A 69,491-nucleotide genomic window follows, 5' to 3' on the forward strand; every position below is an offset into this window, starting at 1 on the left:
CGATACATTCGGATATCTGCCCTATCAACTTCCAATGTTATTTTCAGCGCAAACCATGGTGACCACGGGTAACGGGGGAATCATGGTTCGATTCCGGAGAGGGAGCCTGAGAAACAGCTACAGCTACCACATGCAGCATGCGTGCAAATTACCTATTAGGTATAATTAGGTGAGCTGATCCTGTAAAAGATTTTAGGTGCGGGCCTGCAGGTGAGCTGACACTGTAAAAGATTTTAGGTGCGGGCCTGCTGGTGAGCTGACCCTGTAAAAGATAGTATGTGAAGGCCTGCTAGTGAGCTGACCCTGTAAAAAATTATATGCGAGGGCCTGCTATTGAGCTGACCCTGTAAAAGATTTTAGGTGCAGGCCTGCTGGTGAGCTGACCCTGTAAAAGATTTTAGGTGCGGGCCTGCTTGTGAGCTAACCCCGTAAAAGATTTTAGGTGCGGGCCTGCAGGTGAGCTGAGCCTCTAAAACATTATATGCAAGGGCCTTCAGGTGAGCTGGCCCTGTAAAAGATTTGATCTGCGGGCCTGCTGGTGAGTTGACCCTGTAAAAGATGTTAGGTGCGGGCCTGATGGTGAGCAGACCCTCTAAAAGGTTGTAGGTGAGGGTCTGCAGGTGAGCTGAGCCTCTAAAACATTATATGCGAGGGCCTTCAGGTGAGCTGACCCTGTAAAAGATTTGATGTGCGGGCCTGCTGGTGAGCTGACCCTGTAAAAGATTTTAGGTGCGGGCCTGCAGGTGAGCTGAGCCTCTAAAACATTATATGCAAGGGCCTTCAGGTGAGCTGACCCTGTAAAAGATTTGATGTGCGGGCCTGCTGGTGAGCTGACCCTGTAAAAGATTTTAGGTGCGGGCCTGATGTTGAGCTGACCCTCTAAAAGATTGTAGGTGAGGGCCTGCAGGTGAGCTGAGCCTCTAAAACATTATATTCAAGGGCCTTCAGGTGAGCTGACCCTGTAAAAGATTTGATGTGCGGGCCTGCTGGTGAGCTGACCCTGTAAAAGATTTTAGGTGTGGGCCTGATGGTGAGCTGACCCTCTAAAAGGTTGTAGGTGAGGGCCTGCAGGTGAGCTGACCCTCTAAAACATTATATGCGAGGGCCTTCAGGTGAGCTGACCCTGTAAAAGATTGTAGGTGAAGGCCTGCTGGTGAGCTGACCCTCTAAAAAATTATATGCGAGGGCCTGCTGGTGAGCTGACCCTCTAAAAAATTATATGTGAGGGCCTGCTGGTGAGCTGACCATGTAAAACATTGTAGGTGAGGGCCTGCTGGTGAGCTGAGCCTGTAAAACATTATATGCGAGGGGCCTGCTGGTGAGCTGACCCTGTAAAACATTGTAGGTGAGGGCCTGCTGGTGAGCTGACCCTGTAAAACATTATATGCGAAGGGCATATATGCGAGGGCATTATATGCGACGAATAAGCATGTGTTGATAGGATGGAAGAGGAGGAGGATAAGAAAAGGAAGATTCAACCATATACCCTTGTTTGTGGTGGAAGTGGTACATGGGAATACAGTGTATTCAATACATTATAAACAACACATTTAAAGTGCCTTTATGTTCATCAGCTTTCCTCTGGTGGAGTCGAGAAGTCATGGTCAATCCAGGCCTTGTTAATTTTTATAATTGTGGTAGGGGCTGAGGTGTACATTGGCGTGGAGTCGGGAGGGATGCCTATCACCCTCCATGATCTATCAGGCTGAACTGTGCCCGGAGCCAGTGCGGGGTAGGCCTGAATAAGTGGGCCACCCAAGAGAGTGGAATGAAAGAAAGAAGGGTCGGGAGGGTGGGGCATGAAGCGACCGTCCTCAGGGGGAGGTCGCGTGCGAAGATATAGCCAGCAGCCCCGCCCAAAAATACAGGCTGTAACCAGCCTTAAAACTTGTGGTAGGGGCTGAGGCAGGGGCGTACATAGAAATCACTGGGCCCCATAGCAAAAATCTGAATTGGGCCCCTTAACCCCGCCCACTACCCACCATGGACCCTCCTACTTCCTGACCTGGCTCCTCCCATGCCACACCCCCATTAAATACATTTATACATGACCTACAGAAACTGTTAGGGATAAACATTTTTATTTTATTATTAACCAACTTTGTTCAGTAACGTATAAAATGTGCATGTATTTTCCAATAAGGATTTGTTCTGTGAAATTTTTTGTAATTATGTATACGGAACTATATGGGGGCTCAAATTTTGCGGGGCGATCTAAACTTTCCATTGATACCATTCTGGGGTGTTTATGACTTTTTGATCACTTTTTATTTAATTTATTGTGGAAAAGGAAGTGACCAAAAACAGCTAACCCACCTTTTGGACTTTTTTTCTGTTTTGCTGTTTGCCATATGGGGAATATTTTTTTATATTTTCATACAATGGGCGTGTCACTTGCCAGGCTTGCCAGAGTGTGCACAGGACAGTGGACACAGATGGGCCATGTCACTTGCCAGGCTTTAGCAGAGTGGGCACAGGACAGTGGACACAGGGCGCAATATGTATGCCACACAACTGAGCGAGTGCAGGGCAGGAGCACATACACATCACTCCTCCTGCCTCTGTCCACTGTGCTAAAGCCGGACGTAAGTCATCCCCCACATCTTAACCTAACTTGCTACCTGCACCATTTTGTCATCACTTCTCTTAGGGCTCTTTCACACTTGCGTTCTTTTCTTCCGGCATAGAGTTCCGTCGTCGGGGCTCTATGCCGGAAGAATCCTGATCAGTTTTATCCTAATGCATTCTGAATGGAGAGAAATCTGTTCAGGATGCATCAGGATGTCTTCAGTTCCGGACCGGAACGTTTTTTGGCCGGAGAAAATACCGCAGCATGCTGGGCTTTTTGCTCCGGTCAAAAATCCTGAACACTTGCCGCAAGGCCGGATCCGGAATTAATGCCCATTGAAAGGCATTAATCCGGATCTGGCCTTAAGCTAAACGCCGTTTCGGCGCATTACCGGATCCGACGTTTAGCTTTTTCTGAATGGTTACCATGGCTGCCGGGACGCTAAACTCCTGTTTGCCATGGTAAAGTGTAGTGGGGAGCGGGGGAGCAGTATACTTACCATCCGTGCGGCTCCCGGGGCGCTTCAGAGTGACGTCAGGGCGCCCCATGCGCATGAATGACGTGATCACATGGACACGTCATCCATGCGCATGGGGCGCTCTGACGTCATTCTGGAGTGCCCTGGGACCCGCACGGACTGTAAGTATACTGCTCCCCCGCTCCCCACTACTACTATGGCAACCAGGACTTTAATAGCGTCCTGGCTGCCATAGTAACACTGAACGCATTTTGAAGACGGATCCGTCTTCAAATGCTTTCAGTTCACTTGCGGTGTTACGGATCAGGCGGGCACTTCCGGCAAATGGAGTGCACGACGGATCCGGACAACACAAGTGTGAAAGAGGCCTTACCCCAAACCCCTTTAACTCCTTGGAGGAGGAAAGCACACTGTCCTCTATGAGCCCCCCCCCCCCCCAACCCCTAATGCCCCCCAAAAAAATCTCAGGACACAGTGTGCTTTCTTCCTACTTTTCCCCCATGGGCATTTTGGGTCTCATAGAGGACAACAGGACTCACTGGAGTGGGATTGAAGCATGTCCCACCATCCTGTCCTGGCTGTCCCCGTCCCCCCCCCCACCCCTCCTCTCTCTTGCTGCCTGGCAGTGGCCTGTCAGAGTGTCAGGTCAAATCTGATTCTGACATTATCAAGAAGACAATAGACACACATCGACTCGAACTCGATCATACCTAGAGTCGACTCTCTGCAGTGCTGTCAGTCTGCTCTCTCTCTCTGTGCGGCGTCTCGACTCTCAGGCAGCCAGAGCCAGGCAGTGACACGGCAGCCCCAGGAAGGAGTCAGTTAGGACAGGACTGGACGGATGGTTCTTCAGGCCAGCCAGGGACACACACTGGCGAGACGGCCGATGGGCCGGCGAACCAATTCTCCCGCCTGTCTGAGTCTGATTCCGCAGCGCCAGCAGACAGGATAGGATCAGCAGGTCAGGAGGAGGTCAGCCGGACAGGATCTGATCAAACTTCGGCGCCTCAAAGGGGAGGGGCGGCGGCGCGATTGCGGAAGAATAGTTAGGCAAGTTAGCAATAGCTCATATTTATAAGAGCAGCCGCACATAGCGCTATAGGCCCCCGCAATGAGTGGGCGGGGCCAAATAGTGTGGGCGGGGCATTCGCTGCGCTTCGGGCCCCCCAGTGCCGCGGGCCCCATAGCAATGGCGTGGTCTGCCTCTATGGGCGGTACGCCACTGGGCTGAGGTGTACATTGGCGTGGAGTCGGGAGGGATGCCTATCACCCTCCATGATCTATCAGGCTGAACTGTGCCCGGAGCCAGTGCGGGGTAGGCCTGAATAAGTGGGCAAAAAGACTACCCACGCTGTAGGCGGGAAATAGTTAATTGAAGCGAACGACACGGGAGGTAACAAGGGCCTGAGTGGTTCAGGCAGGAGCTGGGCTGTTAAATGACCTGAGCGATTCGGGAAGGCACTGAGTAGTTAGTAAAGTGACGGTCCAGGATGACAGAGGAAGAGAAGCTTGGGTGATCCAGGATGAGAGAGGCAACGTAGGCCTGGGCGATCCAGGATGAGAGAGGCAACGTGGGCCTGGGCGATCCAGGATGATTGAGGTAGAGTGAGCCTGGGCGATGCCGAATGACAGAGAGAGGGCGAGCCTGGGCGATCCAGGAGGACAGGAGCAGAGCGAGCCTGGGCGATCCAGGATGACCGGAGCAAAGCGAGCCTGGGCGATCCAGGATGACCGGAGCAAAGTGAGCCTGGGCGATCCAGGATGACAGGAGCAGAGCGAGCCTGGGCGATCCAGGATGACAGGAGCAGAGCGAGCCTGGGCGATCCAGGATGACAGGAGCAGAGCGAGCCTGGGCGATCCAGGATGACGGGAGCAGGGCGAGCCTGGGCGATCCAGGATGACGGGAGCAGGGCGAGCCTGGGCGATCCAGGATGACAGGAGCAGAGCGAGCCTGGGCGATCCAGGATGACAGGAGCAGAGCAAGCCTGGGCGATCCAGGATGACGGGAGCAGGGCGAGCCTGGGCGATCCAGGATGACGGGAGCGGAGCGAGCCTGGGCGATCCAGGATGACAGGAGCGGAGCGAGCCTGGGCGATCCAGGATGACAGGAGCAGAGCGAGCCTGGGCGATCCAGGATGACAGGAGCAGCGCGAGCCTGGGCGATCCAGGATGGGGACCTCAGATGATGTGAGAGTGGGTCAAGAAGCAGGGAAGACAGACGGAAGACGTATGCGTGAAACCTGAAGAATTCGGGAAGCTGATGAGCAGCTACTTGGCTGATCGGGAGGACTGAATATCAGACAGTACCGCAGCCCTGTTTGTTTTAAGAAAAGATTGCCCAAAAAGGTACATTAGGAAACCGGAAAATAGCACGGCAACCAAAACCCCACTACTAAGACAACATTCATGGAGTTAGCTACACTAGAGGGGATAACCTGAGTAACATCTGGTAGCAGCAGCGGAAGGTGCAGTTTCTGGCCCCAGTCGAGGAGGCATAGAGTGATTGGCCAACTGACGCCCACCATGGCTTCTCGGCTGGAATGTACCGCAAAATAAATACAAATAGAAAACAATACATGCAACTATACCTAATTACAGTTGTAGATACCCCCAGGCCTGGTGTACTGAAGAAGTACTTGTACCAATTAGGTTTTATTATTATTATTATTTTAATAAACACCGCTTTAGGAGAGCCGGGAAGAGAAGGAAGATGAGGGAAATGGAGGACCGTGGACGGGGAGCAAGGAAGGATGACAGAGACAGAGTGAGCCTGGGCGATCCAGGATGACAGAGGCAGAACGAGCCTGGGCGATCCAGGATGACAGAGGCAGCGTGTACCTGGGGAATCCAGGATGACAGAGACGGAACGAGCCTGGGCGACCCAGGGAGACTACAGATGAAGTGTGAGAGTGAGACAAGAAGAATGGAAAACAGAAAAAATGACGTGTGCGTGGTACCTGAAAAATTCGGGAAGCTGAGCAGCTACTTGGCTGAACGGAAAGACTGGATATCCGATGGTACTGCAGCCCTGTTCATTTTGGAAAAATTTATCAGCACCTAGGTAAAGACAACAAGCTCATAAAGACAGCCCTGAGCCCAAAATGGCACATAAGACAACAGGAAAAACCATATCTCCACCTGAGAAAAGGAAGGGCCCGTTTGAGGGTTATCCCGCCCACCCCCATAGACGCGTCAGGGCGGTATGATGCGGCAGTGCCACACGCATGAGCACGGGAGGGCGGCACGGGATAGCCGTGCCAGGTACCTGGGCATGGAGGGTGGTACAACACCGCTAAGCCGTGTAATGTGCCCAGAAGGGTGGCAAAAAATAGCGGCACCGAACACGTGTGCACAGGAGGGCGGCATCACACAACTGCGCTATAAACAAGTGCACAGGAGGGCGGGATGACATGCGGTGGAATGTACCTGTGCACAGGAGGGTGGCATAATAGGTGTCACAGACATGGCACCCGCTGGTCTGCATCTCTCCTGCGCTGGCGGTTTATCCACCTTTTGCCAGTAGAGATCCCTTGACAAGGTACAAAGGACACTGTCTGAAGTCTGATTATCTGATAGACCTGTCATGGCTGCATAGTTAATGTCTGTAGTTTAATCAATAGTCTCGAACATCCTGCTCTTTGCATTGCCAAAGATGACAACAATGCAAAGCCCACAGTTCACCACATTCATAGAGATCAGAGTAATCATATACTGTATATTGTCTTAATCTAAATTTGCTTGCACAATGAACCAAAACAGATAGACTATACCGCAGGTTAGCTGACAACCTACCTCAAAGGCATCTTCCCACGTTGCACTATCCCTACAACACATTCTCCAGTGTTGGTATAATGTACAGAAACATCATGTATAGACTGATGTAATTATTTTAATGCTGTGATTTTCACAGGGACTTGGAAAGGCCTGGCTTGCATTTTGCCCATCGTATGTCCTTTCATCCACGGAAGACATTTGTTTCTGCAGAGAGCAGAATATGATGGCGTCTAAAGAGCACTGAAATGTATATAGATAGTTGATACACATATCAATGCAATGTGAAAATATAACATGAGATATAGTGATGAAATAATGCAATGTCTGGAAGCCATTACAGAATATATAGTGATGGTAGGGGGCTGCGCCCAGTGGAACGGTCCGCCCCACCTGAAGTGCCGTGGATGCCGGTCCGCCGAACCCTAGCCGCGGACGCCCGGCCGGGAGCCGGCCGAACGCTGCCCCCAGCTGAGGAAGCCTGGAGAGCCGAGACCTACCCGGAAGTGACGCGGCAGCGAACCGAAAGTGACGGAACGGACAGAGGAAAGCCTGCATGAAGCGACCGTCCTCAGGGGGAGGTCACGTGCGAAGATATAGCCAGCAGCCCCGCCCCACAAATACAGGCTGTAACCAGCCTTAAAACGAGTCAACCTGTCAGCATTTTCAGTTGACAGGCGGATACGCTTATCTGTTATAATGCCACCAGCAGCACTAAATACCCGCTCAGACAAAACGCTGGCGGCAAGGCAGGCCAGCACCTCCAAGGCGTAGAGCATCAGTTCGTGCCATGTGTTCAGCTTGGACACCCAGTAGTTGTAAGGATCATTGAGGACACTGACACAGTCTGCTATAAACTCATTAACCATCTTCCAAAAATTTTCCCTCCTTGTGACACTAGGCCGCACATCAGGGTGAGGCCTAGTGGGGGTGGGGTGTCATGAAACTGTCCCAGGCTTTGGAGAGTGTTGCCCTGCCTCTGTTGGAACTGATGTGTGTTCCCCTTGTCTCCCCTCCCCAGTTGGCCAAGGAACTACGGACTCTGCCGCCAGCGTTGTCAGATGGAAATTTTTGGAGCAATTTTTTAACAAGGATCTTCTGGTATTGCACCATTTTGCTCATCCTCTCCACCAGAGGAATGAGAGATGAGAAATTATCTTTGTAGCGGGGGTCGAGAAGGGTGAACAACCAGTAATCCGTGTTGTTTAAAATGCGCATAATGCGCGGGTCGTGGGAAAGGCAGCCTAACATGAAGTCAGCCATGTGTGCCAGAGTACCAACAGGCAAGACTTTGCTGTCGTCATCAGGAGGATCACTCTCAATCTCCTCATCCTCTTCCTCCTCTTCTGCCCATCCACGCTGAACAGATGGAATTCATGGGTGCAACCGTCTCCTGCTCCTCCTTCTCCTCTTCATCGTCCAATTCGCGCTGAGAAGACGAACTGAGGGTGGTCTGGCTATCACCCTGTGTAATGTCTTCCCCCATTTCCACTTCTTCCAAATGCAAAGCGTCATCCTTAATTGTGAGCAGCGAGCATTTGAGTAGACACAGAAGTGGGATGGTTACGCTGATAATAGCAGCATCGCCACTCACCATCTGTGTTGATTCCTCAAAGTTTCTTAAAACCTCACAGAGGTCAGACATCCATGCCCACTCCTCGCTTGTGAATAGCGAAAGCGACGACCATGTTGTAGCTGGTATTCCACTACTGCCCTTTGCTGCTCCCAAAGCCTGGCCAACATGTGGAGTTCCAGCACATGCTTACATTGCACAACAGCGGGTGTACTGGCAATTTTAAGTGCTGCTGCAGCGTTGACAGACTGACTGAAGCTGTCGATGACTTGGCGGAAATATGCACACACGACGCGCACCTTCACCAGTAGCTCAGGCAAATTGGGGTAGGTTTTGATAAACAACTGAACCACAAGGTTGAACACGTGGGCTAGGCATGGGATGTGTCTGAGCTTGCCGAGCTCCAAAGCTGCCACCAAGTTACAACCATGCCTGGTTGTAGGTTGAGTGGCAAGAGCCACAGCTCAGTCTTGTCTCTTATCCCCTGCCACAGCTCTGCAGCGGTGTGCTGTTTGTCCCCCAAGCATATCAGCTTCAGCACGGCCTGTTGCCACTTCCCCACTGCAGTGCTACACTGCTTCTAGCTACCGACTGATGACTGACTGGTGCTGCACGTGGATAATTCGGAGGTGGAAGTGGAGGAGGAGAAGTGGGGTTTGGAGCCACTAACGTAGGTGCTGGCGGAAACCCTGATCGACGTAGGGCCCGCAATCCTTGGCGTCGGTAGCACCTGTGCCATCCCAGGGTACGACTTGCTCCCGGCCTCCACAACATTCACCCAGTGTGCCGTCAGGGAAATGTAGCATCCCTGGCAGAATGCACTTGTCCATGGTTAAGTGGACCTTCCCAGTAACTGCGTTGATCAGGGCACGTGTTATGTTACGGGACACATGTTGGTGTAAGGCGGGCACGGCCCACCTTGAAAAATAGTGGTGTTTGGGCACTGCGTAATGCAGGACGGCCGCCAATATAAGGCTGCAGAAGGGCTCAGTGTCCACAAGCCTAAATGGTAACATTTCCAGGGCCGGTAATTTGGAAAGCTGCAAATTTAGAGACATCGCCTGCGGGTGGGTGGCTGGGTATTTTTGCTTGCGTTCAAAGGCCTTGGGTAAGGACATTTGGATGCTGCGCTGGGACACAGAAGTGGATGTGGTCTCTGATGGTGCTTGCGAAGGTCCAGGTGCAGAGCGGGAGGCATCCAGGCCTGCGCATTCGACAGGGGATTGACCAGCACATAACATAGGGGAAGAGGAGGCAGTGGTGTGACCCACAGACACAGATTGTGGACCCAGGTGTTCGTCCCACTTATTACGGTGCTTGGATGCCATGTGGCAGGTCATGCTGGTGGTGGTGAGGTTGCTAGTGTTCACACCCTGGCTCATTTTCGTATGGCACAGGTTGCAAACTACTATTCTTCTTTTGTCGTCCGCACTTTCCTCAAAAAAGCGCCATACTGCGGAACATCTACCCTTTGGCAAGGGAGATTTCCGCAAGGGGGTGCTCCGTGGAACAGTTGCGGGCCTGTTTGGAGTGGCCCACCTTCTCCCTTTTGGCACCCCACTGCCTCTTCCAGCCTGTTGCGGTGCTTCAGATCCCTCCCCCTCTGTTTTGCTGTTCTCGCTCGGCTTTCCACCTTCCCAGCTTGGGTTAGTGACTTCATCGTCCGCCACCTCCTCTTCCACTTCCTCACTCTGATCATCCTCCTGATTTGTTGACCTAACCACAACCTCAGTGATTGACAACTGTGTCTCATCCTCTTCATCAACCTCTTGAGACAGTAATAGAAACATAGACTGTGTCGGCAGATAAGAACCATTTGGCCCATCTAGTCTGCCAATATACTACGGGCCAGTAACTGAGGTTGACTCATTGGCAACTGTGTCTCATCATCATCCACCTCATTAAACACTTATTGCCTTTCCCCACTGTCATGTTCTTGTGACTGTGGATGCTCAAGAGGTTGGGAATCAGGGCACAAGATCTCATGTCCCTCTTCAAGCATGCTTGGGAAGAGGGCCAAATCAAGTAATGGCGATTAAAAGAGCTCCTAGGAATATCCGAGTGTGGGATCACTTGTTTGGCCAGACTGTACATGGTGGAAGGAAGGAGGATCAGGGTAAGGATTGTGTTGACAAGACTCCTGGCTACTGAGACTGGACTTGGTGGAAGACAGGGTGGTGCTTAACCGACTGGAAGCATTATCTGCTGCAATCCAACCGACCACCTGCTCGCACTGGGCTGACTTCGCAAGCGTTGTCCTGTTTTTCTTGTGCAATGGTAGCAGGCACAGTTTCTCCGCGCTCAGCATCACGGCCACTTCCCCCTCCCTTACTGCTCGCTTTCTTCATTTTAAATGTAATATATGCTTGAAAGTACAGTTGCAAGAAAAAGTATGTGAACTCTTTGGAATGATATGGATTTATGCAGAAATTGGTCATAAAATGTGATCTGATCTTCATCTAAGTCACAACAATATACAATCACAGTCTGCTTAAACTAATAACACACAAAGAATTAAATGTTACCATGTTTTTATTGAACACACCATGTAAACATTCACAGTGCAGGTGGAAAAAGTATGTGAACCCCTAGACTAATGACATCTCCAAGAGCTAATTAGAGTGAGGTGTCAGTCAACTGGAGTCTAATCAATGAGATGAGATTAGAGGTGTTGGTTACAGCTGCCCTGCCCTATAAAAAACACACACCAGTTCTGGGTTTGCTTTTCACAAGAATGTGAATGATGCCTCGCACAAAAGAGCTCTCAGAAGACCTACGAATAAGAATTGTTGACTTGCATAAAGCTGGAAAGGGTTATAAAAGATCTCCAAAAGCCTTGCTGTTCATCAGTCCATGGTAAGACAAATTGTCTATAAATGGAGAAAGTTCAGCACTGCTGCTACTCTCCCTAGGAGTGGCCATCCTGTAAAGATGACTGCAAGAGCACAGCGCAGACTGCTCAATGAGGTGAAGAAGAATCCTAGAGTGTCAGCTAAAGACTTACAAAAGTCTCTGGCATATGCTAACATCCCTGTTAGCGAACCTACGATATGTAAAACACTAAACAAGAATGGATTTCATGGGAGGATACCACAGAGGAAGCCACCGATGTCCAAAAAAAACATTGCTGCACGTTTACAGTTTGCACAAGAGCACCTGGATGTTCCACAGCAGTACTGGCAAAATATTCTGTGGACAGATGAAACCAAAGTTGAGTTGTTTGGAAGAAACACACAACACTATGTGTGGAGAAAAAGAGGCACAGCACACCAACATCAAAACCTCATCCCAACTGTGAAGTATGGTGGTGGGGGCATCATGGTTTGGGGCTGCTTTGCTGCGTCAGGGCCTGGACGGATTGCTATCATCGAAGGAAAAATGAATTCCAAAGTTTATCAAGACATTTTGCAGGAGAACGGCCATCTGTCCACCAGCTGAAGCTCAAGAGAAGATGGGTGTTGCAACAGGACAACGACCCAAAGCATAGAAGTAAATCAATAACAGAATGGCTTAAACAGAAGAAAATACGCCTCCTGGAGTGGCCCAGTCAGAGTGCTGACCTCAACCCGATTGTGATGCTGTGGCATGACTTCAAGAAAGCGATTCACACCAGACATCCCAAGAATATTGCTGAACTAAAACAGTTGTAAAGAGATATGGTCAAGAATTACTCCTGACCGTTGTGCACGTCTGATCTGCAACTACAGGAAACGTTTGGTTGAAGTTATTGCTGCCAAAGGAGGTTCAACCAGTTATTAAATCCAAGGGTTCACATACTTTTTCCACCTGCACTGTGAATGTTTACATGGTGTGTTCAATAAAAACATGGTAACATTTAATTCTTTGTGTGTTTTTAGTTTAAGCAGACTGTCATTGTCTATTGTTGTGACTTAGATGAAGATCAGATCACATTTTATGACCAATTTGTGCAGAAATACATATCATTCCAAAGAGTTCACATACTTTTTCTTGCAACTGTATGTCACACGTACAGTAGTATAGGATTTGGAAATGTATGCGCAAAAAAATTTACAAAGGTATTTGTGATGAGGAAACAGGACAGGTAGCACAGGTTATGTCACTGTTTGCAGTGTCTACGGAAAAAGTACACTGGATGTCACTGATATTTTAGGGATGCACACACTTTAAACAGGAGATGTGGTGCAGATAATTTAACTGTCCGCAGCGGACACCGTCTGCGGATAAAGTACACTGGATGTCACTGATATTTTAGGGATGCGCACACTTTAAACAGGAGATGTTGCACGAATAATTTAACTGTCTTCAGCGGCCTATTACACGGTATTTAGCGCAGGATGCGCTAAAAATATATATTGCTGCTGTCACACACAATAGTCCTTTAAAGGATTTTGGGTCTCTGAAAAGTTTTTTGTATAACAATCTTCCTATTACACTCCCTACACTGTCTGTCCCTTCCTATGCACAGCTCTCCCTAACACTGAGTAATTTAGCGCAGTTTGCGCTACAAACATATATTGCTGCTGTCACACACAATAGTCCTTACAAGGACTTTTGGGTTTCTGAAACTTTTCTTTACAAAAAAATATTCAATTAGACTCCCTACACTCTCTGTCCCTTCCTATGCGCAGCTCTCCCTGACTACGAATGAGCCGAACATGCGTCATCGGGTGCTATATAGCACCCGATGACTCGTTTCGGCCAGCCAACCACTGTAATGCCAGTAGCCAACATGGCTACTGGCATTACAGTGAGGGCAGAACTTACCTGCGCGTTTATTGGCTGCGTAGCAACCAAGAAACGTGCAGGGAGGAGTCTCGAGCATGGCGCTCGAGTACATGCGGTACTCGGCGGAGTACCGCCATGTGCCGATCAGTGAGATGCTCGAGCTGTAAAGGTGTTCGGCCGAGCATGCTCGATCAACACTAGTTATTAAGACTGTTATCCTTTGCTGCCATCTATTGACCAAAGTGAGACATTGCAGTAATTATACAATTTTACACAAGCATGAGTAATTCATTTAAGGTCCCTTGCCCCACATCCTTACAGCTCCAACAGTACTCACTAAAACCTTCAGTAGTGTAGAAATTCTCCTGTAAGTAATGCATCAGTATGTTTTGCAACAATAAGGTTGCAAAGGTCTTGAGAGAGCTTAATGGTTTTACCCATCATGAGATGTTTCTTGTCTGGCACCTTGGTAATGAGTAGTGATGAGCGGCAGGGGCAATATTCGAATTCGCAATATTTCACAAATATTTGGTAGAATATTCGTCATATATTCACGAATTCGCAAATTCAAGATTATTTTCTTGATCGCGAAAAATCAGCAATGTAATATTTACGTAATGCGCAGGAAATACAGGCGTGGGTCCCTATAGTTACATTTTTCAAGCTGCTAGAAGTTTCCGGAGACTGGAGAAAATGGTTGGCACGGCAGAACATTACAATAGCTTTATATGCAGATAGAGTGCTCCAATATATTCGCGATTGCGAAATCGGCACTAATGATGCGAATATTTTGGCGCAATACGTGCAACTTCATATTTTAACAGGTCTGACTATTTATTAGTGATTGGTGCACTAATTATTGTTGTGAACTTGTGACATCACAGCACTATGTATGTATGTATGTATGGACAGTAGAACCTATCAGCTACACTACTATATCACTATCTAACCTACACTTACTATCTCCCACTATCTGTATTATATATATAAGCTAACTAACTAACTAACTAACTAACTAACTAATGTAATGACACAGGAAAGCACAGAGCACAGCAATAACACTGCTCTCTCAGATCTGCAAAATACTGCATACAAGGGCTGCTGGGGAGTTTCTTATATAGTAAGGGGTAGGCAACTTTCCTATTGGTTGCTAGGGATGTTGCTAAGCTCAGACAAAGACATTGCAGCCTTCTCAGTGGCTCACAAGCAAGAAGGGAGGTTACTGATGAAGAAAAAATCTAGAATATTCAAAATTCCGAATATATATCACTATATTCTAAATATTCGTGAATTCTCGAAGTGCCAATATTCATGATTAATATTCACTTTTCGAATATTCGCGCCCAACAGTAGTAATAAAGTCAAACCAAATAATCCTTTTAGGGGTCCTAAATGTATATTAAAACTTCAAACTTTATTATTTGCTATTAAAAACCAACACTCAGAGGAGAGTATGCCTAAAGGTAGTTATTTAAAAATTATCAGGCCACAGATTTGGGCTGGAAGCAAAGGCTACTTGTCTAGTTATGGTCGCTGTCACTTGCTCTGCAATCTATATGGGAGGTGGTTGATCTCATCAATACTCCGTGACGATTGCTAGCCCTTTGTCAGATACCTAGTGCACAATGCTGGAACTCACACCACCTGAGCAGCAGCGCCACTCCTGTCAGGGAAGGTAGCGCTACAACTCCCCAGGTGTAGCACACAGCAGTGTGCTCTAGATTGGTGAAATCGATGGTGTCCCTAAGGTCCTGTGAAAACAGGTACCTGTTATCAGGAGTGGATTTGAATTCTTATATTTCTAAATCACAGACATCCATCATTCATTCACACAACTCACATACACTGGGACCACAGCTATTGGCCTCCAAACATGCACTCTGTATCTGCTTAGGCTGGACAAACTGATGACCCTACTAACTGTGATTGCCGCTCTTATCTGTGACCTGTCTAAAATAATTGTGTGTAAGTGTGAATCTCAATAAATCCAAAACGAAACAATTGTGTTGAAAAACATTTGCTTTTAGTGTCCAGAAAGGATTTTACTGCCTTTAGGGCCCTTTCACACTTGCGTTCTTTTCTTCCGGCATAGAGTTCCGTCGTCGGGGCTCTATGCCGGAAGAATCCTGATCAGTTTTATCCTAATGCATTCTGAATGGAGAGAAATCCATTCAGGATGCATCAGGATGTCTTCAGTTCCGGACCGGAACGTTTTTTGGCCGGAGAAAATACCGCAGCATGCTGCGCTTTTTGCTCCGGCCAAAAATCCTGAACACTTGCCGCAAGGCCGGATCCGGAATTAATGCCCATTGAAAGGCATTAATCCGGATCCGGCCTTAAGCTAAACGTCGTTTCGGCGCATTGCCGGATCCGACGTTTAGCTTTTTCTGAATGAAAGTGTAGTGGGGAGCAGGGGAGCAGTATACTTACAGTCCGTGCGGCTCCCCGGGCGCTCCAGAGTGACGTCAGGGCGCCCCACGCGCATGGATGACGTGATCACATGGACACGTCATCCATGCGCATGGGGCGCTCTGACGTCATTCTAGAGCGCCCCGGGAGCCGCACGGACTGTAAGTATACTGCTCCCCCGCTCCCCACTACTACTATGGCAGCCAGGACTTTAATAGCGTCCTGGGTGCCATAGTAACACTGAACGCATTTTGAAGACGGATCCGTCTTCAAATGCTTTCAGTTCACTTGCGTTTTTCCGGATCCGGCGTGTAATTCCGGCAAATGGAGTACACGCCGGATCCGGACAACGCAAGTGTGAAAGAGCCCTAATGCCTGTTTCATGTTCAATGTTGCTGTATAGCGCCTCAAGACTAGCTAAAAACGCTGAGGCTGGTAACGTGATATCATTGATTTTCACCAATGTATCGCTGGTATCCTTTAGATAGGAAGGTAAAAATATAACAAATGGTCTTAGTAATTCTTCAACATATTCACTTGCTGGTTGCGTCAGGGAATCACTGCCTGAAACTATTGGTCGTCCTGGAGAAAACATTGGAGAATACTTACCGGTGATGTGGATTTCAAGAAGGTCTTGCCAACGCATCAGAGTATTACACATAGAAGGAGGCAGAATATGAGGGACCATCTGGTTCACAGCTTTCTGCCTAAAATACATACGGATAATGCATTATGGCTGAGATCAAAAGTACAGGGTTCTTTTCCTTGCGGAAAGTGCACATTCTGTAAATATCTACCTAGGATTAAAAAATATATATTCTGGGTTTTAAAAAACACCCATTTTGGGCCAAATACTAAATTTGCGGCCTTGGCTGCAACTGTCAGTGTGAAATACACGCGTTAGATACTGGTGTTCTATTCTGTTATTTAAAAAACACCCATTTTGGGCCAAATTGTAAATTTGCGGCCTTGGCTGCATCTGTCAGTGTGAGATACAAGCTTGAAATACTGCAATAATATTCTGGGTTTAAAAAAACACCCATTATTGGTAATATCCTACATCTGGGGCCTATGCTGCATTTGTTAGTGTGACATACAAGCTAAAAATACTTCAATAATATTCTGGGTTTAAAAAAACACCTATTTTGGGCAAAATACAAAATTTGCAGCCTTGGCTGCATCTGTCAGTGTGAAATACACGCGTTAGATACTGGTATTCTATTCTGTTATAAAAAAAAAAAAACATTTTGGGCCAAATACTAAATTTGCGGTCTTGGCTGCATCTGTCAGTGTGAAATACACATGTTAAATACTGATGTTCTATTCTGTTATTAAAAAAACACTCATTTTGGGCAAGATCCAAAATTTGCGGAGAATGAGGAGAGCGTTGAATAAGGGACATGGCCCCGGTTGTGGTGCTGCTGGTGGAGCTCCTGTTGCAGGAAGAGGACGTGGTCGATCTGTGCTAGCTACACGCACAAGTGAAACACCTTGCTCAGGTGCGAGTAGGTGACAGAACCTTCAGCGTTATTTGGTCGGGACTAATGCGGCTCTACGAATGGTGAGGCCAGAACAAGTACAGGCGATAGTAGATTGGGTTGCTGACAGTGCCTCCAGTTCCTTCATTGTCTCCCACCCAGTCTCCTGCTGAAAGATCAGAGTTGGCACCTGCAGCCGATGTCCATCAGTCTTTCACCTCACCCCCTTGCAAATCAGCCATGCAGTCTGAGCCCAAAGTCATGCAGCAGTCTCTTCTGCTTTTTGATGACTCTGCTAACAGGGTTTCCCAGGGCCATCCACCTAGCCCTGCCCCAAAAGTGGAAGAGATTGAGTGCACCGATGCCCAACCACTTATGTTTCAAGATGAGTACATGGGAGGACCACCGCAGCATGTCTCGGATGATGACGAAACACAGGTGCCAACTGCTGTGGCTTTCTGCAGTGTGCAGACCGACAAGGAGAGCAAGGGTGAAGACTGGGTCGAAGATGATGTGGAGGACAATGAAGTCCTCGACCCCACATGGAATCAAGGTCATGCGATTGACCTGTGTAGTTCGGAGGAAGAGGCAGTGGTCGCACAGAGCCACCAACACAGCAAAAGAGGGAGCAGGATGCAAAAGCAGAGCGGCCATCCCCTAGACAGTACGCCTGCTATTGCCCAACGCAGCAAGGGACCGAACACACCAAAGCCAGTTCCAAGGAGTTCCCTGGCGTGGCAATTCTTCAGACAATGTGCTGACGACAAGACACAAGTGGTTTGCACGCTGTGCAATCAGAGCCTGAAGTGAGGCATAAACGTTCTCAACCTGAGCACAATCTGCATGACCAGGAATCTAAGTGCAAAGCACGAGCTGCAGTGGAGTAGACACCTCAAAAACAAAGAAAGGTCTCTGGCTCCTCCTGCTTCCTCTTCTGCTGCAGTCTCGGCCTCTTCATCCACCTCTGGAGTGACAGTGGCACCTGCCACCCTGCAAACAGAGGATCTGCCAGCAACACCACCACCTGGGTCACCAAGGATCTCCACAATGTCCCACTGAAGCGTTCAGCTCTCCATCTCCCAAACACTGGAGCGGAAGAGGAAGTACCCCCTACCCACCCACGATCCCTGGCCCTGAATGCTAGCATTTCAAAATTACTGGCCTTTGAAATGCTGTCATTCCGTTTGGTGGAGACGGAGAGTTTTAAAAGCCTTTTGGCGGTGGCTGTCCCTTAGTACCTCGTGCCCAGCCGCCACTACTTTTCCAGGCGAGCAATCCTTTCCCTGCACAACAAAGTGGGGGACAAAATCAGGTGTGCACTGCGCAACGCCATCTGTGGCAAGGTCCACCTAACTACGAATACGTGGACCATAAAGCACGGTCAGGGACGTTATATCTCCCTAACAGCACACTGGGTAAATGCAGTGGCAGCTGAGCCTGAGGCGGATAGCAGTTTGGCGCATGTCCTTCCACCACCGAGGATTGCAGGATGCTTCAATTTGCCTCCTGTTGCTTCCTCCTCCTCGGGCCTCAAGCCCGGCCTGGTGGTGTGCAATAATGGGCGAAATCTCGTAGCGGCCCTGGGACTTGCCAATTTGACGCACATCCTTTGTCTGGCGCATGTGCTGAATTTGGTGGTGCAGAGGTTCCTTAAAAATTACCCCGGTATGTCAGAGCTGCTGCAGAAAGTGTGAGCCGTTTGTGCGCGCTTTCTGCGTTCTCACCCTGCTGCTGCTCGCCTGTCAGCGCTGCAGCGTAACTTCGGCCTTCCCACTCAGCGCCTCATATGCGATATGCCCACAAGGTGGAACTCCACCTTGCACATGCTGGCCAGACTGTGCGAGCAGCAGCAGGCGATAGTGGAGTTTGAGCTGCAGCACGTACGGGTGAGTCGCTCTGAGGAACAGCACCACTTCACCACCAATGACTGGGCCTCCATGCGAGACCTGTGTTCCTTGTTGCGCTGTTTCGAGTACTCCACCAACATGGCCAGTGCCGATAACGCCATTCTCAGCATTACTATCCCACTTCTATGCCTTCTTGAAAAAACGATGCTGGCGATGATGGAAGAGGATGTGGCACAGGAGGAGGAGGAGGGAGAGGGATCATTTCATAGGGTTTCTGGCCAGTCATTCACAAGTGGCTCCGAGGGTGGGTTCCTGCACCCACAAACGCCAGGTACACAATTGTCCAGCCAGGGCACAGTTCTGGAGGATGATGAGGTGGAGGATGAGTAGGAGGAGATGGAGGAGGAGGAACCGTGTTCACAGCAGGGTGGCACCCAAACCAGCTCATGGCCATCACTGGTGCGTGGCTGGGGGGATACAGAGGACACAGACGATACACCTCCCACAGAGGACAGCTTTTCGTTGCCTCTGGGCAGCCTGGCACACATGAGCGATTACATGCTGCATTGTCTCCGCAACGACCGCCGGGTTGCCCACATTCTAACTTGTGCTGATTACTAGGTGGCCACGCTGCTGGATCCCCGTTACAAGGACAACGTACCGTCCTTAATTCTGTCACTGGAGCGTGATCGTAAGATGCGCAAGTACAAGCGCACGCTGGTAGACGTGCCGCTGGTGGCATTCCCACCTGACAGAGGGGGCACAGTGGAAGCACAAGGCGAGGGCAGAGGAGGAGGAAGAGGTCGCCAATGCAGCTAGGGCACCACCAGCACCTCAGAAGGCAGGGTTAGCATGGCCAAAATGTGGAAAAACTTTGTCAGCACGCCACAACAACCAGCACCAGCAGCTGATATGGAACGTCTTAGCAGGCGGCAGCATTTCAGCAACATGGTGGAGCAGTATGTGTGCACACGCCTACACATACTGAATGACAGGTCTGCCCCCTTCAACTTCTGGGTCTCCAAATTGGGCACATGGCCTGAGCTTGCCCTTTACGACTTGGAGGTGCTGGCCTGCCCTGCAGCCAGTGTATTATCTGAACGTGTGTTTAGCACGGCAGGGGGCGTTATCACAGACAAGCGCAGCCGCCTGTCCACAGCCAATGTGGACAAGCTCACGTTCATTAAAATGAACCAGGCATAGATCCCACAGGACTTGTCCGTACCTTGTGCAGAATAGACATGTATACCGGCCTTACCAAGCCATTTGTGTATTTTCTTTTGGGGTGTACCCTAATTTAAAAAAATGTAAAAATTTAAAATTAAAACAAAAAACAGTGCTGGCTATCTCGTCCTCCTCAACCGCCGCTTCCATCTACACCGCTACGTCCACCGCCTCCTCAACCTCCTACTCCATATGGATCTGCACCTATTATGTAATTTCACTAATTTGTCTGTTACATTTTCGGGTGAAATTCACCAATTTTTTGCTGTGATAAACCCCTGCTCTACCTAGTTGACAGGTTAATACATTTCACAAATTTTTCTGTTACATTCTTGGGTGACATTTTACCATTTTTGCCGTGAATAAACCCCTGCTCTGCATAGGTAACAGGGACCGAAATTTCAAAAATTTGTTTTTAATTGGCCCTTTTATTCGATCCTTCTGCTTTAATAACTTGTCCCACATTTCCGCTCGATCACATTGCAGCCATTGACCTCCCTTGGATGTGGTCTCCCTTTCTCACGCTCCCTCCGGCGTGGAACCCTGATTCGCCGCTAACTGTGATCAACATGGTAGGCGCAGACAAGAACATCAAAAGTTGATAGAGAAGATATCCAATTGGATCGTGGACATCACGGGGACGTGCGACATGGTGGAGCAGTATATGTGCACACGCCTACACGTACTGACTGATGGGTCTGCCCCCTTCAACTTCTGGGTCTACAAATTGGACATATGGCCTGAGCTTGCCCTTTACGCCTTGAAGGTGCTGGCCTGCCCTGCAGCCAGTGTATTGTCTGAACGTTTGTTTAGCACGACTGGAGGGGGTTATAACAGGTTATATTTCCCAATGTTTTGGGGTGTACCCTATTTTAAACAAAAATAAAATAAAAATAAAACCAAAAAGCAGTGTAGGCTACCTCCTCATCCTCCACCACCACTTCCACCTACACCGCCACTTCCACCGCCTCCTCCACCTCCTACTTCATATGGACCTCGTCCTCCAAGATCAAGATTATAATTTTTTATTTTTACGTATCTTATGTTATTTTAAGTCATTTCCATATCCATTTGTTTGCAGAACACTTGCCATGCTCTTAACCACATTTTGCTGCCATTTGCAGCCCTCTAGCCCTTTCCATGACTTTTTTACAGCCATTTTAGTGCTCAAAAGTTCGGGTCCCTATTGACTTCAATGGGGTTCGGGTTCCGGATCAAGTTCAGGTCAAGTTTGGGTCCCGAACTCAAACTTTTTTGTGAAGTTTGGCCGAAGCAGTCGAACCCAAACATCCAGGTGTCCGCTCAACTCTAGTTGTTACCAACATCTGGTTAGAATTTCATCTCAATAGCACCTTTACAAATATATTTACTGTGACGTGTTCAATACTTATTTCACCGGTCCATGCAACAGCTCTAACACTGCGACACAACTGTACTAAGCAACTGTATTAAGAGACTGTATCAAGTTAATGTCAGTTTGAGAGACATATAAAGAGACAGTACCTTGGAATTCCACTGACCCTGCATTACTTTCAGTTACCGTAGCTAAGATCTTTGCTCTTCAGAAGTCTTAAAGTCTATGGGCCAGATTTATCATTACTCTGACAGCTCTCTCCACTTTAACATATGGCTAAAGTCAGTTTTAGCCAAGTCAGATTTATGATTTGGCCCTTTAAGACTGTAATAAATGTGGTTTGACGGTAGCAGTTTATCCGTCAGTAAGCAGCTTTACAAAAGTCGCACATCTTTACGAAAAAGTCGCACGTTTTTATGAAAAAGTTGCATGTTCTATTAAAAAGTCTCATAAGATAAGCATGGTCCTCACTGGAGTGAAATTGCGACTTTTTTGCAACTTTTTTGCGACTTTTTAAATAGTCCCAATAGTAATTCTGTCTAGAGATTCATTTACATAAGAAAACACGCCCACTTTCAGAAAACTGGCGAGCATTGTGCAGAGCAGAAAAAAGTCGCAAATTTGTGCGCAGTTTTAGCGTTTGGGACTTTTTTTGGGACTTTTTCACTCTATTATTCTGACCTGAGCTAATGATAAATCTGGCCCCTTGTGTTCAATTAGGTTGGACAGACTACATTCTCTAGGCCAGGGATGGCCAACCTGCGGCTCTCCAGCTGTTGTAAAACTACAACTCCCACCATGCCCTGCTGTAGGCTGAAAGCTGTAGGCAGTGTGGGCATGCTCGGAGTTGTAGTTTTGCAACAGCTGGAGAGCCTCAGGTTGGCCATCCCTGCTCTAGGCAAATATCCCCTCCTATGGTGTTGTAGACACCTAACTGTATAACCCAGGGTGTCCACAAAAGGTACTGGACAAGCAGCACAAGGACCCAAGGAAGTGCCTATAAGTCTTGGAGGACGATATTTAGGATCTTCAGTACAGTATCGATAGCTGCCATTGTTCCACAAACATACAATTTTAGGCACCATGCCAGAGTGAGATCCTGGGCGCAGCTCAGTTGGGTGAGTGTGTATGCAGGGCAATCTGCTGCTAGCAATACAGAACCAGTCATTTCAAAGGGTCCGCAAAAAAAACGGAATGTACTCCGTATGCATTCTGTTTCCGTATTTCCGTTCTCTTCAAAGACAGAACATGTCCTATTATTGTCTGCATAACGGACATGGATAGTATTATTCTATCAGGGGCCAGCTGTTCCGTTCCGCAAAAAACGGAATGCACACAGACGTCATCCGTATTTTTTGCAAGATACTGAAAAAGCCATACGATTGTGTTCAAGAGGCCTTACAATGATAGAAAAGTTACAAAGTATTTTTTTGCTACAGATACATATGTAGAGATTTGGCTTTCAGGTCTAACGATGCGCCAGATTTATTTTCTAGCATCAGCCACAATGATAAATCTGGCTCAGTTAAAGACTCTCTGGGAGTCATCTACTAATCGCAGTTTGGTGTAAAAAAAAGTCAAAGCCCCATTTTGTGACCTTTTAACGCCCGTGTGACAAACTTTTTCACACATGTCGTTTTCACGCCACCCTCGACATTGGACAGTGGCCAGGCTGTGAAGCTGGCGTAAATGACGTTTGAAATCTATTCCAGTCAGGTGCTGGAGTAGATTTCACTCAAGGCGCACGGGAGGCTGGAGGATGCATCTAATTTATGATGAGGCTTGCACTTTGCCATAAATTACACGCATCCTCCAACAGCACAGGGGTAATCAGACACCAGCGAAAAATACTGTAGACTGTCTTAGGCCTCCTGCACCTGACCGTATTTATCCGCAAATCGCAGATCCACAAAATACAAATGTGGTCCATGTCCAACCCGCAAATTTTCGTAGAAGCCACTCTCAAAAAGCCTATTCTTGCCTGCAAAATGGAAAAGAATAGGAAAGGTTCTATAATTTGTGGCCGCACAGATACGGACAGCGCACGGATGACATCTGTGTGCTGTCCATTTTTTTTTTGCGGACCTATAGAAGTGAATGGGTCCGTGAGTAGTGTTGAGCGAACTTCTGTTTTAAGTTCGGAGTCTAAAGTTCGGCTTCCGGTTAGCGGAGAATCCCGATATGGATTCCGAATTCCGTTGTGGTCCGTGGTAGCAGAATCAATAATGGCCGATTATTGATTCCGCTACCACGGACCACAACAGAATTCGGAATCCATATCGGGATTCTCCGCTAACCGGAAGCCGAACTTTAGACTCCGAACTTAAAACAGAAGTTCGCTCAACACTATCCGTGAGTGAAAATGCAGAAATAGACCAAAACTATGGTTGTGTGCATGAAGCCTTACTTTTAGGCCTCATGCACACGACCGTTGTGTGCATCCGTGGCCGTTGTGCCGTTTTCCGTTTTTTTTCACGGACCCATTGACTTTCAATGGGTCCGTGGAAAAATCGGAAAATGCACCGTTTTGCAGCCGAGACCATGATCCGTGTATCCTGTCCGTCAAAAAAATATGACCTGTCCTATTTTTTTGACGGACAACGGTTCACGGACCCATTCAAGTCAATGGGTCCGTGAAAGAACACGGATGCACACAAGATTGGCATCCGTGTCCGTGATCCGTGGCCGTAAGTTAGTTTTTATACAGACGGATCCGAAGATCCGTCTGCATAAAAGCTTTTTCATAGCTGAGTTTTCACTTCGTGAAAACTCAGAACTGACAGTATATTCTAACACAGAGGCGTTCCCATGGTGATGGGGACGTTTCAGGTTAGAATATACTAAAAGAACTGTGTACATGACCAGTAGGAGGAGCTCCAGGCCGGACGCAGACATCGCAGCTCACAGGTAAGTATAATGGTTCTACAAATTGCTAAGTAACCATGGCAACCGGGACTGCAGTACCGTCCTGGTTGCCATGGTTACCGATCGGAGCCCCAGCGATTAAACTGGGACTCCGATCGGTACACTCCGCTGCCACCAATGATAGGGGGGGAGATTTTAATTAGGAGGGGGAGGGAGGGGAGAAGGCCACTGGCCACCAATGAGTTAACTACAGGGGAGGGAGGGGGTCCCACTGGCCACCAACGAGTTAACTACAGGGGAGGGAGGGGGGCCGGCCGCACTGGCCAACAACGAGTTAACTACAGGGGAGGGAGGGGGGCCCACTGGCCACCAATGAGTTAACTACAGGGGAGGGAGGGGGGGGCCCGGCCGCACTGGCCACCAATGAGTTAACTACAGGGGAGGGAGGGGGGCCCACTGGCCACCAATGAGTTAACTACAGGGGAGGGAGGGGGGGGGGGCCGGCCGCACTGGCCACCAATGTGTTAACTACAGGGGGGGGGCTGCCCCCTGCTGCCTGGCAGCACCTGCCAGGCAGCAGGGGGCAGTCATGTACACAGTTCTTTTAGTATATTCTAACCTGAAGCGTCCCCATCACTATGGGAACGCCTCTGTGTTAGAATATACTGTCGGATCTGAGTTTCACGATGTAACTCAAATCCGACGGTATATTCTAACATAGAGGCGTTCCCATGGTGATGGGGACGCTTCAAGTTAAAATATACCATCGGATTGGAGAAAACTCTGATCCTATGGTATATTAACTCCTGACTTTACATTGAAAGTCAATGGGGACGGATCCGTTTGAAATTGCACCATATTGTGTCAACGTCAAACGGATCCGTCCCCATTGACTTGCATTGTAATTCAGGACGGATCCGTTTGGCTCCGCACGGCCAGGCGGACACCAAAACGACAGTTTTTTCATGTCCGTGGATCCTCCAAAAATCAAGGAAGACCCACGGACGAAAAAACGGTCACGGATCACGGCAAAACGGAACCCGTTTTTGCGGACCGCAAAAAAATACGGTCGTGTGCATGAGGCCTAAGATAGTGTTTTTTTTCTCTAAGGGTGCCAGTGCACGTACAGGGTGCAGTACAAATTCAGGCTTTAATCAGGTTTTGTTGAAATCTGAATTAAAATCTGAAAATGTACTGGCATACTTGGTTTCCAGATCTAGAGACTTTAAAGGGATTGTGCAAGAATGAAGGGGGGGGGGGGGGGCAGGTTGCCATCAGGGGAGCCCAGCGTAGCATCATAGGCCTGGAGAAGGAGTGGGGAGCTGGCACCAGTAAGCGGCTAAGTCATCTTTCCGGCCAAGTGGGGGATGTTTGCCAAACTCCTCCATTCTTTCACAGCCCCTTTAACCAGCTCCCGACCGCCTAACGCAGGGATGCGTCCTGCGGGCGGCCGGGTTATTCCTCGTTGACGCATCGGCACGTCATCTCGCGAGACGCGAGATTACGCGCATATTAGGCCCGCACATGCGCAGTGCGGGCCAGCAAAAGTTTGAGAAGGAGTTGGTCATCAGCCTGCCAGCCAATGATCAGCGCTGGCAGGTTGGTGACTTTTAAATTATCGAACCAAAAGCCATATAACACATTATATTTATAAATATAATGTGTTAAATGGCTTCTGTGCTCTCTGCTGGGTCCTTTTCCTCGGTTGGTCCCAGCAGAGAGCACAGATCACAGTGAGTACACCAAACACAACATATTTAGCCCCAGATCACCCCCCCATCACCCCAATTAACCCCTTGATCACCCTTGTCAATCACTAGTGAAAGGGAAAAAAGTGATCAGTGTAAACTGTCACTTTTTTTTTTTCACCAGTATTGACTGTTAGGTTTAGATTAGTTTAAGCCCCTTTGGTAGTTAGCTTCAGTTAGCGCCCAGCCCACCGCACCGCAGTCACTGATTCGCTGATTAGCGTATCGCTAATCAGCATTGGTACTTTATAGTATCTGTAAGTGATCAGAACTGATCACAGTCAGCTCTATAATAGTATTAGTGTCACCTTAGCTCACCCTCCACCCAAAACTCAGTGTTTGCCCGATCAGGCCTGATCGGTCGCCCACACGTGCGTTCACCCACGCCCGCCCCGCCGCAGTGACAAAAAAATTTATTTCATTTTTATCACTGCACAATCACTACACAAGCGCTGCGGCGATAAAAAAAATCAGTTTTGATATTTTTTATCAATCGCAGCGGCTTCCTGTACTTCGCTAGCCTCTCATTTGTAAGACAGGCTTGCGGTGGAAACCCGTCCAAGTTTCCGAACTTAAAACTTTTCTGGGCCTTCTCCTCAACATGGGCCTGACAAAAAAGCATGAATTGCGGTCATATTGGTCCACGAACGCAATTCATCACATGCCCATGTTCTCTGTTGCCATGTCCAGGACACGATTTGAGACCATCCTGCGTTTTCTGCACTTTAGTGATAACAGCACCTCTCGTCCCAGAGGCCACCCAGCTTTTGACCGGCTCCACAAAATTCGGCCCCTCATAGACCACTTTAACACCAAATTTGCAGATTTGTATACCACTGAGCAAAACAGCTGCATAGACGAGTCCCTGATACATTTTACCGGGCGCCTTGGCTTCAAACAATACATCCCAAGCAAGTGCGCCCGGTATGGGGTCAAATTGTATAAGCTCTGTGAAAGGGCCACAGGCTATACGCACAAATCTCGTGTCTATGAGGGTAAAGATCAGACCCTGGAGCCGGTCGGTTGCCCTGACTACCTGGGGAGCAGTGGGAAGTCAGTCTGGGACTTGGTGTCACCCTTATTTGGCAAGGGGTACCACCTTTATGTGGACAATTTCTACACAAGTGTGCCCCTCTTCAGGCATTTGTTTGGCTCTCCTCCATTCACGCAGACACGACAATCCAAATTGAACGGGCAACCAGTGTCATTGAAAAGCCTCTCTTGGTCCACGACTATAATTTGCTCATGGGAGGGGTGGACTTCAATGACCAGATGTTGGCTCCTTATTTACTCTTCCGCAGGACCAGACGCTGGTATAAGAAGGTGTCTGTATACCTAATTCAATTGGCTATGTACAATAGTTTTGTTCTCTACAGTAAGGCTGGGAGAACAAGATCCTTCCTCAAATTTCAGGAAGAGATCATCGAGAACCTCCTGTATCCAGGAGGTTCCGTGGCCCCAACCACCAGTGTAGTGAGCCGTCTACACGAGCGACATTTCCCCAATGTCGTTGCTGGTACCTCAAACCAAGCGCCACCCCGAAAAAGATGTTGTGTCTGTAGCAGGAGTGGAATAAGGCGTGACACCCGCTATTTCTGTCCTGACTGCCCTGACCACCCTGCCCTATGCTTAGGGGAGTGTTTCCGGAAGTACCACACACAGGTACACTTATTATAGGGATTGCGTGACACAGGACAGGCACACAGGGGTCTTAGGGCCCTTTCACACAGAGCTGCTGCATACATCTCCTTTCACCTGGGACATAATGTACTTCGCCACATCTCTGGGCGATTTGCGCTTTGCACATTGTCCCATGGGGAAGGAGAGGTTTGACCTCTAAAGGTTAAAAAAAATATATATATATCAAAGGTAAGCAAAAAAGTTAATGTTCCAAAAGTTCAATAAAATTTATAAAAGTTAATGTTCTGTTCAAATGTTATATAAAGTTAATGTTAATAAATTTATTGCGTTGCGGCCTGTTTTTGTTTTTTTTACCTTCTAGGTGGACCAAGCGATCAACCAGCTGAAGCACTGATGTGCATTCTGACAGAAGCATTGCGCTGCTGTCAGATTACACAAAAGTCGGTGTATGCGGCGCTGCAAGACGAGATTTCTCCTCTGCAGTAAAAAAGATACGTTTGCCGAGGCTTATGAGCTTAGTGTTCATATGCTTTGGCAAACATTTTTTATAAAAAAAAAAAATATTCCGGCAATGATTTATTCATCCACATCGATTGATGTGAATGGAGAAATCGGGTTTGCCAGGGCATACGGGCTGAAGTGGGTTTGGATGTTGGGCGGAGCTCCTATGTCCTGGCAGATGCCTTTCCCCTCCTTTTTTTTTTTTGCACATTCTTTGGCATAGATTTTTTCATCCACATTGATCGATGCGAATGAAGAAATCTGTGCCGTTCATTTTTTCTTTCAGCCCATAGGCTGAACGGAAAAAAAAAATCTCATTACCCGTATGCTCAATATAAGGAGAATAGCAGAAACGCCTAATGCTGGCCATACATGTAATGATTGCGGAGACCCTCAAATGCCAGGGCAGCACAAACACCCCACAAATGACCCCATTTTGGAAAGAAGACACCCCAAGGTATTCACTGAAGGACATATTGAGTCCATGAAAGATTGAATTTTTTGTCCCAAGTTAGCGGAAAGGGAAACTTTGTGAGAAAAAAAAAATAATTTCCGCTAACTTGTGCCAAAATAAGAAATCTTCTATGAACTCGCCATGCCCCTCACGGAATACCTTGGGGTGTCTTCTTTCCAAAATGGGGTCACATGTGGGGTATTTATACTGCCCTGGCATTTTAGGGGCCCTAAAGTGTGAGAAGAAGTCTGGAATCCAAATGTCTAAAAATGCCCTCCTAAAAGGTACTCATTGGAATTTGGGCCCCTTTGTGCACCTAGGCTGCAAAAAAGTGTCACACATGTGGTATCACCGTACTCAGGAGACGTAGGGCAATGTGTTTTGGGGTGTCTTTTTACATATACCCATGCTGGGTGAGAGAAATATATCTGTAAAATTACAACTTTGTATAAAATAAATGGGAAAAGTTGTCTTTTACAGAGATATTTCTCTCACCCAGCATGGGTATATGTAAAAATACACCCCAAAACACATTGCCCTACGTCTCCTGAGTACGGCGATACCACATGTGTGACACTTTTTTGCAGCCTAGGTGCACAAAGGGGCCCAAATTCCAATGAGTACCTTTTAGTAGGGCATTTTTAGACATTTGGATTCCAGACTTCTTCTCACACTTTAGGGCCCCTAAAATGCCAGGGCAGTATAAATACCCCACATGTGACCCCATTTTGGAAAGAAGACACCCCAAGGTATTCCGTGAGGGGTATGGTGAGTTCATGTAAAATTTTATTTTTTGGCACAAGTTAGTGGAATATGAGACTTTGTAAGAAATAAATAAATAAAAAATCATTTTCCGCTAACTTGTGACAAAAATTAAAAACTTCCATGAACTCAATATGCCCATCAGCAAATACCTTAGGGTGTCTACTTTCCGAAATGGGGTCATTTGTGGGGTGTTTCTACTGTCTGGGCATTGTAGAACCTCAGGAAACATGACAGGTACTCAGAAAGTCAAAGTGCGTAAATTCACATTTTTGCACCATAGTTTGTAAACGCTATAACTTTTACCCAAACCAATAAATATACACTTATTGCATTTTTTTATCAAAGACATGTAGAACAATAACTTTAGAGAAAAATTTATATAGAAATGTAGTTTTATTTGAAAAATTTTACAACAGAAAGTTAAAAATGTCATTTTTTTGCAAAAATTTTGGTCAATTTTGATTAATATCAAAAAAAGTAAAAATGTCAGCAGCAATGAAATACCACCAAATGAAAGCTCTATTAGTGAGAAGAAAAGGAGGTAAAATTCATTTGGGTGGTAAGTTGTATGACCGAGCAATAAACCGTGAAAGTAGTGTAGTGCAGAATTGTAAAAAGTGGGCTGGTCATTAAGGGGGTTTAAGCTAGGGGAGCTGAGGTGGTTAAGGATTACTAATAAAGTTTAAGTTTTTAATTATAAGCTCATCTATTTATTTAGGAAGTGACTTTAATAATTTGAGTAACATGTCTTTGAGTAACGGTCTTTGTGCATGTCTTATGGGTGCTTTACATTGCCCGAAGGTCGGGCAGATTGTCACTAACGAGCATTCACATGAACGCTCTTTACGGATAATCTGCTTGTTTATCGGGTAATAGGATGTCTGGTGCGGTCACCTAAATCATTGTTTGCTGTCAGCAGATCGTGCTATCTAAACAATAATTCTGTATGGGGACAAGCGATGGCATAAGCGATCACTTGTCCCCATTACAGTCCCCATTATTCGTCCCTTACAGTATCTATTACTGCTCAGTAAGAATAAAAGACACTGGAAAAAAACGGATTATCATTATGCCTTTTTCCCTTATATAACCTTTATACACATTTGGAGTAGTCAATGAACAAAGATTGAGAAGCTGTCATAATCAAGGATCACTTTACTTAACCTTTTGTCCGTAGTTTCACAGATAATAATTACCAAAGACTGATTTAGCTCATCTGTTGACATCTATCTGATATACAAGGTCTTTTGAAGAGATTAATGCCAGTACCAACCTAACCTACATTTGATCAAATAGAGTGTTTTTGCCATCTTGTTATTTCAATCACAAGGTAAATATTAATAATTTATAGAATCAGTCTGGTTAATCATTTGCAAATGGTTCCAGAAACCATATAAATTCATTAGGTTTTCTCATCTTCTCCAGGCTTCTAAAAGGTCCTCCCCAAAAATCTTTAGCTATGAAGTGGGTCACACTGATTTGCTTGTTCGTATGCACCATAGTAACTGAGTCAAGGTATTTCAACAAGAGAGATGCAGGTAAGAGATTATTGCATAGTTATTAGTACAAACCTACAGGTAGTTATCAATGTAGTCAAAATAATTTTCCTTCCACTTTTTTCATACCATATGCAAGTCAGTTGGCGCTTATTATTTTTATGTTTGCAGCTCAGTGATCAGGAGTGGTCTAATGAGCAATCGCTAATGTGATTGCTCATATCCCCTTGCTTTATATTATGTTGGCAGCATATGTCCTGTTAACATGGGAAAATGTGCAAACAGGCATTTTGATGCCCTCACATAAAATCCATTTCACCTAGACAAACACAATCATATGTGGTGTCAACCTGCAAACAAAACGTAGCACTACTCCTTTCTTTGGCCAACCCCTCTCTCACTGCTTTGATTGACAGGATCAGGCAATGGCAAAGCAGTGAGGGGAGGGGCTGGCCAAAGAAAGGAGCAGAGCGTGGGTGCAAGAAGAGCAATGGTGTTGCCCTCATTGCACCAAACACTTAATACCCATATTTAAAAAAATGTTTTACTGTGCCTCGGCTCAACAAAAGAAAAACAGAGGGTTAATCAGGTGGACCATAGCATTGTTTGGGTAGATTGCTGCTGACAGACCCTTTTTAAAAGAGCAATTTGGACTATTACACATACCGTACACGGGTTAGTCATAAGGGGAACACTCCTATGATAGTTCATTCCTGATCATTGCCCCATGTCAACATCCCACTGATCAACGGACAGATTCAAACTCTAGTTTGTTGCCTGAAGAATGGAGCTATACTAGTCTACTTCTATTGATAAGTAGTTGTATGCAAGCATGTTCTTTCACTTTATGTAAGCACAGGATGTATAGTTTATGTATGAGCATATAGTTTACAAAGTCCTGGTATCTAAACTGCTCTAAACCAAAATTGCAGTTATATTAAATCCTTAGCTGTTGGGTGTAGGTTAGGTATAGGTATGAGGTTTGTAATATTCCATGCACATTCTGAAGAAACAACTGTATTCAGGTATTTGGAATGGATCTCATTTGAAGAAACTTCTGCAAGAAATCTGCTAGGTATGAACATAACCTTACATGGAACCAACCAGGCTCTTGCCTTGGCTGACTAATTGACTTTAATTTAAAAAATGTTTTGCTTTATTTGGCTTCTGAAGCTGGAATGTCTATATGCTGGTATATACACTACACAGTCAACTAAAGAAAGTTGTTCTACAGGTTTCCACCCCTTCTCTGACCTCACACGAAGGCTCTATTAAACCGATTTATGGTCAAATCAAAGCGGAACTTTATAAATCGTTAATCAGCTTAATAGATTGATTACAAAGGGTCAGAAAGGAGGCCGGAGACCTGAGCTGTCAGCTTATCTGATGGATTTATCTCTGCAGTTGGCTGTATGGTGTACATACTAGTGTATATACTTGCTAGCTGCAGAAGCCAAATGAAGAAACATTTTCAATTAGGCCAATTAGAATTGTTTTGAAAAAAGTGATCCAATGGTGCCCATTGCTTAACAGTAACATAGTTGCCAAATTATCATAATTTTTTCATTTTGCCTAGAACATAATACCCGGGTCATTGGTGCCATATCTATAACGATAGGCCAGGGCAGCCTTGATAACATGTAAGTATTATTTACTGTCTTTCATCGTGTTCTGTCTTTTTAGCTTTGTGTTCTCCACTGTGTTATGTGTGAAGAAAGAATAACCAGTGAGGCAGAGAAATGTCCTTTTACATGGGCCAACAGAGCGGACAATGAATGAGGAAGTTCATTCCCCACATTGCTCACTTTTTATGGGGATGAACAATCGTTACTATGATCGTTCGCTCCCATACAGTTTACTTGTTTGTCAGCAGAACATCCCTGTTTGCAAAGAGCAAAGTGCCTCAGACAAACTAAGATTTTTGGTGCCAAGTGAAGGATGCAATCACCTGACAAATGAGCATTGGCACCTTTACAAAAGCCAATCATCAAGAGCAAGCGTTTGCATGAACGTTCGTCTCCAATAATTGTCCCGAACCTCAGCCCCATAAAAGGGCCCTAGATCTGATTGCTGCTATAAAACAAATCTGACATTAAATTGTAAAATAAAAAAGTGGCCAAAAAAGGGGTTTTCCAAGCTCTTCATGTCGATGATCTATCCGACACCCTGCACTATGAGGTGTTCCCTTCAGCCGCTGGTGTGGGAACTAACACTTTGAATAGAGTCAGAATCACAGTTCTGTTGCGGCTATGTTGAGCAGCTCATCTCCAATTCAAGTGATGGGAAATACACTTTGAGTTAAATTTTGCTTCCGGTTGTGTTTGCTCAGGTTAGTATTCATTTGGTTAAACGGATGCACCTAGCCCTATGTGGGCAGCAGCATTTGTTAGCAAGGACAGTATGTGGGACCCTTGCTGCCCATTATCTACATTTCCTCTACATTTACAGTGCCCTACTCTTAGCCGTTCCCTACTCTTCTACTCGTTTGATGCCATTATTTTTAGGAGCCATGCTATGTTTGCAGTATCATTTTTTAGAGGGCAGGATGTGTGTAGCACTATTTTACTGTGTAACAAAAATTTTAGGGGATGGGGTTTGTGAATCATTATTATATTCAGGGGCCAGTGTGTGTAATACTATTATATTCGGGGGGACATATGTGTGTATGTAGCAGTAGTATAATCAAGGAGCATGGTGTGTGTAGTGCTATTATATTCAACGGGCATCTGTGTTTATTACCACTATATTTAGGGGCCATGGTGTGTCTAGCTCTATTATATTCAGGCGGCAGTGTGTGTGTAGCGCTATTATATTCGGAAGCATGGTGTGTGTATCTGTATTATATTTAGGGTGCATGTGTGTTTAGCAAAATTATATTCAGGAGGTAATGTGTGTGTAGCTCTATGATATTAAGGGGACATGGTGTGTGTAGCACCATAATATTTAGTGAGCACAGTGTGCGTAGCATGGTTCTGGTGCTGGATTTATGTTATAAGCTTGATTATGGGGCTGGATTTATGTTATATTGGTTCTGGAACTGTATGCAATGAGCTTGGTTCTAGAGATGTATTTATGCACTGAGCTTAGTTCTGGAGTTCTATTAATGTTTTGAGCTTGGTTCTGGTACTTTATTTAGTTTTGTTCTAGTGCTGTGCTTATGTACTGAGCTTGTTTAGGGTGTGTATTTATATACTATGCTTAGTTCCAGTGTTGTACATATGTAATTAGGTTGATTCTGTGGCTGTATTTATGTACTGAGCTTGGTTCTGGCACTATGTCTTTAACATGGATCTGATTCTATAACTGTATGTTTAGCAATAAACTTGTATTTAGGGGAGGGGAAAAAAATGGCCAGGAGTTATGTTATACATCTCTTTCCAGTTCTCGCAGTGCATTGTCTAAGTGAATGATTATGAGCATATAGTAATGGATGAATGTAATATAGTGAGTGTTGGTGGGCAGATATGTATGTAGATGTTTTTATATTTATAGTATGGTGCACGCTGCACTAAACATTTCTCCTGGTATAGTCTGAGGCTATGAGTCTTACTAAATGTCCTCCAGTATGTGGAGGAGGGCCTCAAGTTAGTTGAGGCCCCAATAAATGGACCGCTCCATACTCTTGGTACTCTTAATGTGGCCATGCATACATTTATAATCTTTTAATTATCATACTGGAATCAAATTTACAATAGTAGTCACAATCTTAAGAATAAAGATACATTGAAAGCAATATATTTATTGAGCTGCCATAATGAACACTAGAGATTAGTGAATTTCAGGTTATGAAATTTGTTCACGCTTCATTTACTGGTAAAAGGTGAATTGCGTTATGGATTCCGTTACCACGGACCACAGCACAATTCTATGAGGGAATGCCTTTAGACGCATTCCATTATTCATTCCATCATAATAGAAGTCTAGGGGCTGCAAAATGGATCTGGCCCATTTCTGTTACGCAGGAGAGGATTCCCCTGCATAACGGAAACGGGATGGATCAGTTTTGCAGCCCATAGACTTCTATTATGACGGAATGAATAACGGAATGCCTCTGAAGGCATTCCGTCATAGAATTGTGTTGTGGTCCGTGATAACGGAATCCATAACGCAATTCACCTTTCACCAGTAAAAGAAGCGTGAACGAATTTCAAAATATGAAATTCGCTCATCTCTAATGAGCACCTTTAATAACATACTGCAATTTTGCAGAATACTGTCTATGCTCGCTCAGAACTTCCAGAAATGTACACTTGAACAACTTCTGAAAACGGTGGATGAGTTCAGAACCATTGCTCTACATTGTGTTGATCATGAAGATGAAGCAGAATGCCAGAAACCACTGGTAAGAACATCTGCTAGTCATAACGTCATAGCTTAACTATTCAATTGACAGCCCCACTTTACAGATTATAATCGTGTGTGGATCCAAAGTAGACTTCTATGCATTGTACAAAATGATGATGAACACCAATGAAATAACCTTTCCTGGCACAGACAGGTGGACCTCGCTATGTCTGACGCAAAATATTTTCCTATCAACGTATTCCTCTGAGTCTAATATGTTGTCTTCAGGAGTTACACCATCTCGAAGCCAAATACATATCCCATTGCAAAGCTATGTTTTTTGTGCATTTGCAGATTGCATTATTCCATGATACGGTTTGTAAACATGAGCATATAGATAAAGAATATCCCTGGACTACTAAGTGTTGTGTCATGCAAGAGCCAGAGAGAGAGAAGTGCTTCCATGAAAATAGAGACACTGAAGTGGAGGCCTATAAGAAACCAGAAGTTGATTTTGTCTGTAAAGATCTGAAAGAAAACCCTAAACACGCTTATCACTAGTAAGAGTTCATATATATCTTTTTCACTTCATTGTGTCATTTTTGTGTAATGTTGTTACCTGGTATACCTATTGGCGCAATACTTGATATACTGTATAGTAACCAAGTTATATTTGATAACGGCAGACCTGACTTGTGTAATATATGCAGACATGTAATTTGAAACTTCTGGTCACTAATGCAAAGTCTGTAACATACTCCCACCTGCCATGTGCCATTTATACTACTTAGTGGTTTCCATGTATACATAATTTGTACATATTAATTGTATGACCAGAAGCCCAGCAATGATATGCTGTTGAGGCCAGTGTTTGGCTGCACGAAGTGACCTGAATGGGAAGGGCAGGACTTTTAAAAAGTGAGTGGTGATTTTTCTTTTGTCACCCATCCATCTCCCTGTTATTAAGGTTTTAGTTTTGGTAAAACAACCTTTTTAACATGTAAACAATGCTAGGAAATCAGTCTAGAACCTGCCAATTTAAAGGGCTTTTCTGAGAGTATTTTTAATGATCGGTGGAGGTCCGACACCCAGGACCACCACCAATCAGCTGTTTGAGAAGGCACCTAGTAGTAGCTATGCGTCCTTCCCTCAGCTCACGAAGCACAGTGCAATACACTGTATAGTGGCTGTGCTTGGTATAGCAGCTCAGCCCCATTCACTTCAATGGGGCTGAGCTGCACCTAAGCCATATTACTGATAAGCATGACGTCACATGGCCCAGGCAAAGCTGCCAGACGGCAGCAGCGCTACTGCAAGTGATGGTGCCTTTTCAAACAGCTGATCGTGGGGGTCCCTGGTGTTGGAACCCCACCAATCACATACTGATGACCTAACCAGAAAATAGATAATCAGTAAAAAAAAAAACTCTCGTAAAACCCCTTCCCAACATCCTTTGTACATGTGCGGCGCATGTCGGGTCTTTAAAGATGGCACCCATAGCAACTATGTACCTGCTGTTTCATACAGCAGACACCCGCGGCTAACTACCGTGGACATTTAACTCCTCAGATGCCATGGTCAAGGGTGACCAAGTCGTCTGAGAGTGCTAAAAAACACCAGTGTGCACTTCCAGTTCAGGCGCACTTTCCTTGGCAGCAATCGGGGAAAGCTCCCTGTTGTAATAATGAGCCAGAACCTGTACTAGACTAGACTCATTATTAATATATCCTAGTTCAGGCCAGCAGCTGGCAGCACTGTACTGGCATATAGCAATTTCTGTACAGAATAACAGACTATTTTTCATTATTCTGTACAAGTTGCAATCTCATGATTGCAAGTTGTGGTCCCCTTGGGAACATAAAAAAAAGGTAAAAAAAGGTAAAAAAGTTTTGAAAAATATGAAAAAATAAACACTTTTGAAAAATAATATTATGGGCATCGCCGCATGCGAAAACACCCATACTATTAACATTAAAAAGTTAGCCCACACAGTAAATGGCGTAATGGAAAAAAAAATAGCTGATTTGTTTTTTTTCATCAAAAAGTCATGCACACCCCAAAATGGTATTGCCAAAAACTACAGATCGTTCCGCAAAAAATGAGCCTGCATCCATCTCTATAGACATAAATATAAAAAAGTTATGTGGGTCAGAATACGGCGATGAAAAGAAAAACAAAATCTCAAAATTTTTATATTTTTTCAGTATTAAAATGCAAGAAAAACTATATATATTCATACTGACCTGGAGAATAAAGAGCATAAGTCAGTTTTATGGCATAGTGAATGCTGTAAAAAAAAATATAAAAAAATTAAACTGTGGCGGAATTGCAGTTGTTTTTCAAATTCTACCCCATTTGGAAGTGTTTCCCACTACATCCTATGTAATATTAAATGGTGGCATTAGAAAGTACAACTTCTCCCGCAAAAAACAAGGGCTATGTGAATGGAAAAATAAAAAAGTTATGGCTATGGGATCACAGGGAGCGAAAAACAAAAACGCAAAAGCGGATAATTTACACATCAGGAAAGGGTTAAAGGGGTCTCACCGTTTTAGGTAAGGATATCTTATTCATTGTAGAATAAAACGTTATGAAGCTTTACAATATGCTTTTTATTTGAATTCCTCCGTTTTCAAGACCAAAGCTTGCTATCAGTGAATGGAAACACAGCTTGTTTACATCCTATGGCTTGATTATGTTTATGTCCACCATCTATTGACAGCAAGAAGGTCCAAAAAATGATTAGTAAATGAAAATATGTCTAAAACTTTCCTCTCACTATTCTCACGGTATGGTTTGTGCATTTTCAGCTACGTTTATAATGTTGCAAGGAGGCACATACACCTCTTGCCCTTATCGGTTTTGACATTTGCTGGTCAATATCACACTATTGTCATTGAATGCTGTGCAGAAGAAAATCAGGTGACATGTTTTGAGACTAAGGTAAGGTGCCTCATTTCTTAAGGTCAAATATGCATAAACTGTAGAAAGAAAATAAATATTATTTCATTAATACTGCTCTGTGCGTATGACTTTTGTAATATATATTTCTACTTACTCTAATTAACCTTTTCTTCCAGTTCACTGAAATCCTTAAAAACATAAATTATATGGAAGGCCTGCAGAAACACAGTTGCCATATTATTGCTAATTTCCCAGAAGATTTTTTGAACATGTAAGTTGCTGAATAGTTATTCATTTGCATTTATTCGTTCATATATAAATGAAATGTAGCACTTACATTTTTCACTAATCAGTTTTATTTTCTGATACAAGATTCTTTTTATTTTATATACTGCACATGATTATGGAGGCCGGTCATTTTGCTTGAGCTGCTGTTAACAGTATTTTGAGATATGCTTGATAGCAGTCACATGGATCTTAGACACAATGAGGGACATTTATCAAGATTGGCGTTCATATATGCCTGTCTTGATCTCTGTGCGCCGGAGATGCGTCTAAGGCTACTTTCACATTCGCGTTTGGTGCGGATCCGTCATGGATCTGCACAGACGGATCCGTTCAGATAATACAAACGTCTGCATCCGTTCAGAACGGATCCATTTGTATTATCTTTAACATAGCCAAGATGGATCCGTCTTGAACACCATTGAAAGTCAATGGAGGACGTATCCGTTTTCTATTGTGCGAGATTGTGTCATAGAAAACGGATCCCTCCCCATTGACTTACATTGTGTGTCAGAACGGATCAGTTTGGCTCGGTTTCGTCAGACGGACAGCAAAACGCTGCAGGCAGTGTTCTGGTGTCCACCTCCAGAGTGGAATGGAGACTGATCGGAGACAAACTGACGCATTCTGAGCGGATCCTTTTCCATTCAGAATGCATTAGGGCAAATGCTTGTGAGAGCCCTGAACGGATCTCACAAACGGAAAGTCAAAATGTCAGTGTGAAAGTATTGCAGATATATCTTACTGTACACAGGCTCGGACTGGCCCACAGGGGTACAGGGGAATCCCCCGGTGGGCCCCTGAGCAAGGTGGGCCCCTAGTCTCCCACCTACTGCACAAGTGGCACATAATACAGTAGACTTACTGCACTACATACATATATACAATGTACAGCACCTCAACCAGTCTATGTTCATATAAAAAACTTGTTAAAATATGTATTATATTTGAATGTATCCGTACGGTGGGCCCCCAAAATAAATTTTACTGGTGGGCCCTATGTTCCCCAGTCCGACACTGACTGTACACCAGTTTCTGGCAGAAGTAGTAAGGGTCGGCTCTTTATTTTCTTATTTCTTTTTTGCTGTTTTAAGTGAAACAGCACCTGTCATTGTGTGATGCAGCATCCCAGAAGAACTCCTTGACTCGGATGTGGCTAAATGCATCTGCTACATGGCGGCTACATTCATATGTCAGAGATTTTAGCAACTGAAAATAAGTTTGGTTAATCTGAAGAGGGGTTGTTTTCGCACTAAGCATATAGATTCCTGTAAGCCCCATTAGGATAAGTAGGACAGTTGGAGAAATTTCATGAACAAAGCTCCCTCACGTGAATTAACCGGTACCATGACTAGACCATTAACACACCTTCACATAAAAGGACAAAAATTTGCATCTAATACGGGGGGGGGAAATACGTCTCTAATTGCACAGATAAGACATCATGTGACTCGCCTCATATGTCTGTGTCTAGACCTGTGAGAATAGAACTGCTTGACTTCCAGATCAGACTATATAAGGCTTTTTATAACTGTCTGTTCCTATGGAGGTTCATATAGGTTGGCATATGATGAAGATAGGACAAAGGGAGGATCTGTGGATCACTACGGCTAGACAATGTGGATCAGGTGCTCTTGGTCTGAAGTGGCCCACCCAGCCACAAGTGAATGGATAAAATAAAGTGAGATAGACCAGGCACTCTACTATGTGGTCACACCTAAGATATTTATTCAATGTATTAAAATCGGCAATTACAATACGCATAAATCTATCGAACATATATATATATATATATAAAAGTCCGTTAACATAATTAGCATAAAATAGAAATAAAATAATTATGCAAAAATCACAATAAAAATGTAGCAGCTTTGAGGAAAAACGCATCAATGTGCGCTGAATTCAATAGTAATCCTGGCGGTACCGCTAATGTAATCCGGCATTAAAACCGCAAACAGTTTCTGTGTCCACTTGTATCAAGTGATAGAAGCATAGATAATTTCACAGACAATCCGGGCTGCAAGGGATTTTTAAATCTACGTGATTCCGCTTTCAGCTTTATATGCCAGTAAGTGTACAGTCTTTTCAGTAAAGCAATCAGACGAACAGGTTAAGTGCAGTGAGCTTTCATGGTGGCGTCCCAACCATTCATAGGTGCTGTTGCACTGTTACCTTTAGTCTGGTCGATCCACTCCTCTAGACGCCGGTTTTTGTTGGTCTGATGGATATCGGCTGACTGTGCTTTTTATCGTCAGCGGACAAATTACTCCGTGGGACCAGGCGTCGTCCAAGTGTGTTCTATAGTTACCAAAGTCTTAGTTCAAATCCAGAGAAGACTCTTTTGCTAGCATGCCAGTGCAAGGTGTAGCCCATACGGGTTTCGGGGGTGTGCCCCTTCATCAGTGGTAACCTTGCAGTCTTCCCCCTCCTTCTTTTATACTGGTATAGATGTCGGAAAAGACCGGACCGGAATCTCAGTGTTTGATGGGTAGATATAAAGCCCGGATTTGTTGTGGTGCGGTTTCCTATGCGTTTTCCAAGCGGTTTATTTTATCAAAGTGCGTTTTCCATAAAATAGCTGCTTATATCTATTTAAAAGCATGCCTGATATTAAGAATTTATAAAAAAAAAACACTACCATCAATTATAACAATATTATTTTATAATAAAATATATAAAATTGTGCTAAAAAAGACCAGTGTATTTTTAACATAGCCAGAAATATTGCTCAATCATAATTATGAATGGTTTGTAGTACCATTTATGTACAACATTATATGTTTGTTTTCATTTCTTATAGACTCAATATGGAATCTGTTGGATTAAGACATATCAAAACTCTATGGTGAATCACAGAATTACCAATAAGTCTGGCGTGTGAACAATGGCCAGAGTACACTCTGATTGTAAGCGTATTGTATTCTGTAATAGATACATTTTATTTTACATATTTTTATACATATTGATATTGAGATTGTGAGAAGAGGGTATGGTCTGGACCTCCCATGGATCGAATGGTAAGATTTTCATAGGAAACCAAATAGTTCCCAATCTGCGTTTAACCCCTTGGGTGTCAATGAACCAAAGTCAAATATAAACTTTGATTCAAGTCTGGACATCTTCTTTATCAGATCCCCTCCTCTCCAATCTGGTTCAACTTTAGCCAGAGCCGTATATATCAGACCAGTGGGGTCTTGGTTGTGATATATTTTGAAGTGTTTTGATACGGTATGGTTCTCATAGCCCCGGCGTATGTTGGCCACATGTTCAGAGACCCTTTTTTTAAAAAGTCTTTTCGTGCGGCCAACATATTGTTTTTTGCAGGGGCAAGTTAGCAAGTAGATAACACTTTTGCTACTGCAAGTCAGAAAGGTTTTAATCTCGTGTGTATAGCCATTGCTATTAGAAATGGCCCTCACGGTTTTCTTCGGAAAGTTGGTGGATTTGCAGTTAGAGCATGAGTTGCATCTATAGAACCCTTCAAAGCACAGCCAATGTTTATTTTTCGGTTGATTCGATCTTTTGACTGTGGGGGCTATTTTTGCACTCAAGTTATCAGCACGTGTGTAGACTATTTTAGGTTTTATTGGTAACATGGGTCCTATAGTTTTGTCTTTTAATAGGAAGGGCCAATGTTTAATGATACTTGCTTCTACTTTTTTATGTTGAGTGTTGAATGGTAGCACTATCTGTAGCCCTTCATATGACATCAGATCATTTTGGGATACCATGGTTTTCTCTACAAAGAAATCTTTACGGTCTAGATCTTTAATTTTATTTAATGCTCTTTCGATACATTGATTAGGATAGTTTTTCTCCGTGAACTGCTGTTTTAAGATTTCAGCCTCTTTAATAAATGTATCATTATTTGTGCAGTTCCTTTTTAGGCGTCTGAATTGGCTAGTGGGGACATTCAGCAGCCACCTTGGTAGGTGGCAGCTGGAGTGTAAGATGAAATTGTTTTTAGCTGTTGGTTTATAGTATGTGCTGCAAACCAACTTATCTGCATTAACGTCAATATTAATATCCAAAAACTCAATATGGGTTTTACTGATATTAGATGTGAATCGGAGGTTCAGATTGTTGCAATCAATCTCTGATAAAAATGTGTTTAATGCTAAATCCGATCCTTGCCATATAAAAACAACATCATCTATATACCGCTTCCAGAGCACCAGATCCGTCCCCAGTCTCGGTGAGATATACTCATCCTCCCAGTTTGACATAAATAAATTAGCATAACTGGGGGCGAATCTGGTGCCCATCGCGGTACCAGACTTTTGCAGATAAAAATCCTCATCAAAGTTAAAATAGTTATGTTTAAGTATAAAATTGGCAGCTTCCGATATAAAATCTATTTGTGCGGTTTTAAATCTGCCACTCTTGTGCAATTGGAACATCAATGCCTCCAACCCCTGTTCATGTTTTATAGATGTATATAGGGATTGGACGTCTAACGTGCCTAATATACAATTCTGGTCTACTTTAAAATTTTCTAAAATTTTAATAATTTGTGTGGTGTCTTTAAGATAAAATTTGGTGTCTTTAACTATGGGTTGCAATTGACGGTCCACATATTGTGACAGGTTGGCCGTCAGTGAGTTGATCCCCGAAATTATTGGGCGGCCTGGAGGGTTAATCAAACATTTGTGTACTTTAAGCAAATAATAAAAAACTGGAAGCCTACATTGTGTGTTTAATATAAAATTTGCCTCATTCGCCAACAAGATGTTTGTCCGTGTGCCTTTCTCACATAATTCTACCAACTTTGGATAAAATTCATTTATTGGATCCTTAGTTAATTTAATGTATATCTCCATATCTGTGAGCTGTCTGTGACATTCTTTTCTATAGTCCTCCGTATTTAGGATCACTATCGCTCCGCCTTTATCCGCGGGTCGAATTGTAATTGCTTCATTTTTTTGAAGTAGCTTAATGGCCGCAATTTCCTGGTTAGAGAGGTTGGATTTATTTTTGTTCTCATTTTTTATGGATCTAAGATCCCGTTCAACACTCTTCCTAAAGGCCTCAATCTCCGAACTGATTTCGTTTCTGGGATATTTTGTCGATTTGGCCTTTAGTTCCGTATGGATGAAATTCGATGTTGCCTGGGCATTAATGATAATAGGATTTTTTATGAAATACTTCTTGAGGAAGATACAACAGAGCACCAGAGAGATCACACAGGACACCAGAAAGATCACACAATTGGACACAAAACCACCAAGACCCAAGAGGAAAACAAGAAGAGCACGTAGAAAGAAGACACAAAAGCAAACGTTAGACACAGAATTATTTTCACAAAACTCTATAATTAATTTAAGTAAAATAAATTTAACTCCATCCCAAACTTCACTATTGAATAAAGGTCTCAAATTTGCCCCAAGCTCACATCTGAGTAAATTTGATACATATGTGGGAATTGAAAAATTTGTGAGGAAAATCTGCCTCAAGAAGTATTTCATAAAAAATCCTATTATCATTAATGCCCAGGCAACATCGAATTTCATCCATACGGAACTAAAGGCCAAATCGACAAAATATCCCAGAAACGAAATCAGTTCGGAGATTGAGGCCTTTAGGAAGAGTGTTGAACGGGATCTTAGATCCATAAAAAATGAGAACAAAAATAAATCAAACCTCTCTAACCAGGAAATTGCGGCCATTAAGCTACTTCAAAAAAATGAAGCAATTACAATTCGACCCGCGGATAAAGGTGGAGCGATAGTGATCCTAAATACGGAGGACTATAGAAAAGAATGTCACAGACAGCTCACAGATACGGAGATATACATTAAATTAACTAAGGATCCAATAAATGAATTTTATCCAAAGTTGGTAGAATTATGTGAGAAAGGCACACGGACAAACATCTTGTTGGCGAATGAGGCAAATTTTATATTAAACACACAATGTAGGCTTCCAGTTTTTTATTATTTGCCTAAAGTACACAAATGTTTGATTAACCCTCCAGGCCGCCCAATAATTTCGGGGATCAACTCACTGACGGCCAACCTGTCACAATATGTGGACCGTCAATTGCAACCCATAGTTAAAGACACCAAATTTTATCTTAAAGACACCACACAAATTATTAAAATTTTAGAAAATTTTAAAGTAGACCAGAATTGTATATTAGGCACGTTAGACGTCCAATCCCTATATACATCTATAAAACATGAACAGGGGTTGGAGGCATTGATGTTCCAATTGCACAAGAGTGGCAGATTTAAAACCGCACAAATAGATTTTATATCGGAAGCTGCCAATTTTATACTTAAACATAACTATTTTAACTTTGATGAGGATTTTTATCTGCAAAAGTCTGGTACCGCGATGGGCACCAGATTCGCCCCCAGTTATGCTAATTTATTTATGTCAAACTGAGAGGATGAGTATATCTCACCGAGACTGGGGACGGATCTGGTGCTCTGGAAGCGGTATATAGATGATGTTGTTTTTATATGGCAAGGATCGGATTTAGCATTAAACACATTTTTATCAGAGATTGATTGCAACAATCTGAACCTCCGATTCACATCTAATATCAGTAAAACCCATATTGAGTTTTTGGATATTAATATTGACGTTAATGCAGATAAGTTGGTTTGCAGCACATACTATAAACCAACAGCTAAAAACAATTTCATCTTACACTCCAGCTGCCACCTACCAAGGTGGCTGCTGAATGTCCCCACTAGCCAATTCAGACGCCTAAAAAGGAACTGCACAAATAATGATACATTTATTAAAGAGGCTGAAATCTTAAAACAGCAGTTCACGGAGAAAAACTATCCTAATCAATGTATCGAAAGAGCATTAAATAAAATTAAAGATCTAGACCGTAAAGATTTCTTTGTAGAGAAAACCATGGTATCCCAAAATGATCTGATGTCATATGAAGGGCTACAGATAGTGCTACCATTCAACACTCAACATAAAAAAGTAGAAGCAAGTATCATTAAACATTGGCCCTTCCTATTAAAAGACAAAACTATAGGACCCATGTTACCAATAAAACCTAAAATAGTCTACACACGTGCTGATAACTTGAGTGCAAAAAATAGCCCCCACAGTCAAAAGATCGAATCAACCGAAAAATAAACATTGGCTGTGCTTTGAAGGGTTCTATAGATGCAACTCATGCTCTAACTGCAAATCCACCAACTTTCCGAAGAAAACCGTGAGGGCCATTTCTAATAGCAATGGCTATACACACGAGATTAAAACCTTTCTGACTTGCAGTAGCAAAAGTGTTATCTACTTGCTAACTTGCCCCTGCAAAAAACAATATGTTGGCCGCACGAAAAGACTTTTTAAAAAAAAGGGTCTCTGAACATGTGGCCAACATACGCCGGGGCTATGAGAACCATACCGTATCAAAACACTTCAAAATATATCACAACCAAGACCCCACTGGTCTGATATATACGGCTCTGGCTAAAGTTGAACCAGATTGGAGAGGAGGGGATCTGATAAAGAAGATGTCCAGACTTGAATCAAAGTTTATATTTGACTTTGGTTCATTGACACCCAAGGGGTTAAACGCAGATTGGGAACTATTTGGTTTCCTATGAAAATCTTACCATTCGATCCATGGGAGGTCCAGACCATACCCTCTTCTCACAATCTCAATATCAATATGTATAAAAATATGTAAAATAAAATGTATCTATTACAGAATACAATACGCTTACAATCAGAGTGTACTCTGGCCATTGTTCACACGCCAGACTTATTGGTAATTCTGTGATTCACCATAGAGTTTTGATATGTCTTAATCCAACAGATTCCATATTGAGTCTATAAGAAATGAAAACAAACATATAATGTTGTACATAAATGGTACTACAAACCATTCATAATTATGATTGAGCAATATTTCTGGCTATGTTAAAAATACACTGGTCTTTTTTAGCACAATTTTATATATTTTATTATAAAATAATATTGTTATAATTGATGGTAGTGTTTTTTTTAAATAAATTCTTAATATCAGGCATGCTTTTAAATAGATATAAGCAGCTATTTTATGGAAAACGCACTTTGATAAAATAAACCGCTTGGAAAACGCATAGGAAACCGCACCACAACAAATCCGGGCTTTATATCTACCCATCAAACACTGAGATTCCGGTCCGGTCTTTTCCGACATCTATACCAGTATAAAAGAAGGAGGGGGAAGACTGCAAGGTTACCACTGATGAAGGGGCACACCCCCGAAACGCGTATGGGCTACACCTTGCACTGGCATGCTAGCAAAAGAGTCTTCTCTGGATTTGAACTAAGACTTTGGTAACTATAGAACACACTTGGACGACGCCTGGTCCCACGGAGTAATTTGTCCGCTGACGATAAAAAGCACAGTCAGCCGATATCCATCAGACCAACAAAAACCGGCGTCTAGAGGAGTGGATCGACCAGACTAAAGGTAACAGTGCAACAGCACCTATGAATGGTTGGGACGCCACCATGAAAGCTCACTGCACTTAACCTGTTCGTCTGATTGCTTTACTGAAAAGACTGTACACTTACTGGCATATAAAGCTGAAAGCGGAATCACGTAGATTTAAAAATCCCTTGCAGCCCGGATTGTCTGTGAAATTATCTATGCTTCTATCACTTGATACAAGTGGACACAGAAACTGTTTGCGGTTTTAATGCCGGATTACATTAGCGGTACCGCCAGGATTACTATTGAATTCAGCGCACATTGATGCGTTTTTCCTCAAAGCTGCTACATTTTTATTGTGATTTTTGCATAATTATTTTATTTCTATTTTATGCTAATTATGTTAACGGACTTTTATATATATATATATATGTTCGATAGATTTATGCGTATTGTAATTGCCGATTTTAATACATTGAATAAATATCTTAGGTGTGACCACATAGTAGAGTGCCTGGTCTATCTCACTTTATTTTATCCATATGATGAAGATGTAGACACAAAGGGGCACATTTATTAAGACCGGCGTTTTAGACACCGGTCTTAATAAAGCCCTGTGCTGGTGGTGGATCCGTTGAAGTTAAGACGAGACGCCAGCCTCTCTATAACTTCAGCGCATCCAGCGCCAGTTCTAAATGTAAGACAGCTTCTGAGATATCTTACATTTAGACCATTTTCTACGCCTAAAACAGGCGTAGAAAATGATGAATGAGACAGGCCTGTTGGCCCAAACCCGCCCACAATTTTAGACTTGACGTGAGCGGGGCAAAATTGCACATAGCTGTGCAACTAACCGATACGCCTCATCTGCGCCTGAAATACGCCTAATATAGTAGTATTTGAGTATGGTTAATGACCCCCAAAATGATTTTTAATTAAAATTATTTTTGTATCTTATTAAAGATTTTCATGTTTTGAACTACATCAATAAATCACTGACCTGTTCTTATTCCCTGATTTGTTTTTCTCTACTTCAGAAAACTAGCTAGACTTGCCCAGAGATACGGTGCCATGTGTTATGAGGAAGCGCATAAACTCGCTGTTGAATCTGTGCATTCCGCTAAGGACTGCTGTCAAGGCAATGTGGTCGAATGCATGGTTGAAAGGGTATGACAACTGCTGCATGTAGAAATAGAAATATCTATGTGGTACACTGATGGAGTCACTAGGCAGTATTAGTAAACTACGCTACACATTCAATCTAGCATCCATAGAATAGGGTATAGGGTATATGAGTAAGCAATAGTACTAAAGTCTACTATAAATTAAAGCTAGCTTCAGTAAAATAGGATATTTGAGTAGGCAGTAGTACTGATTTATACTACACATCTAGCATCAATAGAATAGGACATGTAAAAATGATCTAACCGCTGTCTACCATAAAGCAGGTTTGTGTTCATGAATGGGCTTTCTGAGATAGTATACGATATATATATATAGATATATATATATATATAGATATAAGGGATATTATCGGGAACAAATGATTTGTTGCCTGCTTGTTACAGAAGGTGAAAGCTAAATTTACATGTAGCAATCATCTCTGCTGTATGGAGATGAGCGATTGTCAGAGTGATTGCTCATCCCCATACACATCTGTTGTTTCTGGGCAGTAGATTGCTGTTTATACACCACGACCTGCTGCCCAGAAATGGTCATTTAGAAGCCCTCGCCAGAGATGTCGTCACCCGATGATTGAGCTTGTTCATCAGTTGATCGATGGCACCTTTAGACAGGACAAGTCGGAATGTTCCTAGTTATGCTCTTTCCCCATAATTGTCCCCAAACTTTGGTCCATGTGTTTAGGCTGCTTTACACGGGCTGAATGAGCATGCAACTGTTAGGAATGTTCTCGTTTGTATGGGGACAAGAGAGTGCTACTGCTCACTCAATAGAGAATCATTGTTTCTGGGCAGCAGATCCATGTTTACAGAGGACGATCTGCTGCCCAGAAAGGAAGATCTTGGGTGCCACATTCATGAGACTTAGCTTTGGGTAATTTGTGGCACTGTTACACATGCTAATTATTAGGAACAAGCATTTGCATAAACAATGATCCCGATATTTGGCCTGATTATAAGCTCATGCAAAGGCCTTTAGACATGTGCATAGACAATATATGAGGGAGGGCCCACTGAGTCCCAACAGGTCTGTATTACAGACCTATATTCATTACATATGCCGCCATATGATACCCCTGTGAGGCAGTGCCCTGGTAGAAATGCTGCTAGGGGACAATCCCGCTGTAATAATGGAGCATTCCATATGCCATATACCGTACAATCAGATCACAGAGGTGCAGTATGTGATCACAAATTTCTGTTATGCAACTACACAAAGGACAGTATGTTACAGTCTTTGTACAGCTTTAAAAGGTTATGAGCTATTCTTAGGATAAGTAATCAATATCAGATTGGTGGGGGTCTAACCCCCCAGCTCTTCTCAATCGCTGCCAGCATGAGAAACAAAACAGTGGACAATGGCAGAAGCAGGTTAGCTCCCCTTCGGTTGAATAGGAGCTGAAATGCAGAATGATGGCCCGTCTGCTCCAAGGTGGAGAGAGCTTTCTGCTTCCAGCAACGTCTACTACTTTGTTTCCTACAGAGGACAGCTGACCAAGAGGGTGCTAGTTGTCAGACTCCCACCGATATGATATTGATGGCCTATACTAAGGATAGGTCATCTGTATCTACAGACTGGAGACCTTTAGGTATCTTATTCCTGTGCAAAGTTATCATTCTTACATTACAAGTTACCTTTCTGTGGATAAAGCTCCTATCCTCAAATCCCACATACTTCCTCCACCTGTGTTCTGCCAGTTTAGTGTTATCATACAGGTGGTGGCCTCCGGTCAACCAGTCAAAGTTCTTCCTACATTTTCTTATGTAGCTGGGTTCTGATTGTCTGCTATGATAATACTACGCTTCAGGTGCAACAGAGCAGTGCTTTCATCAGAACACCAGCACAGAAACCTTTCAAAAAACATGTAAAGTTTGGCTTTAATTAAACTATGCCCTGTTAAGAGTGAGTAATGCACCTCCTGCAAGCCCAGTATACCTATGTACATGGAATCTGTAGCACATATTCTAAACTTTCAAGCATACCCTGAGCAAATCCTTCCAGGCCAGATTTTTATTGTAAGTGTATGTAAGTATAGGTATAGCTATATACCATTACAAATATGAATAATATTGTATGTATTTATCTGGCAGCTGGAACTCAACCAACATATATGTGCCAATCAAGAGAAAATATCATCCAACCTGAAAGTTTGCTGTGAAAAGCCTATATTGGAACGCACACCCTGTATGTATTCCTTACCTAAAGAACCGTTCCCAGAAGATCTGCCTAAAGACATAAACGAGTTCATAAGTGGAGAGGCGTGCAAACAGTTTGCAGATAAAAAAGACGATTTCTTAGCCAAGTAAATATCCATATATTCACATTTAGAAATGTATATGCATAATCTAGGGCTAGGCCAACAGCAACTTGCATTCTATCTATTTACATATATGTTTCATATTTATCTCCAGATACCCCTCTATATACCTATCTATCTAGATCTATCTATCTATCTATCATATCTATCTATCTACTATCTATCTATCATATATCTATCATATTTATCTACAGATACCCTTCTATATACCGATCTTTCTAGATATTTATCAAATATATCTATCTCATATCTATCTATCTATTGATCTATCATATTTATCTACAGATACCTATCTATTTACTTATCTAGATATATATATATATATACGGTATATAGCGCTGCGGAATATAACAAAAATACATACATATATATTTCAAAGCAACTATTATTGTTATAATATTTGTGCTATTGTAGGTTTCTTTTTGAGTTTGCAAGAAGGCATCAAGACTTATCTCACATAACCATGTTGAGAGTAGAAGCAGGCTATAAGCGTGTGCTGACCAAGTGCTGTGCAGAGTCAAATCCCGTGGAGTGTCTCAAGTCTGCGGTATGGCACCTTACCTAGGCAATTACCTGACAGTCATATCATTCAAAAAAAATTTTACCACTATTTAATGGCTTTGTTTTTTTGCAGCCTCAACTACTGGAAGCTGGAATCAAAGAAGCCCAAGATCTAGCAAAGCAAAAATGTGAAGCTTTTGAAAAGCTTGGACCTTATGGTTATCAAATGCAGTATGTATTGCAGAGCAATTCTGTGAATACCTTGACTATGGTGGGGGTGGTGGTCAGAAAATGTAAGGCACAGAACATGCAGATCCATTAAAAGGATTAAGAGGAGATAATAGTAATACGTATTATATGTATTAATTTTAGCTTGATAATTAGTATCCTACAGAACAGATTTACAATTATATTTATAAGTTTTCAATGAAATTAGATCTTTTTAGCACTTTTAACCATTTCCAATGGTTTGCTAGGCTATGTATCTAAGAGGACGAGTTCAATGTAGGGGTTTGACCAATCAAAGCCATATGACAGAGGTGCAAATGATAAACAGGCTGGATTGGGGTGGAGCCACCAGAGCAGCCATTTTGATTAAAATACAGAGAAAGAAACCAGGTAGATCGCAATGTAAGTTAAATGAGGACAATAACCTTCTCACAGTGCTGAATAGTATTGTTATATGATTCTAAAATTGATATTTAAACATGGAAATAAGAGATTATCCAACAATTGAAAATCACTTAATAGATAGATATAATAAATATTTTTTGTTCTCAACAGTGCACTATACAAATATGCAAAAATAATGCCACAGGCGTCAGAAGAGACCCTGCTTGAAATCACTGATAAAATGACAAAAATTGGTGGCAAATGTTGTGCACTTCCCGAGAGCCAGAGATATGCTTGTGCAGAAGAAAAGGTTTGCTGGTTTCTACTTATTCTTAAACTCAGCCCCCAAATTGGCTACTGATGCTTTCTACTTCATGGTTTGTTTATGAATGGAAGCAGTTCAGAATGGAAAAAACGTTATAAGCAAATAATCATCCAAAATCAGCGTAGCACTGACAAAAGAATGTACAAAGACAATCAGCTTGCCGTCTTGTACCTATAATCTTAGGTGTCCCCTCCACATTGACACTGTGTAAATTCACACAGAGCAGAATAACAATGATGCAAAGTTATCTTATTATAAATCTGGTCTCTTTAAGGAGAGCCAACAACCTGCCTAACATCCCTTCAAGGCATCACACTCAGCCATCCAGAGTTCTATTCCTTACTGATCAGGGGCAAGCAACCCTAAACAGCTGTCTATGGATGTATATTTGGCTTGGCTATTTTCCCTTGTCATGTTCCAAGGCTTGCCAAAAAGTTGAACTTTGACACATAGTGAGCCACTTCCAGAAGGTGTGATGGTTCACTTTCCCTGGAAGATACCTCTTTAAGCCCTTAACGCTATATGACGTATATACTCGTCATGGACCACTGCTACTTAGTGCTCCATGAAGAGTATATTCGTCATGGCATTGAACTGTCACCATGTCTACAGACATGGTGACAGCGCTGAGACCCCGGCTGTTACACACAGCCAGAGATCTCAGCTAACCAATCAATGAGGGTGGTCCAGGGCCGGTGTTCTCTCTGGCTAATCTGTACAGACTAGCCAATCAGAGCATAGTTATGCTGATTTCAGGTTCTGATCCCCACAGTTCGTGACTGTGGGGATTAGAACCTTGTATATTGTATATATTATTCCCCTCCTCTGCCCCCAATGTGGCCCGTGCCTGATCAGGCCCCCAATAATGTTCAGGATGGCCGAGTGGGCCCCTGCCACTGACCCCCCAATCATCTTCAGGATGGCCGAGCAGTAGCAGAGAGTGTCAGTTGTAATATACAGCTGACACTCTGCTGCTACAGCCAACATCGGTGCCAGCACCATAGGGACCACTGTATGGAAGGGGTTAACAGAAGCAGTGTATTGCAGTATATGAAAAAACAATGGATTCCAGCTCTTCTTAATAAAAATGCTTTATTCGACTTCCAGAAAATCCGACATCAAATAGGACACTTTGCTGTGACGCGTTTCGGGCTATAACATCTTAGCCCTTCATCAAGACCTTGCTTTTATTGTGGAAAACCAAAATAAATAAATAAAATAGACATATTTTATATCACCGCATCCGCAATGAGCTGCTCTATAAAATATCACATGATCTTCCCCTAAGGTGAATGTCATAAAAATAATTAAATAAAAACTGTGCCACAACTGTGTCACCTTACCCCTCAAAATGCGTAATACCAAGCGATCTAAAAGTCCAATACAGACCAAAATAGTACCAATCAAACCGTCACCTCATCCTGCCAAAAATGAGCCCCTACATGAGACAATTGCCCAAAAAATAAAAAGAAATATGGCTTTCAGAAAATGGAGACACAAAAACATTTTTTTTTTCAAAAATGCTTTATTAATAAAAGTAGTCATATTTGGTATCATCGCTCCTGTAACAACCTGCTCCATGAAAATAGCACATAATCTAACCTAACATGATCAGAAACTAAAAACTGTGCCAGAACAGCTATTTTTTGGTTACCTTGCCTCACAAAAAGCATAATATTGAGCAATCAAAAATCATACATATCCCAAAATAGTACCAAAAACTGTCATGTGCCATGGTTTCCAAAATTTCATTTTATGGGAGTTTCTCCTGTAGGGTGCATTAGGGGTTCTTCAAATGTGACATGGTGCCTAAAATCCAGTCCAGCAAAATCTGCCCTCCAAAAACCATATGGCACTCCTTTCCTTCTGAGCCCTGCTGTGCGCCCATACAGCAGTTTACGACCACATGTGGGGAGTTTCTGTAAACTGCAAAATCAGCGTAATAGATATTGAGTTTTGTTTGGCTGTTAACCCTTGATGTGTTACAGGAAAAATGAATGAAAATGGAAAATCTGCCAAAAAAGTGAAATTTCATCTCCATTTTCCTTTATTTCTTGCGGAGCACCTAAAGGGTTAACAAAGCTGGTAAAATTGGCTTTAAATAACTTGAGGGGTGTAGTTTCTAAAATGGGGTAATTTATGGGTGGTTTCTACTATGTGAGCCCCACAAAGTGACTTCATAACTGAACTGGTCCTTAAAAAGTGGGCTTTGGAAATTTTCTTTAAAATTTTAAGAATTGCTTCTAACATTCTATAAGCCTTCTAATGTCTTTAAAAAATTAAATTACATGTACAAAATGATGCAAACATAAAGTAGACATATGGGGAATGTAAAGTAATAACTATATTGTGAGGTATCACTTTCTGACAAAAGTAGAGAAATTACAATTTTGAAAAATTATAAACTTTTCAAAAATTTTTAGTAAATTTAAGATTAAAAAAAAAAATTAAAGGTGATTTATACTGACTAAAATTTGCCACCATCACAAGAAAACGGTCTCAGAATGGCTTGGATAGATAAAAGTGTTCCAAAATTATTACCACATAAATTGACACTTCAGATTTCCAAAATTTAGCCTGGTCCTTAAAGGGGTTCTGCAGTTTTTTTAAACTGATGATCTATCCTCTGGATAGATCATCAGCATCTGATTGTTGGGGGTCCGACACCCGGGATCCCCACCGATCAGCTGTTTGAGAAGGCAGTGGCGCTGGCAGTAGCTCCGCGGCCTTTTTGCTGTTTACCGCAGGCCCAGTGACGTCACGACTAGTATCAATGGCCTGGGCGGGGCTAAGCTCTGTTCATTTGAATGGAGCTTATCCCCGCCCAGGCCAATGATACTAGTCGTGACGTCACTGGGCCAGCAGTAAACAGCGAAAAGGCCGCGGCACTACTGCCAGCTCCGCTGCCTTCTCAAACAGCTGACACCTGGGACCCCCTCCGATCAGATGCTGATGATCTATCCAGAGGATAGATCATCAGTTTAAAAAAACTGCAGAACCCCTTTAAGGTGAAAAATGGAAATGTCCTTAAAGGGGTTCTGCAGATCATCAGCATCTGATCGGCGGGGGTCCGACACCCGGGACTACCGCCGATCAGCTGTTTGAGAAGGCAGCGGCCGCGGCCTTCTGACTGTTTACCACAGGCCCAGTGATGTCACGACTAGTATCAATTGTCTGGGCGTGGCTAAGCTCCATTCAAGTGAACAGAGCTTAGCCGTGCCCAGGCCAGTAATACTAGTCGTGACGTCACTTGGCCTGCGGTAAACAGTGAGAAAGCCGCGGCGCTCCTGGAGCGCCACTGCCTTCTCAAACAGATGATCGGCGGGGGTCCCGGCTGTCGGATCCCCACCGATCAGATGCTGATGATCTATGCAGAGGATAGATCATCAGTTTAAACAAAGTGCAGAACCCCTTTAAGGGCCTAAGGAGAGCAAGTACCCTACCTAAGCTGCGTTCAAGGCATTGCACTCATCCAGGCAGAATTCTACTCTATACTGATGAGGGGTAAAAACCTCAAAATAGCTGTCTGAAGATGGATATTTGGCTTGGCTATTTTCCCTTGTCATGTTTCAAGGCTTGTTAAAAAGTCAGATTATGTCTTATAGGAAGCCACTTACAGAAGGTGGAACTAGTGAGATGGTTCTGTTTTCCTGGGAGATAACTCTTTGCTATTTTTATAAAGAAACAAATGTTTTATTGAAACTTAGTTGCATTACTCCTTGGTTTTATACAGACCTGTAATATGGCAGGAAAAGAGGTCCATGGGATGTCTGCCGCCTTATGAATCTGACTGAAAATAAATCATGGCATGTTTTATCAGGGAGGGATTCTCTGCTAGCAGCACTACTTCTAGGGGCGATGATGCCCAAACATACAGTGCCTAGTGCAGCCTACACAGTAGCTCTTGGGTGCCATACTACTCTGTGTCAGGAGTTATACAGTCTCTGTGCACTTCCTTACAGACTTCATACACAGTGCTGTAATTAATACTGAGTATAGTAACAGTTGCTCATCAATTAAAATATATTTATTTAATCTATTACCAGCTGGATATGTTATTGGGAAAAATGTGCGAAAAACAAGCACATACATTCGTAAATGACCAGGTTCGTCACTGTTGTACTGAATCTTATTCGAACAGAAGACCATGCTTTACAGCACTTGGAATAGACCCATCCTACAAACCACCACAGTTTGATGAAAATGCCCTACAGGTTCATGCTGATATCTGTAAAGGGACAGAAGATGAGAAGAAAAACAAAAGACTTACGTAAGTTCTAAGAAATCAAATTCTATCTCAAACCAATGTCATTATTACTTTAGAGTACTTTCACACTAGCGTTAGAGGATTCCGGCAGGCAGTTCCGTTGCCGGAACTGCCTGCCGGATCCGGAAATCCGTGTGCAAACGGATAGCATTTGTTTCCGGATCCGGATGCGGATACGTCTGACAAATGCATTGAAATACCGGATCCATTTCTCCGGTGTCATCCGGAAAAATGGATCCGGTATTTATTTTTTTCATATTTTTAAAGGTCTGCGCATGCGCAGACCGGGAAACCTGATCCATTTTTCCGGAACACTTGGCCTTAAAGGGATTCTGTCACCAAGTTTTAGGCTATAGAGATACGGACGCACATGCGCAGTTCCTTCTCTGAGGCTGATGCCAGTACAGGGAAGGAACACTATACCGGCACTGCGCATGCGCGAGCTCGTGTATCGCGAGATTACGGCAATCTATCGGTATGAAAGGAGGAGATTCGGAGGACATAGGCGGTGCTGGGCTCCTTCACAGGCGGGCGTGGCTGGGCACCAGGAATGTTCGTACAGCCCCTTGGGCACCTTACAAGACTAATTTACATATCTCTAAAATCCTTTTTTAAAGAAAATAAAAGCACACAGCCCTATAGGACCGGTATATTGCGGACATGCAAGCGACGATCTAGCCGTGCATGTCCGTATCTCTATAGCCTAAAACTTGGTGACAGAATCCCTTTAATACATTTCAATGGAAAGTGTTCCGTAATTTTGGCCGGAGAAGGGACTGAACTGAAGACATCCTGATGCATACTGAATTCAGAATGCATTGGGACAAAACTGAAGGGTTTTTATTGAGCCCCATGACGGAATTCAATACCGGAAAACTTTAACGCTAGCGTTAAAGTACCCCATAGTAGCCAAATACCCTAATAACTACCTATCTAGGAAGCTAAGATAGAATTAAAGAGAGCTGCCTGACTTCATATGATATATTTTATTATAATAGAAAATTATCTTTAACTAGAAGAGTCAATGTGCCATATATGATGGGCCATGGTGCTGTAGCTGCAAAGAAGTGACCCATACTTTAGCTAACAGCAATGCTATATAACTGTTTGCAATTCTTTTAGCTGGTTGCATTTATTAATGTATCTCTTTATAATAAAATTACAGATTGCTTATTCACTTGTTGAAACTGAAGCCTGGTCTGTCAGAAGAAGAAACGATGAAGTGTGCTGGTGAATTTACAAAAGTGAGAGAGAAATGCTGTGCCCAAGAAGATAATGAAGTTTGCTTTGCCAGAGAAGTAAGCTTTTTGTTACTGTTCTGTTTCTTGAACAGTGAGTTAGTTTACCCCAAAAAACTAAATTTTGTACTCAAGTAAAGGAAGACATTATAGCCTTATTTATATAACCATATTTTGAATTTAAACCCATTAAAAAAGTTTCTCTAGTTCTACAGCTTTAAACATATTAGAGCACCACATACTTTTCTAGTCGTCCCTTCACCTTACTAAATGTTTTGAGCTGGATAAGCATGTGCCGATTCCCCGCTCTCTGCTTTACCTATAGTGAATAGGCTGAGATCCTGCAGCATTTTCTCTGCTTATCAGAGGAGGTGATGAGCAAGTGCAATGGCATTCTCATTCTCTGACAAGCAGAGACGTTTACACATTGACGCAGCATCACATTGGACATTGGACACATTGACTAGCTACTAGGGGAACGGGAAGACAAATTTGTGTGCTGGTTAGCAGAGGTATACCATATAGAACTAAAATTTAGAGGTACAGAGCTGCTGCGCTCACACTCCAGGAATGGAGGATAGAAGCTGGTGGGCTCATAAGGCATGTGAGGTTTATTACATTTCACTGCCTCTCTGTGTTTGCCTGTACTTTGCAGGTTAAAAGAGGTTGTGAGATAACCTCTTTAAAGTGTTCTTCACTCTCTTCCCTGTGCTCAGGAACTAAGGGAGAAGTACAGGGAAGAGTGACATGTACAGAGCTACCAGCGGTCAGTGTTGGAAGCAAGTTGCATAGGCAGGGACAGGGCACATATAGTGAGGCAGGGACCTGGGTAGTGAGACAAGAGGCAGGCTGAGAAGCCAGCCTCTGTATGTGCACATAGTTCACTTCAGTGCTCAATAGATGGTAAAGACAGACTCTCCTTAGCAATGCTCAGTTGGATTATTAGTAAGGAGGCTCTTTAGATGCAGTTTTCTAGTAAATAAGAAAAATATTTCCCTTAAGTATATTGCAAAATTGTTTAACATCCCTGTCCCTACACTATATTAAAATAAACTAAAACCACAGTTACACTTTAAAGAGTTTCTACCACCACATTTTGACCTAATTAGCCGTCAGACACTAGCGATCTGCTAGTGTCTGCTGTACCTAACAATGGTATTGTAATTCCTTTCTGTGCAGCGGTTACCCTAAAAAACTTAGTTTTATTGGTATGCAAATGAGCCTCTAGGTGCTATCGGGGCGTCTTTTCAGCACCTAGAGGCTCCGTCCACTCACCATTTCTGCCGCCCAGTGCGCTCCAGCCCACCCCTCTGCTCTAGATTGACAGCCTACTCGCGCCTGTGCCGTGTGCTTCTGTATTCAGCACAGGCGCAGTAGTGACTGTCTCCCTGCGCCGGCATCTTCACTGCGCCTGCGCCGATTACGGCGCAGGGAGCAGTCCAACAGTCACTGCGCCTGCGCCGAATACAGAAGCACACGGCGCAGGCGCGAGTAGGCTGTCAATCTAGAGGAGAGGGGCGGGCTGGAGCGCGCTGGGCGGCAGAAATGGTGAGTGGACGGAGCCTCTAGGTGCTGAAAAGACGCCCCGATAGCACCTAGAGGCTCATTTGCATACCAATAAAACTACGTGTTTTAGGGTAACCGCTGCACAGAAAGGAATTACAATACCATTGTTAGGTACAGCAGACACTAGCAGATCGCTAGTGTCTGACGGCTAATTAGGTCAAAATGTGGTGGTAGAAACCCTTTAAAGCAAAATAAAGTTGAGGTTTTAAACAAAAATAATTAACAGATTAGGCTACTTTCACACCAATGTTTTTGCTGTTTTTGCAGCAAAAAACGCTTCCGTCATGATAATACAACCGGCTGCATCCATTATGAACGGATCCGGTTGTATTATCTTTAACATAGCCAAGACGGATCCATCATGAACACCGTTGAAAGTCAATGGGGGACGGATCCGTTTTCTATTGTGTCTGAGAAAACGGATCCATCCCCATTGACTTACATTGTGAGTCATGAAGGATCCGTCTTGCTCCGCAACACATCGCGGTCAGCGTTATTCTATCCGCAATGGGGACGCAACCAAACGGAAAGTAATGCATTCTGGTGCATTCTGTTTCGTTACGTTTTGTCCCCATTGACAATGAACGGGGACAAAACGGAAGTGTTTTCCCCCACTATTGATGTGAAAGTAGCCTTAGAAAAAGGGTCTGCGTTTCTTCAAGGAACAATGCCACTCTTCTCCATTGCCAGTGTCATATTCAAGTGAAAGGGGTTCCTAAATTGTGACTGCTTAAAGGCGTTATCCCCTGGCTAATGTAAAAACTGAAAATCATACATAATCTAGTACATGACAACCTCTTTCTATCAAAGCTAGAACCAGCCCTGTACCTCACATGGATCCAGAGATCTCCCCATTCTCTAGTTGTTCTGTAGAGTTATTTTAAGCTCACCATTTAAGGATCGTGTCCTTTCTCAGAGGGCATGTCTGAGTGGCAGTTCAAGGATGAAACTGAGCATGTGCTTTCATCTCAGTGAACATGACAGAGAAATTAGAAAAAAAGCAAACAGCAGGTGGCGCTATACAGATAGATTTAATTGAATAACTCAGTAGCTATACTAGATTTCTAATTAAATGCACATTTGAAAACCGTAGACTGTTATTCATGGGACAACCCCTTTAACTACTTGTTTAGTTTGATTCATTAGGACACAGCTATGAACAGTAATTGCAGTTTTTTTGCATAATATTATAGGCTACAAAGGTTTAAAGTAGTGTAAAATACTCCTCTTGTCTAATCAGTGACTCGGGCTAATACTCTATCCCTCCCCCATCCTTTACACTACAGCTATGTATACTACTATATGATAAATACAGGCCCATGACCAAAGGTTCTTAAGAAGGGAGGTTTTTATGTAGGCATTTATGAATGTCTCTTATATCCTTAGCTGATTACATTGTTTTTTTTCCTCCAGAGAATACCTTTTCTTGCGAAACTAAAGGCACTGCTTGAACACAAGATACTAATATAATAGAGGTAAATATGTTATATTTGACTGTCTTTTGAGAGCAAATGAAAATTTAGGTAAATAGGATTAATTTACTTGTATAGGTAGTAGAATTATATTTGTATTGCATAGTGAGCCATGAGTTGGCATTACTAGCAAAACATTCTGCATTTGTGATAAGCTATACAGGATATTACTGCATAGAAAGCTCCATTCTCTCTGTTTATCGTTGTTAATATTAATATAGGATGAGATAGAATAAAAAGTCTAACCTCTTCCATCACTGTCACAGATATCCTATGATTTTACCCTCACTCGCAGGCTTCCAAATGTATCAGTGTTTGCCTATTCATGATAGTTCACCATTAAAAATCAAGTTTAACCTTTCTCTTCCTCCTATAGACTGCAGCCTCGCTGAGGAGGAGGAAGACCAGAAACTTTTAACATCTGATCATTAGTACAAGTTTCAGAAGTCTCTAATGAAAAGTATACAGAGCTGTTTTAAAACATGAAATAAAGATCTTGTGAATTAAAGCTCAGCCACTTGTTTGCTTTCTTGGGGTAAAAAAAACTGTGTATACTTTGGAAAGACATAATAAAAACATATATGGAGATTATACACTGCCTGTCAAAAAAAAAAAGTCGCCACCTGGATTTAACTAAGCAAATAGTTATGAGCCTCCTATTGGATAATTACTGCATGGGCGATTATCTTTCTGCTGGCAGTAAGTTATTTAACCCCAACTGGTGCAATGAGTTGCTTCTCATTTCTTAAACAACCATGTCAAAAGACACATCTCGTGATCGTGGAAAAGATGTTAGTCTGTTTTGAGAAGGGTGAAATCATTGGCATGCATCAAGCAGAGAAAACATCCAAGGAGATTGCAGAAACTACTAAAATTGGGTTAAGAACTGTCCAACGCATTATTAATACCTGGAAGGATAGTGGGGTCCCATCGTATTCAAGGAAGAAATGTGGCGGGAAAAAATTCTGGAATAATCGTGATCGGCGATGACTTAAACGTTTGGTGAAAACAAATCAAAGAATAACAACAGTAGAACTCAGGTCTATGTTTAATAGTGAAAGTAAGAGCATTTCCACACGCACAATGCGAAGGGAACTCAAGGGATTGAGACTGAACAGCTAAGTAGCTGTAAGAAAACCACTAATCAGTGAGGCAAACCAGAACAGGGTAAGAAGAGAAGCAGATAAAGTGATGCACCCATCATGCCTAGTGCCTACTGTACAAGCCTGTGGGGGCAGTGCTATGATCTGGGTTGCTGCAGTTGGTCAGGTCTAGGTTCAGCAACAGTTTGTGCTCCAAGAATGAGGTCAGCTGACTATCTGAACATACTGAATGCCCAGGTTATTCCATCAATGGATTTTCTCTTCCCTGATGGCACGGGCATATTCAAAGATGACAATGCCAGGATTCAACGGGCTCAAATTGTGAAAGAGTGGTTCAGGGAGCATGAGACATTATTTTCACACATGGATTGGCCACCACAGAGTCCAGACCTTAACCCCATTGAGAATCTTTGGAATGTGCTGGAGAAGGCTTTGCACAGACGCTACTATCATCAATGCAAGATCTTGATAAAAAATGAATGCAACACTGGATGGAAATAAATTTGTGACATTGCAGAAGTTTATCGAAACAATGCCACAGCGAATGCGTGCCATAATCAAAGCTAAAGGCTTTTTTTTGGTGGCGACTTTTTTTTTGGACAGGTAGTGTATCAAACTAAAAGTAGCAATTTTAAATATAGAGAACACAATCTGTAATAACCTGCACAAATATTAAAAGGGTGTTCTGGTTGTGACAAGTTGTCCCCTATCCATAGAATAGGGTATAATTATTAGATTGGTGGGTCCTACAGCTGGGTAACACACTGATCACGATAACAGGGACCCCTGAAACGAAAGGAGCATCAGGTCGCGCATGCACACTACTGCATCATTCATCTACAGTATATGGGAGTTCGGAAATAGCAGAGTGTCTCCGAAACATCAATAGAGAAGAATTGAATGGCAGTGCGCATGCTTGACCTTCAGTGGGCCACAAGGGGTACGAGGTCTCTGTTCTCGTGATCAGTAACTATCCCAGCGGTAGGCCTCATGCACACGACTGTTATTTTGGTCCGCATTCGAGCCGCAGTTTTTGCGGCTTGGACGCAGACCCATTCACTTCAATGGGGCCGCAAAAGATGTGGACAGCACTCCGTGTGCTGACCGCATCCGTTGCTCCATTCCGTGGCCCCGCAAAGAAAATATAACCTGTCCTATTCTTGTCCGTTTTAAAGGGAATGTGTAACCAGAAAATGACTTATTGTTTAAATCACATTTTTATATTTTTAAAGAGTTTTTGATGATATTATTTTAAATTTTACATGTCACTATGTATATTTAAACAAAAAACATAAAATCCTTCAGTTTTCACACTGGCCAATAAGAAAAATAATAGGTGCCACGTCTTGGTCTGTACAGATCCCTTTACTGCAGTTATTATTTATCTATACACAGAGACATATAATTACAGGCAGGATTAGAATGACAGATAAGAGAAGATCAACCATTCACAATAGGTGATTGTCACATTCTTTCCTTGTACAATGACCTCTGCACAGGTCACAGAACATGCCTAGAAAACTCTCCCATAGAAGTTAATGAGGTCCCATCCTGACCATTGTGTCTATGGCCCATGGGGCTGCCGTAAAGCATTTTTTTAATGCTTTCTAAATGCTGTTAAGAACAACTCAGGCAAGATGGCCGCCCCCATAATCATGTTCAGGAAATAGAATAACACAATCAGAAAATAAAAACAGATTAAACAGTTTAGAAAAAATGATACGTGTTACTATCTGCTTTTAACTGCCCCATAATATTTTGGTGACACACTTGCTTTAAGCCAGGGCTGGCCAACCTGCGGCTCTCCAGCTGTTGTAAAACTACAATTCCCACCATGCCATGCTGTAGACTGATAGCTGTAGGCTGTCTGGGCATGCTGGGAGTTGTAGTTTTGCAACAGCTGGAGAGCCTCAGGTTGGCCAGCCCTGCTTTAAGCCATCATGTAATGAAAGTGATGTTCTACCTGGATACAATATTATTTGTGTACCAGTTGCAGGGCTGGATAAAGAATTTAAAGTGTCATTGCTAGGAAACATGGGGGTTAATGCAAAAATATTGTGGAGTGCAATAGAGCTGAGCCTTTACATTTAGGGTACATGCACACGTTCAGGATTCATGTGCGGAGAATCCGCACTGAAATCCGCAGGTGTTCGCAGGCAAATCTGTGCGGTCAATCCGCATTAATTGGTGCGGATTTGCGTGCGGATTTGGTGCGGATTTTCCGCATGCGGATTTCACTAAGTGAATGAAGAAAATCCGGTCAGGAAAAAAAAAAATTAATTGACATGTCGCGGATTTTAAAATCCGCACCGCAGGTCAAAATCCGCGCGGAAAAAATCCGCATCGTGTGCATTGAGAATTTCAAATTCTCATAGAATACAATGGACATGACCTACGGTGCGGATTTTCCGCACGCAAATCCGCACGGAAAATCCGCACGCAATCCTGATCGTGTGCAGGGGGCCTAAGGGTTGCAAAAGCTAAAGTAGGGGCTAATAAGGTATTCTATAGTGATTAAAAGAGTAGCATCAAAGATATGAGAAATTTCTCCAGTTGTAAGCTGCCTTTAGACTATGTTGTCAAAGGTGACATGCGCTAAGGCATTGGTAGTTGCACTGGCAGAGAATATAACTGCCAGAATATTGTGTAGATCACTAATGCATACACATATAGGCACTAGCGTACATCCAGAAGAATTTGAAAATTTTAATCATAGGGGAACAAGAGGTACAAATGGTTCCTTTAGACCAGTGGTTCTCAACCTTTCTAAAGCCGTGACCCCTTAATACAGTTCCTCATGTTGTGGTGACCCCCAACCATTAAATTTTTTCCTTGCTACGTCATAACTAATTTTGCTACTGTTATGATGACCCACCAAAAACACGCACAGACACCAATACACCAAATGTTAATTCAAATACACAAGTATTCATTTATAACCAGAGAACTTTAGCATAAATACAAAATATTTGTAAACCAAATAAATAACTTTAAAATAAATAATAAACAACAAATACCCCCTAAAAAATAAATCAGTGGTGCGCACAGTACCCCTCAAATAAATAACTCAGTGGTACTCACAGTACCCCCCCCCCCCCCCCTTAAAAAAAAAAATAAAAAAAATCAGTGGTGCTCAGGGTACCCCTCAAATAAATAAATCAGTGGTGCTTCAAGTCCCCCCCAAATAAATAAATCAGAAGTGCTCAGGGTCCCCCAAATAAATAAATCAACGGGGCTTCAGGTCTCCCCCAAATAAATAAATCAGTGGTGCATCAGGTTTCCCCCAAATAAATAAATCAATGGTGCTCAGGGTCCCCCAAATAAATAAATCAGAAGTGCTCAGGGTCCCCCAAATAAATAAATCAGCGGTGCTTCATGTCCCCCCAAATAAATTAAGCCTTGCTCAGCCAAATAATTAAAATAAAATTAGCCAGGCTCAATTAAATCATTGGTGGCAGTGGTGCTCAGCGGCGGTGTCATTAACGAAAAAACTCGGACCTCAGCAGACAGGCGGCCCGACTTACCCGTCCAGACGTCAGGCTCCTTCAAGCACAGGCAGTGATAGGACATCACTACCTGTGCGCGAGGATAAGGGGCCGCTGCCGTTGTGCGGGCGACCCACAATAGGAAGCCTCAGGCGACCCCCCGGAAAGGGCCGATCGACCCCCAAAGGGGTCGCGACCCCTAGGTTGAGAACCGCTGCTTTAGACGAAGTGTAAGTTGGGGTGGGTCTAGTAGTTAGTCTGACAAGTGCGTTAGCCACTTGCAGGTGTCCTGCTTGCAAGGTTGACATGAAATGTTGCCATCAGGTCACTGTGATGGTTTATGGAGGCGTCCACTTCACTGATCTGGAAGTGAAATAAACCTAGATGTGCTGCAATGGAATATATGTGAAGATATTCAGGGATCTGGGAAAGCTTGTGTGCTGTGGTGGCCCTTATAAGATTTGAAGAATGTCTGCAAGAAGTCTGGCTGCTGAAGGAGAGTACATGTTATCAGAGCATCTGCTAAGCTACAAGCCGGGGCACCACAATAACACAAACGGCGGTCAAGAGCTAAGGGTGCATTCACATGCTGAGATTTTTTGCTGTAATTACACAGCAAAAAAAAAACTAAAGAACAGGCTGGGACCACCAATGAGGCTCTGTTTATATCACACTAAAAACAATGCACACAGAAACAAAGGATACAGTGTGAGAAAGGGAAAATAAGTTTTAGAAAAGTTATATTAAAAATACATGAAAGCTTTAGTTTTTATAACAAACACAGGCACAATTAAAAAGCATCATGACGGTACAATTCATGGTGAAAGCAAAATAAGCTAATGAGCGTCACATTCATCCATCCCTAGACAATACATAGTCACTTACAATACAATCAGAGACAAGATATCACTAAGTACTTCCTCGCCAGAGAAGACCTGGACTATAGCGCAGCAGTGAAAGATACAGCTGTGTAGACTAAATGTAGGCCAAATTTTATCAACCCAATAAACAATAAACCCCAGTCCAAACCTAACATAAATAATGTGTACAAAAATAGGCAGTGGCAAAATACAAAATATATCATTATCAGCCCCAATTGGAGGATAAAAGATTAGTGTGAATGTTGTAGCATAGCAGGGATGGGACAGATATGCCCCACATGTATTGCCACTGGGTAAAGTGCCTATCAATGCTGAATATGATATTTAGCAACATGTGTTAGACCAGGGGTCAGCAACCTACGGCACTCCAGATGTGGTGAGATTAAAACTCCCAGCATGCTCCATTCACTTATGTGGTAGTCCTGAGAAAAGCCAAGCAAGTGTACATGCTGGGAAATGTAGTTTCACCACAGATGGAGTGCTAGAGATTCCTGACCCATGTGTTAGACTAAGGGTCCATTCATATGTCCGTAGAATGGGTCCAGATCCGTTCCGCAATGTTGCGGAGCGGATCCGGACCCATTAATTTTCAATGGGGCCGGAACAGATGCGGACAGCACACAGTGTGCTGTGTGCATCAGCATTTCCGGTGTGCGGCCCTGATCTTCCGGTCCACGGCTACTGAAACAAATAGAATATGTCCTATTCTTATTCGCAATAGCGGACAAGAATAGGCATTTCTATAGGGGTGCCGGCCCGGTGTATTGTGGATCCACAATTTGCGGATACAAAATACATAACAGACGTGTTAATGGACCCTAATCATGAAAAACTTGTGGATCATGGCAGGAACATGCTTCAAAGCTGTGCTTTCCCTATGAGGACAGGGGCCTGAATGTTAATGACAGCCAGGTCGCTGATGTATCTTCCAGCATCTGTTGGTGGATTAAACCCTTAGATGCCGCTGTCAATGCTGACTGTGGCATCTAACTGGTTTACAGAGGTAGGGGGTTTCCTCTCTGACTTAATTGGTGATGCGATCGTGAGATGCTGATGGTTACCATGTATCGAAGGCTAGGAGGCTCAACCCCAGGCTGGGTCTCCTAGGCAACTGTCAGTGCAAAAAGTGACAGGTTCAATGAAGTACAATACAGCATGTACTGTACTGCATTGAACCATTATTCAGACCCTCAAAAGTTGAAGTGCCCTTGTTCTGCCGAGCAGGGTTAGAAAATGATTACAGATCACTTCTGCCAGAGTCAGGGTATTTCAGAGTGTGGTTAGTGTGGTTATAGCACCATCTAGCCATGTTAAATTGTATTACACTTTATATTCTTGTTACAAGACTACTGCATTGTCGGTAGTGCTTTGCACTGTGGGTTATTGCAAAGCATCCTGGGGAAGAGAAGCCTCCAGGACACAGTACAGAACTGTCCAATGCATGTCTCCTTCTCAAACTTCCCTATCCTTGCAAAAGCATATCTGGTAAGAGATCTCTGTTTCAGGGATATTGCGTTATGCAGAGCTGTTCAGTTAGTTTGTAATTGTTACTCAGGGTGTTATAACTGTCAGATAGGTATACAATCCTATGTATAGGCAGCCATTTTATTATGTGCTTTCACTGTTAATGTAATGTTATAGTACATGCTATCTTATACTTAATACTTATACATCCTATTTGTATTCTTGTAGTTTTACCACACATATACAACCTCTCACTCAAGCGCACCGCGAAGAGAGTACATCCTGTTGACCAATAAACAAGTTAGACTACAAAGAACAGTCCTCTTATTTGGAAGACAGGAATGTTTTATGCTGAATGTCAGAATGCACACTGTGTGGACATGTAAGAAGACAGAACAGCCCCAGTGGGACAAAAATTAAAAGTAAAAAAAAAAATCTATAAAAATGATAAAAAGTGCCCCTTTCCCCTGATCAAGCTATTTACCAACTCTATAAAATAATCACATGATCTACGCCATCAGGTAAATGCCGAAAAAACTAATTAAAACTGCACCTGAACAGCCATTTTTGGTCACCTTGCCTTAAAAAAAGCATAACATTGAGCAATCAAAAAGTCATATGTGCCCAAAATGGTACCAATGAAAATGACAACTCATCCTACAAAAAATGGCTCTCACACAAGACCATTACCAGACTATGGATAAGGGTGGGCTCAACTATCAGTCTCCCTCTCTGTACTCACAACCTCAGCTGCAGGCAGTGTAATAGGACCTGACAGTGGAAGCTAGCCCCGCCCCTCCCCGCCCTCCAACCAATCAGAGGCAGCCAGCACTGACTCACAGCACAGGGGGAGGAGTCGCAGGGACTCAGAGAATCGTCTGAGTTTATTAGTTAAAAGAATCGAATGAGTCAGAGACTGTCACCGAGTCCCTGCCAGGCCTCCTGCTCTGCGGCTCCCTGTCTCCTGACAAGTCCGTCCGGGGGGGTGGTATAGTATTGCATGTAGCAGTGCTGTGTGTGTGTACAGTGTGCTTGCAGCAATGTAGCAGAGCTGTGTGTGTACAGGGTGCTTGCAGCAATGTAGCAGAGCTGTGTGTGTACAGGGTGCTTGCAGCAATGTAGCAGAGCTGTGTGTGTACAGGGTGCTTGCAGCAATGTAGCAGTGCTGTGTGTGTAAAGGGTGCTTGCAGCAATGTAGCAGAGCTGTGTGTGTACAGGGTGCTTGCAGCAATGTAGCAGAGCTGTGTGTGTACAGGGTGCTTGCAGCAATGTAGCAGAGCAGGAAGCCTGGCAGGGACTCGGTGACACAGTCTCTGACTCATTTGATTCTTTTAACTAATAAACTCTTAGACCATTATCTAAATCCCTGCAATAACTATACAGTGTAATTACATCAGTCTGCTCCACTGTAGCAGAGCTGTGTTTGCCAGGAGCGAGTCCCTCCAGACCTTCGGTTCACTTGAGAGCCGACTCAGCAAGTAAACCGAAGATTCGATGAGCTGAGCATGCGCATTGATCTTCAGTTCACTTGCTTCTGCCGGCTCAGGAAGTGAACCGAAGATCCGATTCATGAAAAAGATCCGAACTTCCCATCTCTAAAACTCAGTAGCAGGCCGGGCGGCAGCGCAACTCACTGATGTCACGCGCCTGCTCCGCCTGCTTCATTCATAAAATGGGAGGAGCAGGCGCGTGACGTCAGTGAGTACGGAGAGGGAGAGGATCGCAGAGGATTTCAAGTTGTTCACATTGGAATATTAGTATTACAGTGAGCGGGGCCCGGTGTAATAGAATACAGTGACTGCACCGGGCCCCGCTGCCATTACAACACCAGATGCCGGTGTTCTGTTTACTTGACAGTATTATGTCTATATCGTGGGAGATAGTTTTGCATTACGTCTAGCTTGAACTGCTGACTAATATAACATTTTAAATCTTTATTTCATTTCCTTAAAACTATTTTCCACGATATAGACATAATACTGTCAATTAAACGTCACAGAGGTGCTGAAGAGGTCTAGATATTTGCATTTTGTTAACCTTTATTTTTGTTTGCATTTTGTTAACCTCTACTGCGCCAAGTCATCTTTTTCGCGCATGCGCAGTGTATTGGGGATCATTCACTCACAGGGACACTGTTATGGGGGATCTGTGGATGACACTGTATATGCTGCTATATATGTGTCATCCACAGAGTCCCCCCCCACAACAGTGTGTCATCCACAGAGCCCCCCCCCACAACAGTGTGTCATCCACAGAGCCCCCCCCCCACAACAGTGTGTCATCCACAGAGCCCCCCCCCACAACAGTGTGTCATCCACAGAGCCCCCTCCACA

At 43.6% G+C, this 69,491-nt stretch overlaps 1 protein-coding gene across 1 annotated transcript; it reads left to right on the forward strand.

Moving 5' to 3' along the window:
* Positions 1-30,790: 30,790 nt before the first annotated feature.
* Positions 30,791-60,738, forward strand: LOC120989804 (albumin-like). Its single transcript, XM_040418136.1, has 15 exons — positions 30,791-30,922; positions 32,457-32,520; positions 35,090-35,222; positions 35,519-35,724; positions 37,975-38,107; positions 38,245-38,339; positions 47,783-47,912; positions 50,018-50,229; positions 50,659-50,791; positions 50,879-50,976; positions 51,529-51,667; positions 55,729-55,952; positions 57,115-57,247; positions 60,167-60,228; positions 60,602-60,738. The coding sequence occupies exons 1-14, from the start codon at positions 30,844-30,846 to the stop codon at positions 60,221-60,223; spliced, it is 1,836 nt and encodes a 611-aa protein (XP_040274070.1). The 5' UTR covers positions 30,791-30,843; the 3' UTR covers positions 60,224-60,228; positions 60,602-60,738.
* Positions 60,739-69,491: the final 8,753 nt, after the last annotated feature.

Source organism: Bufo bufo, chromosome 2 (genome assembly GCF_905171765.1).
Source record: "Bufo bufo chromosome 2, aBufBuf1.1, whole genome shotgun sequence".
Classification (NCBI taxonomy): Eukaryota; Metazoa; Chordata; class Amphibia; order Anura; family Bufonidae; genus Bufo; species Bufo bufo.

Bases quoted from the DNA above. Each gene is read 5' to 3' on its own strand.
- LOC120989804 (XM_040418136.1), top strand. From the start codon at position 30,844: ATGAAGTGGGTCACACTGATTTGCTTGTTCGTATGCACCATAGTAACT. The intron at 38,108-38,244 runs GTAAGGTGCCTC...CTTTTCTTCCAG, and splicing joins TGACATGTTTTGAGACTAAG to TTCACTGAAATCCTTAAAAA. The intron at 38,340-47,782 runs GTAAGTTGCTGA...TCTCTACTTCAG, and splicing joins CCAGAAGATTTTTTGAACAT to AAAACTAGCTAGACTTGCCC.